The sequence below is a fragment of the Rattus rattus genome, chromosome 3, assembly GCF_011064425.1.
Source record: "Rattus rattus isolate New Zealand chromosome 3, Rrattus_CSIRO_v1, whole genome shotgun sequence".
Classification (NCBI taxonomy): domain Eukaryota; kingdom Metazoa; phylum Chordata; class Mammalia; order Rodentia; family Muridae; genus Rattus; species Rattus rattus.
The window spans coordinates 198,246,124-198,317,699 of record NC_046156.1 but is presented as its reverse complement, the minus strand read 5'-3'; the positions used below and the strand labels follow the sequence as shown (position 1 = coordinate 198,317,699).

At 45.8% G+C, this 71,576-nt stretch overlaps 2 protein-coding genes and 1 non-coding gene across 4 annotated transcripts; 1 reads left to right on the top strand and 2 right to left on the bottom strand.

Moving 5' to 3' along the window:
* Positions 1 to 29,293: 29,293 nt before the first annotated feature.
* Btf3 (basic transcription factor 3) lies at positions 29,294 to 36,266 on the bottom strand. Of its 2 annotated transcripts, none has more exons than XM_032898991.1 (6): positions 35,886 to 36,266; positions 35,504 to 35,572; positions 33,300 to 33,413; positions 32,777 to 32,978; positions 30,469 to 30,525; positions 29,294 to 29,603 (listed from the first exon to the last, which is right to left on the bottom strand). In XM_032898991.1, exons 1-6 carry the CDS (start codon positions 36,015 to 36,017, stop codon positions 29,557 to 29,559), a joined length of 621 nt encoding a protein of 206 aa, XP_032754882.1. In that variant the 5' UTR covers positions 36,018 to 36,266; the 3' UTR covers positions 29,294 to 29,556. The 2 variants fall into 2 exon arrangements, with proteins under 2 accessions (XP_032754882.1, XP_032754883.1); XM_032898992.1 differs by having other exon boundaries at positions 36,128 to 36,265.
* A 23,959-nt stretch (positions 36,267 to 60,225) lies between these two features.
* LOC116897543 lies at positions 60,226 to 60,357 on the bottom strand. Its single transcript, XR_004387557.1, has one exon. It is a non-coding gene; the product is annotated as a small nucleolar RNA SNORA17 (small nucleolar RNA).
* Positions 60,358 to 64,244: 3,887 nt separating this feature from the next.
* On the top strand, positions 64,245 to 66,459 carry Foxd1 (forkhead box D1). The gene is given in 1 exon segment (XM_032896880.1): positions 64,245 to 66,459. A coding segment is annotated over 1 exon segment (1,365 nt). The 5' UTR covers positions 64,245 to 64,412; the 3' UTR covers positions 65,778 to 66,459.
* The last annotated feature ends 5,117 nt before the right edge of the window (positions 66,460 to 71,576 follow it).

The following is a 71,576-nucleotide window of genomic DNA, read 5'->3' as shown; positions in this document are numbered from 1 at the left end:
TGCTCTTAGATGGCAAATCATCTCTACAACCTCCAGAAACTGTTTCCTTTACAGATTAGAAAAAAAATCTCTGAAGTGGGGCAGGAGACATAGATTTTTCGATTCTCAGCACCCAGGGTATTCAATGTCCTCTTCTGGTCTCCAACAGCACTAGGCATGTGTGTGTGTGTGTGTGTGTGTGTGTGTGTGTGTGTGTGTGTGTGTGTGTGTGTAGGCAAAACACCACACACATAAATTAAAAAAATAATGCTTTAACCTCTGGTGTAACCTGTCATTTCACTCAGTCTGTGACCTTTAACAAATCCTGACTATTGAATCAGATCCTGTTTTTCCAGATAATCCTCTGGGGACTTTTGTTCCGTATCACATTAAAAGAACATGTCACCATGACCTGTTAGGACTTCAGCAAAGCAGAGCTGAAGTTAAGGAGATCACCGTGGTAATTAATCTCCCTTCTTTCATCAGTTGAGGGATAAGCTACTGCCTTCGAGTGTTGGTGACAACGCTTGCCTCACATCACCCTGCTTATGAGACTGAACGGTGGGTTCAGAGTCACCTCAGGATAAGAAGTAGCCAACTGGAGTTCGGCAAGAAAAAAAGGTTACATTTTAATATGTTTGATCTTTATAAAAAACAAATGCCTTGGCCTCTTAAGGAAAATGTAGTGGGTGGTTTGAACCGTGTGGCTATAAGGATTTTCAAAGTTTGTAACCTGAAATTTTCTTTAGGATGTCAATTAGCCTCCCAGGTGGATAAGATTTTGTTGAAATACTTTTTAACACTTTAAATTCTGTGTTAGCACAAACTGTTCATGTTTTCTTATGGGTGGGTGGATGGATGGATGATAGACAGATAGGTAGATAGATGATTGATAGATACATATTCTAGAAAGAGACAAGGAATCCACTCACATCTCCTAAAAGATTTGCTGTGTGAAAAGTAAAATGTTTTAAACCTGATCGTTTGAAAAGATACTTAAAAATTTCTGGGCTGGAGAGATGGCTCAGCGGTTAAGAACACTGACTGCTCTTCCAGAGGTCCTGAGTTCAATTCCCAGCAACCACATGGTGGCTCACAACCATCTGCAACACAATCTGATTCCCTCTTCTGGTGTGTCTGAACAGAGTGACAGGGTACTCACTTATATAAAAAAAATAAATAAAATCTTTAAAAAAAAAATTTCTGCACAAACTCCAGCTATTGTAAAGTCATAGTATTCTATCAAATATTTTTTTGCGTGGCAAGTCTTCTCAAATTACCTGCCTAGTGACAGTCTCAAAAGTTTGCCTTCTTACTGATAAAATTCCAAATGCTATCTGTAACTTCTTACATTTTTATTGCTTATAAATTTTCATAATGTGTGTATGTTTGTTTTATAACAGAAAGTAACAGTAGCCAAGACTAGAGTCATAAAGCTGTCACCTCAGCTCCGTGGAAGGCTGAGGCAGGAGAATTGCAAACATAAGGCATCCTGGGCTACACTACGAGTTCAAGTCCAACCCAACAGCTTAGTGAGATCTTGTCCCAAGAGAAAGCAGAAAAAAATGGCTGAGTTTATAACTAGGTGTTGGGATGCTTGCCCTAAATGTGTGTAAGGCCCTAAATGTAATCTCTAATCCTGTAAAAAGAAAAATGTAACAATAGAGATGTGAAGGGGGCTGTGCCATGAGCGAAAGGCTCTTAGGTGTGCATTTGAATAGGAAGAGCAACCACTTAAGAGGAGGATCCAAAGAGAAGGAGGTAAACGGTCACGGTGAACTTCGGAGGGTTGTTGCGTCACGTGCGGATCTTCCTCTGAGGGGACTAAAACTCATCGTGTTGGTGCGCAAGAGCTAAGACGCCGACTGTGTACAGAAAGAACGTGGCCCTGGATGGAGAGGTGCTCAGTGGTTAAGAGCTGTTCTTGCAGACGAAACGGTTCAGTTCCCAGCACCCAGGTCACGTGACTCGCACCCACCTGTAACTCCACTTCCAAGGGATCCAGTCCTCTCCTCTCACCTCTACAGGTACTAGCATGTCTGTGGTGGACATACATACATGCAAGGTACACACATATAACATAAAAAAATTGAAAAATAACCATTAAAAAAAAGAACATGGGAGTCAGAGAGGTGACTCAGCGTTTAAGAGGTGTTCTGGCAGAGGACCCGGTTCCTTTCCCAGAGCCCACGTGGTGGCTCACAATGGTCTGTAAATCCAGTCCCAAGGGAGCCAATGCCCTCTTCTGACCTCTGAGAGCTCTAGACACCCATGTGAAGCACATACATCCATGCGGGCAAAACACGCATACACATAAAATATTAAAAATAAACCTAAAAACCATTCTTTAAAAGAAAATGTGATCCACCTGTCATTTTCTGCACCCGTGATTGGAATTAAGATGTGATTATTGATCTGGGGCAGACTTTTACAAATTCATTTCCTGCTGAATTCTCTCAGTAAAATGAGGACGGCTGGTCTGAATTCACAGACTCACTTCACCTACTAGAAATAACCGAAATAATCGGAATTGCCTCTGTATTGAAAGGACACAGACTTTTATTTTCCCTTCTTATGAATCTCTGCCCAGTACAAATCAGCAACTACCCAAGCCCCCTTCACATGGCAACATCTGGAGATAACAAAGTGTGTGAGAAGATGTGGATACATTCTACAGAAACACTGGCACCCGTTACACAAAGGACTTGGGCATCCGTCCATCTGGGCATCATCTTCAAGGGTTCCTGGATTTGGTGAATGCACAGGGGGACACAATACAGAAAACACCAGGATCTGTTTATTCTCCAAGGGGACAGGTTCACTCCTGTTACTGTACAAGCACACAGCATCTGAAGCGACTAGATGTTTCTATATTTCCCCTCTCCCCATCCGGTGGGGACAGTAGAGACATGTCACATCTCCCAGAATCCACTTGTGAAAAGTATCATAAGCACCTTTGCTGTGTTCGGTCCATCTGTTCCTCATCCCTTTTCCACAACGTTTTAGGAGATTCCTCTAAAAGTTATCAATTCTTCAGCGTGCATTATGCAACACATCAGCCCATGCTAGAGACCAGGCTGGCCCTGAAGAAACTGTGGGTTCAACAGCAGTGACATGATCCTAAAACGTCACATGTTAACCAGTGTGGTGTTCCTCAAGCGTTAGTCTTTCTGCTGTGGGAGGACCTCAGCATTGACCAGTAGAAGCCTCCGGCTCTTGTGCGAACCAAACTAAGAACCATAGAGTGGTGGGCACAAGTTCCATTCCGAAGGGAACTGGTTCCCAGCCTGGGGTACACAGTGAAGTTGTCGGGAGAGGGCGGAAAGAAACGGTACCTTCCTACCTACGCTTGCCCCACTCACCACCACCACCACCACCAAAAACACCCAGCGATTTGTCCTTTGTGTCTGGCCTGTTGGTACCCGCTGTTATTATTTTGAAAATACTCCAAGATAAAGAATTTCAGAGCACCAATCGTGCCTTTTGCGAATTAATCATGCAGCCAGCTCTGGCTGCACATTCTTTATTAAGAAGTCTAAAAGGCAGAGCCCGCCTCTAACGCACTCAGCTTCTTTACCGTCTGAGGGGTCCTGAATGTGGAGCACAGCGGTTTGTCCCAATGAAGTCTCATGGGCTTGCGTGCCGTTTTCTTCTCTAGGGCTCCCTAGAACAGCGAGCAGTGTTCACCAAAGCCTCGGCCTTCTGGGATTCATGGCTGCTCACAGGGTTCGTCCACAAGGCCAGGTAACACCTCCAGTGTACATGCCTGTTATGAAATCCCCTCTTCCTAGGGTGTCACAGAGATGGGGAGCGAGGAGAGAGTACGCACGTGAGTGCAGGTTGCTGAAGAGACCAGGGGAGGGCATTGGATCCCCTGAAATTAGAGCTATAGGCAACTGTGAGTCATTCCATGCTGCTGCTGGGAACCAAACTCCAGTCGTCGGCAAAGGCAGACTGTGCTCTCAACCACGGAAGCATATCTCCAGCCCTAACAACCCTCCATTGGTTACCTCTATTGGAGGAGTAGAGGGTCTGTAAGCCCCTCTAGGTGAGCGAGTAGCCAGACCCCCACCCCTAAGGACCTCCAAGCACTAGGCTCTGCCCACAGAACACTCCATAGGCCAGAACTGCTGGACTCCTCCCTTCAGATACAGGCACCAAGCTCCGCCCTACAGAGTAAAAAGCCCAGCCTCAAGGTTTGAAATCCCACCAATCCCTGCTCTGGAAAGCTCTACCACCCCAAGAATCTCTATATGAAGCCTGGCTCCCATTCAGCTCTTTGCTGCTTCTCCCCCAAGCAAAGGCAGCCAGGCTTTTGGGCTTTTCCCAATGGATCTCTTGTATGAGGTTTGTTGTACAGTGTGACTTCGTGGTTGGTATTCCTTGGCTCCCGACTGCCAGGATACCTTTCCCTGCAGAGCTCGCTTCCAAGAGTCTGAAAAGGAGCGTGGCATTACCTTGGAAATGTTCTGGAAATATTCCAAATCTTGCCTTGAGTAACTAATCATCACTCAAGTCAATAATCATTACATGGAAATGTGTGCAAAGTCAATCAGTAATGCTGTATACCTCACACCCTGATGCTTTCCTATAGATATTTAAGATAAAAATCTTAAATTATCTGTTGATAGTCATCCCCCATCACGACTAAACCCAGACAGCATGGGCACCTTTGTGGTAGGGTTGCTCCTTGTGTGAGTGCTTCTTTCTAGGGTGTTACAGTGGAGTAAGAGTCAGACAGTATTACTGGTGATCTTCCTGTGCCAAAGGCAAGGAAATGAATTAATGTCCAATGTTGCTCTGAGGAGCTAATAGACTTTCACCATGTGGGTGAACCATACATAGTCTAGTATCTTTGGTGATAGATTCTTGGGTTATTTCTTATAGATTTTATCATTCCTCGAGTATTGTAAGGATGCAATTATGTTTGTTTTGCTGAGTTTTTTTTTTTTCCATTTTGTTTGGTGGGCCTCCTTGGGCGCCTACAATGTCACATGTAGTATACAGACACACATGTATACACAGACATTTTTCTTAAAAATAAATCTTTAAAAATATATACTGTGCGCAAGGCCCTGGGTTCGGTTCCCAGCTCTGCAAAAAAAAAAAAAAAAAATATATATATATATATATATATATATATTGTGCTCCAAACAGGAAAGTGGTACATTCTAACAGGTCTTTTCGCATCCCCATTTCCCTTTAAAGGAGCCAAAGAATTAAGGCACTTTTCTATGGTTTCTCTCTACCCGCCTCTCTTGCAGCTAGATATCAAGTATGTGACGTAGGCTTAAGTAGTCAGGCATACCAGGCTCTGAGCTTTTAAATGTAAGGTGTTGCTCCAAAGCACTAAGAAGTATGGAATTAATGGCTGTGACTACAGCAAGCCCAGGCTTGGGAGCAGAAGATGGCACACTAGATGTGATCCTGACCAGCAGGTTTGGAGCCGTGGCTGGTTGCCTGTTCTGGGTCTCCCTCCAGCCCACTACCATAGAATGCCTGGGATTTTTGTAAGCCCTCAACACTTAAACAACTATTTTACTTTTTTTAAGATTTATTTATTTATTTAATGTATACAAGTACACTGTAGCTGTCTTCAGACACACCAGACCTCATTACAGATGGTTGTGAGCCACCATGTGGTTGCTGGGAATTGAACTCAGGACCTCTGGAAGAGCAGTCGGAGCTCTTAACCGCTGAGCCATCTCTCCAGCCCAACTTTTTTACTTTTATTGTTCTTAATTCTGCATACATGCGAGGGTTTGCACATATATATATAGGGTACCCAACAGAAACCGGAGAAGATCCCCATGAAGCCAAAGTTACAGGCAGTTGTAGGCCGCCCAAGGTGGTTGCTAGGACCAAGGGGCCCTTGACAAGTGAGTGCATGTTCTTAACCAGTGAGTATTTCTCTAGCTCAGATTTTCTCTCTTTACCCAGAGTCTTTTCTGCTGATAGGAATGTTGACAGTTTGAGACATAAGGAGGGTGTTCCTTTACAGATTATGTGTCCTATGTCAGATGTGTTGACATCTGAGGGCCATGAGTCCTTAATAAAGATAGTTCCTTCAGTCTTGATCACATTTACTGTTCATTCCAGCTCCCTTTCCCTCCTCCTCTAAGTTGCCATATACGCCCATCCCTCACTGCTTCTATTGTGCCAGGAAACATTCACGAACCCCAAAAAGACCATTAAGGAGTGGATCTTAATGTAATAGTATTAGGGTCTCTTTATTCAAGTTTGAGCTCGGGCTCCCTTCCAACCCTCACACAGCAGGAAGGTGGAGCCCTGAGCCTAGTTTTAGGCAAGCATTTATAGACACAAGAAGGGGGTATCTAGCCTGGTATACATCTCATTGGGCCATTATGGCCTTTAACATAGGATGGTGTTGAGAGCCAAGTTATAAACTTAACTTTTGATTTTTTTCAATTGGTGTTTGTTAGGGAGTAAAGTGTCTCAGGGAAGGCTTGTATCCTGGGGGGGTGGGGGTGGATTTCTTGGGGAATAACCTGGAGACTGATGTCAGATGCAGGTCTTGTTGGGGGGTAACCTGGAAACTTGTGTTAGACGTTGACCTATTAGTTAACTCGAGTTTAGCCTTACGGCAGGTTCTCTAAGATGAAGTCTGAACCCAAACAATTTGGTCTCTCAGTTTAACACCCTCTAACCCCGCCCTGAGAGGACCCCCTCCCCAAGTAGCACAGCTCCTGTCCACAGGCCCCTGGGTCAGCCTACTTTTTCCCAGGACTGAGGATTGAGTTTAGAGTCTCATGCGTGGGAGGCAGCTACTCTACCACGGAGTCGCAACCCTGACCTCCATTTTCCTAACTCTAGACGCCCTTAAATACTAGGAAATAAGTTGCTTTTGGAACTACACAATATTCTCTCTGGGGGAAATATGTCCAGATGCTTGTTGGTACTATTCCAGTTGAGCCTCCTCCCTCCTCCCTGAAACCTGGGAACCTGCTAGGGTTTTTTTTTTTTTTTCTCTTCTCTGTCATCTCCCCCATCCTGTGTCATTACCTTCCACAATTCCCCAAGCTTCTACTGAGCACCATCCAAGAGCGAGAGAAAGCGATGGAGTCTCCAGCCACCCCCCACCCACCCCACAGCCTCGCCGAGAGGCCCGTGCATCCCCGTCTGCTCCATAGCACATTTGCGTCGTGGTCATCTGTGTGGTCAAGGTGGCATCTTCTCTTTCAGGCTACGGGAGTATCTTTCCTTCCTACTGCAGCGGATGTGCCTTCCGACCAGCATCGTAAAAGAGGTGACATTTCTGCTTTTATTTTTCTAAAAATTGTGTGTCTGTGTGAGTTTTTTGCCTGCATGTATGTCTGTGTACCATAGAGACCAGAAATGGGCTTTAGATCTCCTAGGACTGGAGTCATGGAAGGTTGTGAGTGGCCATGTAGGTGCTGGGAATAGAACCCTGATCTTCTAGAAGAGTGGCCAAGCACTCCTAACCTTTGAGCCATCTCTCCATTTCCCTCTACTTCTTCCTTCCTTCCTTCCTTCCTTTCTTTCTTTCTTTCTTTCTTTCTCCTCCCCCTCCCCCTCCATCTCCTCTTCCCCTCCCCTCCTCCTCCTCTTCCCCTCCCCTCCTCCTCCTCTTCCTCCTCCTCCTTCTCCCCCTTGGAGCTGTCCAATAACAACTTCTCCCCATTGGGGCTCAAAGGCACCAAAAATATTAATATGGGCTAGGCTGGAACTTGTTGGAATCCTTTTCTAGAGGACAAAGACAAACAACTGGAGCCCACGTCACATTCCTGAGGACCAAAGATCACACACATAGTGTCACAGCCCTATCCCCTGCCAACCATCCCAATAGTCAGCTTCCTGTAACTGTCAACATTCACGTACTGACACATGCACATCACACCCAGGACAGCTTTGTTAAAGACAGATTTTACAGGCTGGAGAGATGGCTCAGAGGTTAAGAGCACTGTCTGTTCTTCCAGAGGTCATGAGTTCAATTCCAGCGACCACATGGTGGCTCACAACCATGTGTAATGAGATCTGGTGCCGTCTGCAGGTGTACATGCAGGCGGAATGCTGTATACATAATAAATAAATCTTTGTTAAAAAGACAGATTTTACTTGTTTGGAGTTTACTATGTAGACCAGGCTGGCCTTGGAATGTATAGAGATCTGCCTGCCTCAACTGCCCAAGAGCTAGGATTAAAGATATGGGCCACCATGCCCAGCCAAAGATCAATTTTAATTAGGTTATTGTCTTAGTTAGGGTTTTGCTGCTGTAAACAGACACCATGACCAAGGCAACTCTTAGAAGGACAATATTTAATTGGGGCTGGCTTACAGGTTCAGAGGTTCAGTCCAGTATCATCAAGGCAGGAGCATGGCAGCACCCAGGCAGGCATGGTGCAGGAGGAGCTGAGAGTTCTACATCTTTGTTCAAAGGCTGCTAAGAGAAGATTGACTTCCAGGAAGCTATGATGAGGGTCTTATAGCCCACAGACACAATAACGCACTTCCCCCAACAAGGCCACACCTACCCCAACAAGGCCACACTCTTAATAGTGCCACTCCCTGTGACAAGCATATACCAACCACCACAGTTATCAATATACTGGAACACGTGCTATCTCCAGGTAAGATATAGTTGAGCCTTTTAATTTTTGCCTTACTTTATAAATAGGCTAAACCATTAATGAAACAATAAAAAAATCACAATTTTTTTCCAAGGGAGATCAATTTGAATGGTCTTTACCTGAGCAATTTTTTTCACAGGAGCAGAATAGATTTTCTGCACCTCTGCGTACTAAGATCTTACCAAGTTAAAATCCTTTAGGGAAGATTTGGCCAGGCCCTGGGACAGCCCTTGCAAGTCTTGTCCCTCAAGTGGAGACATTGCAGGAAGTCCCAGGTGCTGCCCTATTAAGCAGGAGCCCTACTTCATCTATGATGCACAGATCTGGGTCCACCGTCCCCGAGGTACAAGCTTCCTTTCACCTTTTTACAAAAGATAGTTTTGTTATCCACATTTTCCAGAAGGAAAAAAGGAAAAGAGGATGGTAAGAATGTATCCACTGGCCTAAGAGCCTGCCCTGGTTGCAGGAAGAAGACAGTTGTGTGCTTTTCCTGAGAGGGGAGCTGCTCTGTTGTCACGGTCTTGTACCACAGCGATAGTCCACCAGCATGGCGTCTGAGGAGGATCTAGTAATTCACAATACATCTTAAAAGGAAAGAATCGGGTTTTTTAACTACTATAACATTCATGTAAAGGAAATAGTCTATAATTTTTTTTACCCAATATACCAGATTTCAACAATTTAGTATTACATCTCCCCTCCACCTTTAACCCCTGAAATCAGGAGTAAGCTCTCAATACAGATTGCTGGCATCATACCGGGACTACCTACCAGGTAGCAGCCGATATGGAGTGACAGACATTTCCTCTGACAGGAGAGAGGGAGGGAGAGAGGGAGGAGGAGAGGGGGAGGGAGGAGGAGGGGGGGGAGAGAGGGAGGGAGAGAGGGGGGGAGGATGGGAGAGAGGGAGAAGGAGGAAGGGAGAGGGAGGGAGGAGAGGGAGCTCCTTAGATGTAATGAAATATGGTTGCCCCACATCTGCAGGTTCAATCAACTGAACATTTAAAATACTTGAGAAAAACTGCATCCACATTGAGCATCCATAGAACTTTTCTCTTTGCGTTTACTCTTTAAATAAGCTAATATGGTAGCTGTTTCCCCAGCAGTTAAATTGTAGGCAGTATTATGAGTAATCTTGAGATAACGTATACAGAAGGGTGTGTGTAGGGTATATGTAAACACTATGCCATTTTATCGAAGGGACTCACATATCTCTGAGTCTGCAGGGATCCAGGGACCAATACCAACACCAAATGACCACCATACATAACGACCTGCCTAAAGCAATCGAAGGCTAAACAAGAGCTGATGTTAAGTCATTGGTTAAGAGCATACACTGCTCTTGCAGAGGGCCAGAGTTCAGTTCCTAATACCCAAAGTCTGATGCCTCACAACTGCCTGTTGTCTCCAGCTCCAGGATCTGATGACCTCGCCTGGCCTTCACAAACACCTGCATGCGTGTGCGCATCCACCCCCCACACAGATACGCACACATATGTAATTTAAAAATAAATTTTATCTGAACGCCTTAGCTATTTCTCAATACTAGTTCCCATATCTGTGTGAGGTTGGAATTCTTAGATATTTATTTTGTATGTATGGGTGCTTTGATCACTTGTATGTCGGTGTACCGTATGCGTTCTAGAACTGGAGTTATTAGACGGTTGCAATCTGCGCTATGGATATTGGGAATCAAACCCACGCCCTCTGCAAGAACAAGTGCTTTTAACCACTAAGTTATCTCTCTATCCCCAAGGATGGCTTTCTTTCCTTCTTTCTTCCTTCCTTTCTTTCTTTCTTTCTTTTTTAATTTTTTCTCTTTTTTTTTGAATATTTATTTATTATGTATACATCATACAGCCTTCTGCCTGCATGCACGCCTGCAGGCCAGAAGAGGGCATCGGATCTCAAGACCGGTGGTTGTGAGCCACCATGTGGTTGCTGGGGCTTGAACTCAGGACTTCTGGAAGAGCAGACAGTGCTCTTAACCTCTGAGCCATCTTTCCAGCCCTCTTTCTTTCTTTCTTTCTTTCTTTCTTTCTTTCTTTCTTTCTTTCTTTCTTTCTCTCTTTCTCTCTCTCTCTCTTTCTTTCTTTCTTTCTCCTTATTATTTATTTATTTATTTATTTATTTATTTATTTATTGGTTTTTCAAGACAGGACTTCTCTGTGTAGCCCTGGCTATCCAGGAATTCACTCTGTTTATCAGGCTGGCCTTGAACTCTCAAAGATCCGCCTGTCTCTACCTCCTGAGTGCTGGCATTAAAGGCATGTGTCACTTCAGTCCAAAAGATGATATTTTTAATAAATATCCTTGTAATCATTTAAACATGTTGCCCCACATAAAATTCGGATTACCGCCCAGTTTGTCTTTGAATAAATCCGGCTACCATGCACCTATTGGGGACACTCTCAAAGTGGGGGATAAGAGAAGGTGCATTCTATGCACTATAGGCAAGCGAGACTCTTGGTTGGTGACGGGCTTATGAGTTAAGACATCCCTTGTCTCTTGTTCCAGGAGGGTCCCTACTTCTATTTTCCATGGACTTCTTATGACGGAAAACAGAACCACTTCACTTCCTGCAATTTCCCCAAATCTTTTTGGTTTCGTTTGTTTTTAAGATTTATTTACTGTTCTGCCTGCATGTGTGCCTGCAGGCCAGAAGAGGGCACCAGATCTCATTACAGATGGTTGTGAGCCTCCAAGTGGGTGTGAATTGAACTCAGAACCTCTGGAAGAGCAATCAGTGCTCTTAACCTCTGAGCCATCTCTCCAGCCCCCCTAAATCTTTTTGATTAACACCCACTTCTTATGTCATATGTAGGTAAATACTTTTTACTATTTTACATATGTGAATATGTGTGAGCAAGTGTAAGGGTTGTACATGTGAGTGCAGGCACCCAAGGAGGCCAGAGGGCCCAGATCCCCCAGGACTGGATTTACAGGTGGTCATGAGCCACTGTGTGTGTGCGCTAGGAAATGAACTAGGATCTTTTGCAAGAGCAGCCTGCTGATCCATCTTTCCAGCCTCTAACCTTTTTACTTCACTCAAGTCTCAACTTGGTTTTAAACTTCACTGAGTTCTTTCTTTAACTGACTTTTTTGTTTTGGGTCAGGCTCTCACTAGTTAGCTCAGGCTGGCCTTGAACTCGTAAGCCCCTGTCTCTGCCTCTCGAGTGCTAAGATCATAGGCATGGACCACCATACCAACTTCCTTCTCGTTCTCCAAGAGTCCTTTTTGTAATCATGGCCTCTGCCCGTCTCCTGCCCACCCTTCATCTCCTGTGTGTGTATTTAAAGATCAGTTATTTCACATTTTTCTGTAACCTGAATTAACCTTTCCCACGGTTCCTTTCTTCTACTGTTTTTTTCTTTCACATTGGACCATCCTCAAAAACATTCATTTTCGAAAACGTGGCATTTGGGCTGGCGATATAGCTCAGTTGATAGAATATTTAATAGGATACACATGAGGCTGGGTTTGGTCTCCAGCACTGCATATACTGTACATGACAGACAGCACATGCTTGTAATCCCAGTACTTGGGAGATACAGCCAGGTCAAGGTCATCCTTGAGACCCTTGCCTACACAGTGAATTTGAGGCTAGCTAAGGCTGCATGAGACCCTGTCTGAAAATGAAAGGGCATTAGAATAGCAAGTAAATTGCACCTGTGTGGAGTTTAAAATGACGCCCCCTCTCCCCACCCTCAACTCAGATGTTTGAATTCTTGGTCCCCAGTTGGTGACACTGTTTGGAGAGGTTTAGGGGCTGTGAACTCGCTGGAGGAGGTGTGTCACTGGGGGTTTCTGAACTTTGGGGGTGTGAACTTTGAGGTTTCTAAGCCACACACCATTCCTAGTTTACCCTCTGTGGGAAGATGTGACCTCCCAGCTTATTGCTTCAGTCACCAGGGGCCTGGCTTGTCTGCAGCCACACTTCCCTGACTTGACTGTGATGGACTCGAACCTGTGTCTTGGTCATGGTGCTCTATCACAACAATGGAAAGATAACTGATACATTCTGCCTGGGTGGGATCCCCTGGACCTCCAGCTGTTAAAACGTGCAGAACTGAACCTAAGGGGAAAGGTTCCTTCATCCTTGACCATGAGGACAGATCAGGTAGACTCTTGTATAGCTTGGTTTCTACTGTCTGCCCTCCCTCTAGCATGCTGCTAAACTCAGAGCTCCTTCATTCTCTAGAAAACAAGTCTCTGTCTTCTGTGCAGGAGATTAAGTTGCCTAGCAGGCTAGAGAGAGACAAGACCCTAAATCCCAGCCGTTCTTCAGGCGGACACCCAAGCACCACCCCTAACGACTCTCTCCTGACCCTGCCTCCACACCACTCCTTCTCATCCTCGAAGCTTTCGGAAGGGAGAGAGGACTGACTATTCGTCACAGTCACAAGGCCATCCATAACCTTCACAAAACCACACTCTGAGTGTCACAATTGTGCTCTCTCTCTCTCTCTCTCTCTCTCTCTCTCTCTCTCTCTCTCTCTCTCTTTCATCCTTGCTTTCTTCTTTCCTTTTTTTAAAAGGACTTATGTATGAGTGCTTTATCTGCATGACTACCTGCAGGCCAAAAGAAGGCATCAGAATTCATTACAGATGGTTGTGAGCCACCATGTGGTTGGTGGGAATTGAACTCAGGGCCTCTGGAAGAGCAGTCAGTGCTCTTAACCGCTGAGCCATCTCTCCAGCTCCTTTCCTCCACTTTCAGTCACCATGAAACACAGGGTCAGCCACTTTGTCTTACACATCAGTCGTGTTTGCTTTCCTACCACTTGCCCTGGCTAACACCTGATAGAAAGGGGACAGACATATCTTCCTTCTGTCTTCTTAAAACCAAGATTGATTTGCTTTTCCAAAGTCGAGCTCCAGAAACTTCTCCATAACAAACAAGCATAGAAACTCAGAAACTTGCTTACTGTAACCTGAGCCATCACGTGTTATCACCCCTAGAAATTCACAAAAATGTACTTGACGCTGGCCAGAAAATGATTCCCTTTTCTTGTATGTCAGCCAACTGTCGGTCTGTCCTCACTGCATAATTATAAGCGCACAAGTCAGTACAATTGAAAGTCCCTGGAAAGCCAGGCAGTCTTTAGAGAAGTTAATAAGCCTTGACCCATTCCATGCAGACAGAAGAGGCAACAGTTCAAACGCAGCTAGAATGTCAACAGGACCTGTAAAAGGCCAATCAGTGACCCCAGAATAAAAGCGCTGAGTCTGTGTTAATCCTGAGCAGCTGAAGACAGAAGTGTGTTACAAAGAATTCAAGACAGTTCTGGAGCTGAAAGCCTTAGTTAGCTTTGATGGGCTGGAAAAGCAAGAGAAAATCCTAAGCTATTTCCCAGTTTAGAAAGATTCTGTTTATCCCTTTTTTGCTAGAGTTGGAGCCAAATTTGAGTTAGCCCTTAATATTTCTGGCCACTTGAGTCAAAGGTGCATTTCTGGGAACAGCCTGTCACCACAGGCTCCAGGCTGAGACAGAGAGGGGGCTTGTCTGAGTGGCAAGCTTTCTCCCCTTTCGTCACCTTGACCAGGGACTCCAGGACACTGGCACGTTGCCATTATCTTCATCCCAGGGATCCCAAGTCCTCAGCTGTCCGCTGTTTGCCTGCCTTGCTGTAAGAGACATGGATCTTAGAGGCAAGCAACCCTTCCTAATAAAATCCCAGCCACACGAAACAGGCAGACTGCTGCACACCCTTAATCCCAGTGCTTAGGAAGTAGACGCAGGCAGATATCTGGGAATTGAAGGACAGCCTGGTCTACACAACAGAGCTAGTTTCAGGCAAGCCAGAGCAGCCCTGCTCACATATATACATACATACATACATACATACATACATACATACATACATACATACATTACAGTTTTGCATGATCCTTGAAAAGACAGTCCTTTAATTTGGAACACACTTTGGTTATCTATTTATCTGTTCATTTATCTTATAAATGACTTCATTTACAATCTTTATGTAGCCAAACAATGGTGGTGCACACCTTTAATCCCAGCACTCTAGAGCTACAGGATCTCTGAGTTCGAGGCCAGCCTGGTCTATAGAGTGAATTCCATGACAGCCAGGTCTACACAGAGACATCCTGTCTCGACAAAACCAATATAAACAAACAAACAAAATATTTGCGTATGAGATTTACAACACAGTGAAAAGAAATGGAGCTTTCAAATCAAAGATCTGGATCAAACTCCTGGTTGTCACAATGTTTTTAAAGTCTTGGTTTCCTCTCTTCAACAATAAAGTTAAGGACGCATCTTGGCATGGTTGTTTTAGGGATTTGAAATAATGTACCTAAAGCTACTGGCACTGGGTTAAGTACTCAATGAAAGGAGTGTGGCTCTGACTGTCTTCCTATTATTATGTCACTCTGTTGAACCACACAAGCCTAAGTCCAGTTTCCACGTTCACCTAAGGAGGGCGTTTTATCCTTAAATCTTTGTAGCTTGACAGAAAGATAAACATTCTCACTAACTTGGGATTGACTCAAACTGAAGGAGGTCTCAGTCCCTGACAAAGACTTTCTCACTAAACCACCACCATCAGGCTCATCTGATTCGGTAACTAGGCCCACTTCCTTGACCTCTGCCTGCACTCTTAGTTATTGGTCTGTTGCTGTGAAGAGACAGTATGACCAAGGCAACTTACAGAAGGGAGGCATGGCACTGGAGCAGATAGCTACCTGGGAACAAAAGCCCCAACCCCAGTGACACACCTCTTCCAACAGGATCGCACCTCCCAATCCTTCTCAAAGAGTTCCGCCAGCTGGGGAGCAGGCATTCAAACATACGAACCTATGGGGGCCATTCTTGCTCATGCCAGCACCTGCTAAGCTCAGTTTTAGCACAAAATTTTGCATAAGCCAGTTAGTGACACTTCGCCTGCTGGTGTCATGTGCTATTTTGCCATGTCATATTGACTTGCCCCTCACTCTGCTGTTGACTGTACGTACATGCTTGGCTCTCTCTGTAATTTGTAGAGTTGGGGGGGGGTCTGTCTTTTTGCCTATCATAGTTGTCTTAGAGGAAGACTTCTTCCTTGTCTTAACAAGAGTTCACAAGACCTGTCCCTTTATACCCCTCATCTCCATGTGTCTGTTTCTGGTGGGACAACACCACTGTCCACAGAGATACATGAACTTGACCTCTGCTATAGTTTGGATTTCGTTTGTCCCCAAAGGCTGGGACTTTGTATCCTGTGGTGGCGAAGCTGAGGGCTGGGATAGCTTTTAAGAAATCAGGTCAACTGGGAAGTTCTTAGTACACTCAGGGCTGATCCATGAAAAGGATTAAGGGACCACTCATGGGTCCTCTGAGCTCTGATAGGAAAAGGAGGTTGCTATAGAAACAAGCCGGATCTCTGTTGGGCTGTCTTCCTTTCACATGCACTCCCACCACTGTGACAACCTCTGTCTTGTCATGAGGTCCTCACTGGAGCTCAGCCAATGCTAGTGCTAGTGCCCTTGAACCCAGAGCTAAACAGACCTGACATATATATTATGCCATATATATATATATATAAAATGCCATATATATTATGCCATATATATTATGCCATAGTTATATATATTATTATATTATATTATATATATAGTCTGCCTCCAGCACCTTATTGCAACAAAGTAAAGTGTACTAATACAAGTCTCCCATGTCGGGACATGTCACCAGGAGGGCCACCACCAACTCACATACCAAGTTGGGCAAATGCCTTTCCTATGAACTGAAGGGGTAAAGCTGGCCCCTCAGATGCAGCTGCCGCCATTGCAGACCTCCTACCCACACCTACCTCAGCGTCAGAAAACTGCTGTTCTTTGGCCCTCCACTGCCCCCAGCCTTTGTCTCCCTGTAAACCTCCACCCTCCCTTTACCACATCACATTCCTGGTTCCCTGGAGTCCTCCCTCCAATTAAAACGGGTCTATCTTGTTCTCCCAGTTCCTTCAGCCTGGCTGAGTGACTAACACATCTGACAGCTCTCTCTTTACCAGGAACTTATGCTGACCACGAATTTTAGAGCCTTACCCATCTAATGCTGTTTTCCAGGTGACAACAGTGATCTGGGATGCTCGTTACATACACAATCCTGGGTATTGTCTCCAGATGCTCCAAAGTAGGGTTGAGGCTCTAGAAGTGTAAGCTTTCTAAGTACTCATCAGGGACGGCAGGCAGTGTTCCTACAGGCTCAAGGGTGTTAGGAAAAGGGGACAGTACAAAAGGAAGAGGGGTGGGTCATGCAGACATTGCTGGAGGCCACTCAGTTTTCCTTAGCAGACCCAAGTCCAGCATCAGGCTTGTTCCGTCCATCGTAGCTTGGCTTTGAAAACCTGACTGGGGCAATGAAGGAATAGAGACATGACAGACACAGGGACAGAAAAGCTGAGGTCTGATGGAGGGGCACCAAGGAGAACACAACCCAGAACATCTGCTATGTACAGCGCAGCGGGAGGGCTTAGTTGGTCTCAGTTAGATGTCCCTTAGGGAAGCAGTCTCAGTCTCTGGGTTGCACACTGCCAGCATCAACACAAGGACCAGATGAGCCTGCAGCCTTGGCCCTTGTCAGCAATACACATTCGCTCAGGACTTCGTCAGTTCCCCACCATCATGTATCCCATGCTTGGGGCAAGGGGAGGCTCCGTTGCTAACATTCTTCTGCCTCATTGGACTATGGGAAGTCTGTCAATCACGCCTACAGCCATGCCCCACAGTCTGGTCTTCCACGTTTGAAACCGGATGGTGGTAAGACCTACGTACGGTATTCAGCTTCCCTGAACTCTTGCTGTGGAGTCTGTGTCCCTGCGGTGAGCTTTGTCCAACTGGTCCCTGGGCCCTTTATGTGTAAAATAAGGCAATTCCACTACATTGGAGCCAACGCTTTTCTCAGAAGGAGCTGCCAAGCTGATCTGAAGGTAGGCTTGCAGTAAGGGGAAAGTCATGGCTTATGTTACTGGAGAAATGCCCGGGCTCACTAATGAGGCGCCCTCTAGTGGGAAAGGCAAGCAAGGACCCACCCTGGTTCCTCAAACCCGCATAACCAACTAACTGGTTACTTCCAACTCCTGGGAAATTATTGTGGGTCCTTAATTACCACCATTGCCAGCATTTTAAACTTTATTATTCTATTTCAATGCACAAAACCATAAGTATCATGATCGCAGATGCCTATCCAGGCTGCCTTAACAAAATTCAACAGACTATTTTGTAATACAAGTTCCAGCGCGCAAGCACCTGCGGATTCCGTGTCTGGTGAGGGATTGTTCCCTGCTTCCAAGATGTCTCCTCTCTGCTACCTCCCCAGGCAGAGAGCGCTAGCTGAATCATGCCATCTCTGAAGTCTAGAAATTTTTAACCACTTGCAATCTTTTTAAAGATTTTTTTTTAAGTTTCTCTTTTTAAACTTGTGCTGTTGTTCATGTTCACCTGCATGCCATAAGTGGACCTCAGATCCCTTTACAGATGGTCATGAGCCACCATGTGGTTGCTGGGAACTGAACTCAGGACCTCTGGAAGAGCAGACAGTGCTCTTCACCACGGAGCCTTCTCTCCAGCCCCTGAAGTCTAGATAATTTTTTTTGATAAATGAATACTTGTTAAGCTAGAACAGTCCTCCTGGGGCAGTGGTTCTCAACCTGTGGGTCGCGACGCCCTGTGCATCAACTTTTTCACTGACCATATATTAGATATTTACATTAGGATTCAAAACAGAAGCAAAACTGCAGTTATGACATTGCAACGAAATGATTTTACAGTTGGGGGCCACCACAACGTGAGGAGGTGTATTGAGGGGTCACAGCATTAGGAAGGGCGAGAACCTACAAATTTGGGAGGTACACAAGCGTTCAAACCATAGCAATTGGTATTTAATTATGGAACAAGGTTAAAATCAAATTCCACGAAGCTAATAAACTAGGAAATGTTTAATGCTCATTTAACCTGATGGATGACACTGTTCTGCAGAGACTGCATGGTCGCTTTAGAGTTAGTCAGAGAAGGCTGGTCGTGGTTGACTTTATACTTAAGCCTGTTTTTATACTGTGAGCGTCAAACTACAACCGACGATGTCTGTGTGCACAGCCAGAAGCAGACGTCTCAGCCTTGTTGACAGTCTTTCATGGAGGAGTGCTGCTGTCATTGGAATGTATCTTAGAAAACCAAAGTTGTCATCTTGTAGAAAAGCTTCAGAGACGCTGGGTAGCCACAAGGAAAGCTAAACTCTGTTTTTTGGACATTTGGCTTCAAGTCTAACTCTCACAAACTGTTAAAAGCTGGGCAAGTGGTCACTGCCCCCCGCCGCTGTATGTTCCTCCCACCAATGCTGCCCCCTCACAGACTCTCCCCGAAAGTGAGGCGGTGTATTTGAACCCATCCACACGCCTCCCCTAGTTAGTCGCAAAGGCAAAAGCAGGAGGCTGGAGATTTACATCCAAAGGCTTTAAAAGTGCTGACCTGCCATCCCCACTAGCATAATATGTATTTCCGGGTCCGCCCAGTCTTTGTCTGGTGAAGCTGGGTATCGCGCAAAAGTGCTGGTCAGAAAGCAGCTGAATCAGGGATCATTAGTTGCTCTCTGCTGCCCTCTTGAGTGCATAGCTTGGGTTGCATTGGATGCTGCCCAGACTGCGAGGGAGGAAATGCAGTGCAGGCACAAGACAGACCCCCCCCCCCCCGTGGGCATTTCAGCTAGACACATGAGAGTCCTCCTCTTGGTGTGTGCGCGCTCACGCACGCATCTGCTTCTGCCAAGCGATGTATGAAGGAATTCGCACTTCACAACTTTGCCATTTTCCAGTCCCAGCCCCTTCGGACCTGGGCAAGCTCTTCGTGTTTTGGAAGGAAGCCTAATCTCTCCCCCTCTTCTATTTTTTTTATTTGTTTCTTTGATTTGCATTTGCATCAGATCTTTGGACATTATGGGATTATTCTGGAAGAGTGTACTAGTCAGAGCGACAGAATTTACAGAATGAATCACTAAATAGAAAAAGGATTGTGTTTGAATGACTTACAGGCAACAGTCCAGCTAGCCCAGCAATGGCTGCCTATGTCCAAGAGCGCAGTCGCTGTTCAGGCTTCAGGCCTGGATGCCTCAGCTGCTCTTCAGGACACTGGAGGCTCTAATGTTAGAAGGAAGGAACTTCCGGCGAGGCGAGAGCAGGCAGACAAAGAGCAAGCACTGCCTTTTTCCACGGCCGGCGGTATAGAGACTGCCCGCAGAAGCTGGGGCCCAGAGTAAAGGTGGATCCTCCCACTTCGAATATCCAGATTTGAAGTGACTCTTTCCACTTCAAATGGTTTAATTAAGAAAAAAAAAATTCCTCACAGATTGGCTTGATTTCCAAACGAAAACAGTAACCAGCCCATAATTATGTCTAACATGATAGAACTGCCCCGCGTACAACCACAAGCACATTATCTGTTTATCCAGGCCATAATGATGTCTTCCTCCAACCCTCACTCTCTCCTTCCCTTCCTTCTTTCCTTCCTTCTGTGACGAGGTCTTCAAACGACCTTCAGTATGACCTTGGATGCCCTTCTGCCTCAGTCCCCCAAGTGTTGAGATGACAGGTAAATACGCCAGCAGGCCCCACTTGGAGGCTACTTGGATGTGGCCCCAACATAAAGTCATCACAAAAACATCATGAGGTGGTATTGGGTTTTGTCTTTTTTGTTGTTGTTTGGTTGGTTTTGGTTCTGGTTTGGTTTTTCATAATTTGGTTGTGTGGTTCTTGAATAGGAATTCTAGATGATATCACGTTGCCATGTCAACGGGTCGCGCAGCAGTGAAGGCCTCTGTCACAAAATCCTAGAGGACTGAGTTAGAGCCCTGGAAGCCAAGTAGAAGTGGAAAGAAATGACCGACCCTACGAACGCATTCCCTGACTTCCACACGCACACCAAGGTGCTCTCGCACGAACACACACAAGTTGGACAGCCCTGACTGCATGGGTGTTTTTACAAATTCATGAACCTAATCTATGTGAAATTGCTACCTACCTTTAGTAAGGAGATGTTGGGGATAGGGTTTAGCACTAAGAAACACATTTCCTGTGATCAATTACACTCTGTAGAAAAGTCTTTGTACCTGAAGCTTTCTTCAGTGTATCAGATGATATGCTTAGGACACGGTTTCGACGGTGTGACTTCCAAGCCATGTAGGAGTCTTTGAAAACCACAGTTAGCTGCAATGAGTATAGCCTCGATTCTAGGAGGGGAGGCCCCAGCTTAGGGAGCAAGGGCTCATGGGTCTGTGATCTGGCCCGGTGGGACTTAAATGTGGTTCGTGCTGTGGAATCTCCAATTGTGGTCTCCCGCATTCCTACCACTAATGACTGGGACGCTCGGGGCCGCTGAACCTCCAGTGACATGTTGAAGATGCACAGCGTGAGGTAGGGCTGCTAGCACCCAAACCTGAGTGAACGGTGGCATACGAAGCATTTTTATCTTTGCTACAGGTCAGATTTGATCTGGCAGGGACTAGCTAGCACTTGGGGAGATTCCATGCCTGCATAGCATTTCCGTCTCCCATGAGCACGCCCTGCATACACAAGGGCAAAGGAAGCTAGGTCACAGCTCAGGGGGTCCCACAGCTGCGTAGCCACACTGCTGGGGAAGGTCTAGACACTTGGGGGTTTGGGAGGTTGGCCAATGGCGTGTCTTAAGATCAGGTGAGCATAGCTGTGTGCTGAAAGTGGTGTGGCTGTGGCTCTGACTCAGCAACCTGAGCCCCCTCCCTTTCCTTAGTGACTCAGTTTACCCAGTTAGATGAAGCTCCCTCTCTGTGTCTGTTTACTCCGGAAACTGCCAACCCAGCACCTTACACAATCCTGGGATCACAGCCTGCCTCTCGTCATAGAGACATAGAACCAGTATTCTCAAGGTCTGCTCATCAAATGTGCCCTTCCCTAATCTAGCCCCATGGAGCAGATCTGCAGATCTGGGGTTCTCATTTCCTTCCATAGTCTGATGTGGGTAGCCTAAAAACTAGACTTTGGAAACTATGTCCTAGCAGAAATAGCCCCCACTAGCTAGAGAACAGAAGACAAGTTTGAGGGCATGTACAGCTCGGGACACCTAAGGAGTCACTTCACCGCAGTGGGTCCCGTCTCTTTAAGCTCATAGTTTAATCAACACATCTACCAGAGAGACCCTCACAGTGCTGGCTTCCCAGAAGGTGGGATGGGAAGCCGTAGGGAGGAAAACCACCAGCGTAACTCTGGCCGAGGCACATTGAGTGTCCTTTTCTAAGAAAGCCACGGAGAACCCTTGGCTGGTGAGGTGTGTCTCCCTGGGGCCTCTGCTCTGTAATGATGGCTCTGTTTCATGTCTCTGTGTGTTGCTGTGACAGGTCACAGCTGCCGTCCCACCAGAAAATGTCTTCTGACTTCCTGTGTGGCGTTCCTCGTGCTAGGAGTTGTCGCCGCTGCAATTGCTGTTGGGATCACCTTTGGGACACCTACAAAGCCTGCGGGTATGTGTCAACACACACACACACACACACACACACACACACACACACACACACACACACACGCACATATTTACGAATCTGTTTCCAAAGCGGGTGAGTCTACGGATGGGGAGGGGTTGGCATGTGGCGTGTGCCAGCCATCGGACATTTGCATATCCTCTCTCTATCCTCAATCCTGCAAGGTGCCTGTTGTTAGGACAGACACTCCAGGAAAGGACTCCACTTGCCCTGATCATGTAACTCTAAAGTAAGTAAGCCAGCATTGTGGCACAGGTAGTCTGACTCTAAAGTGTACACAGGACATGGTCTCTACCTTCCAGGAATTTCCACTATAAATAGGGCAATGACTGGTGGAATAGCATGTAATTAGTAATCAAATTAGAGAGAAATCATTGAGGACTGGTGACACAGAAATGAAAAAAGATCTGATGAAGGGACTGAGGTAGCAGAGTAAACTCCATTTTGTTCTTATATTTTTGGTTGTGAGCCTAGCCTTTAACGGCTGAGCCATCTCTCCAGCCCCCATTTTGTTCTTAAGGCTCCATTCTAAGTTAATTTGCCCTTAGAGAGGCATGACCCCCTCCCTTAAGGTCTGAGAAAAATCACGTATTGTCTCTGGCAACTGAAAAGTAGACACAGCAGCTGCAGCTGGCTGAAACGGAGTGGACTAAGAAAACCTAAGTCTTTCCCAGGTCAAGATGCTCATTTTTGATGTATACTCCCTCCTTCTGGTTTAACCAGATGCTGTAGACCAATTAGCTGAAAGACCCAAACTCCTTTACCCTCTCATGTAACGCCAAGGCTGGGAAGCCCCCCCTTGCATTTTTTCCTTTGTAAACCCCCTTCCTCTAGACCTGGGGTGCACTCTCCTTCCTATTCCATCAGGAAGGTTGGTGGCCCAGGCTTGAGCTTGAATAAAGACCCTCATTAGGTTATGACTCCTGGTGGTCTCTGGGGTTTTACAATCTGGGCACAACACTGGAACTAGAGCTGAGCCCTAGAGGGATCCCTGTGTGAAACTGAGTTTTCAGGGATGTTAAGGACACAGACTCCATGGTGCATCAAACTTGGGCTATATATAAGGAAAAAATATGAAAAATATCCCTGATAGGCCAAGTTAGGGGATGGGGGAAGGCAGCTGGTCACAAGTTCAAGAACAGCCTGGACTACACAGCAAGAACAAAGAAATATGTGGCCTGAAGATGGCTCAGTGGTGAGGGGCAGTTGCTGCAGAGATGACCTGAGTTCAATCCTCAGGCCCCACACAGTGGAGGGTGAAAACTAAGTCCTGCTGCAAATCGTTCTTAGACTTCCACATGACTGCTGTGGCCAGCATGTGCTTGTGTCGGCGGCAAACACGTGCATGTGAACACAAGCACGGAAATAAAGAAGTGTAAAAGAATTCAAAACAAAAGTTCATAGTCGAGGAATGGGCATTGAATACAAAGTAAGATGTGGTCCAGAACTGTGCAACTGCTGCAATCAATTACACACACACACACACACACACACACACACACACACACACACACCCGCATACCGCATACCTGGCTTTCCCCTGTTGAGCTTCTTCTGTTGTTCATTTGGTTAACTCCTGAGGGATTTAAGACCAAGCTCAGGTGTCTATGAACCGACAGCCCCGGCTGCCAGACTCCACACCCAGCAGCCCACTTTCCCAAACAGCCAGCCAAGGTCAGCACTGAGGACACACTGGAGCCAGCCCATCCTTAGGATGTAGGGCTGTGCTGCAGTTGGAGACTCTTCCCACACAGACCTTCATTAACCCTGTCCTCCCATGAGCATTAGACCTGCATCAGGGTTTAAGATTCCCCGCACGGACTCCACTTCACTCTGCCTTTCTCCTTCATGGGCGCCACCCCAGGTACTAATCCCCACCACTGAGGCCCGACTCATCCCATCCTCACAACAAAATTTCAGAAACTGATGACAATTCCTTCAGACGGCCAGAGTTAGTGATTCTTGCTTCTGAAACAACAGTGCCAGCACCTACTGGATCGAGAGATACAAACTCTGGTTTTATCCATCTGCCTCTTAATTATTCAAGATGAAAATGCACCCCCATCACTCCAGAGCAAGTAATTCAATTATCCCCGCACCACGTACCATTTGCACAGCCATTAGGGATTGTGTAGAAACACACAACTATGTTGAGATACGAGTGCCACCAATATTTCTGTCTTCCCTTTAATCAATTTTTTTTCATAGCTCTTGAGATGTTTTAAAGACCTTTCTCTTCCGAATAAGCAGATCCATTTGTAATTTAAAATACTATCATATGGGGGCCAGGGACATAGCTCGGTGGTAAAGTACTTGCCTAGAATGTAGAAAGAACTTGGTTTTACCCCTAGCACCTCAAACATAAGTCCTGGTGGCACAAATTTTGTGATAGTAGTACTCCTGAGGTAAAGGCTGAAGGGTCAGAAGTTCAAGGTCGTGTTCAGCTACTTGTGGAGAGTTAAGACCTAAGATGTGCTGTCTCAAAATGATTGCTCATCATCGTCGTCTTAGTTAGAGGGCAGGTAATAACTTACTGGTAGATCACTTGCCCAGTATGTCCAAGAACCTGAGTTCATTCTACGGGACCTTGGAAAAAGAAAAAAGAAAAGAAAAGGCATCTCAATTTAATTTTACTTACGGTACACCCACCAGTTCTTAAATCAGCCAAGAAAATAATAGGCAGAACAATATACCCAAGCCACCACAAAGCTCACACCACAGCAGGGAGCAGGCTTATTGACTCCTCATCTACCTGCCCTTACCTTGAAGTCAAGGAGTGAGCCTGCTCTTGTTCGCCAATGCCGATGGTTTTGATGGAAAAGGAAAACCAGTCAGGTTGAGAAGGCCTGTGCTTTGAGAGTTTTGGAGTGCGCATATGAACGAAAGGAGAATAGTGGTGATAGTGGCCCAGGGCAGATGAGGGTAGGACATCAGCACCCTTCCGTCTTTCAGGTTGGACATATCACCAGTGCCTTACAGCTTCTCAGCAACCAGGATTCCTGTGTGAGGACCACACGACTTGCTTGCCACCATCTCTGCTCTGTGACGGCAAGGTGGATTGCCGGGATGGAGAAGATGAATCTGATACCTACTGCGGTGAGGTGGACTAACTACCAAACGGAAGTAAAGACCAGTGGCCAGGGCGTGGCGGCTCGTGCTTTCAATCACAAAACTTGGGAGGCAGGGGCAGGTGGCTGCCTGAGTTTGAGGCCAGCTCCAGCTAGAGCCATACAGTGAGACCCTGTCTTTAAAATGGAGTAGTAAGCTAAAATCCAGAACTACCCTTTAAGCATTGTCTTCTCATCTACCTGCTCTTACCTTGAAGTCAGGAGTGAGTCTTCTCTTGGAATAATTTTTCCATTAGAAATAATTTATCTGTAACCTCTAGGTCAAATGCCCAACAGTCTCCCACAAACCTTGATTTTCAAGTGTCCCAACCAGAAGACCTGGACATTTGTGGACAGGGTGTGTGACACCAGGAACGACTGTGGAGACTGCTCCGATGAATCAGGTGAAGATGAAAATTGCACAGTTGGTCTTTTCCATGGGTTCTGGCTGCCCTTGTACTCCAGTGACATAAATTAGCTCTAACTTCCTATTTACATCCATCACTCCCTGGGCCGCAGCAGCTTTGAGGTAGAGAGCCAGCTTAGGCAAGCTAAGGGTCCTGGCTTCCATCTCCAAAAATAATAAGTAATAAGTAAATAGACAGAAAGACAAGAGGGAGAAAGTGAGAGAAGGATGGAAGGAAGCAAGAGTTAATAGAGGGAAGGAGAGGGAGTATTTAATTAGTATTTCATTGTATCAATTTAAAGAGCTCTCCCTCTGTAAGATACAAAGTCAGTTTTGCGTGAGAATGTTCTCAATGGAAAGCTCTCTTGTCTACTAACAACTTTCCTTTGGGTTTCTTTGGCAATTCTGAAAGATCTACAAAAGGCTTACTCAATGCTTCAGCTCTCTGAAGAAAACTAGTTATCGCCGTTGTCCTTCCTTCCTCAATGCTATCCTTGTGCCCCACCAAGTTCCCACAGTGGCTTAACACTGAGCTGCACCCATCCCCATCTGCGGGCAGGCAAGGCCATAGTGAGTGGACATGGACAGTCAGCTTTGTCAACGGTGGAGCTCAGACAGAAGTGCATGCTCTCCTTTAGGAGAAGTCTGCCTCTGTAACAAAGGAATGGCAACTGGAGAGCTTTTGCTTCTGGCTAGTTGCCTGTGAGCAAAGGCCTAGTTCCTCAGCTGACTGACTGCAGGAACTCAAGAGGACCCTTCCCTGTTTATGCAGATTGTCAGTCTGTTTAGCTAGGGCTGAAGGGGAGAGGCAATATTGTCTCTGGCTTTTCCAACCACGTCTGGAATCTTCAATAATCATCTGCAGTTCTCCCATGAGATAGTTTCACTAATATTTTTTTAAACCTGAAGGGCCAGCTCTTGTCCAATAGCGTTTTTTCCCCAGTTGACATTTTTTAAGTTATGCTTTTAAAAATAAATACAACTGTCTAGTTTCACAGTGCCCAGAGTGCTCAGGCTGGAGATGTGATACTGTTTTCTTCACGGACTGCGCCTGCATTCCCAGAAGTCGCTGCAGAAATGGCATCCAAGACTGTGCTGATTGGAGTGATGAAAACCTGTGTGACTAGGCTAGTAATCGTGGTTTTGGAAAGGCTGAAAAATGTCTTTGCCTTGAGACTTCTCTCAAAGTGATGGCGTTGTCTACGGGCTCGTTTACCATCCTGGAGTGTAGGATAGGGAAGGGTTAATGAACCTGTGTCCAGTTAACAAAGCAAATAGGCAGAATTAGATGCAGTTTTAGGTCCGTTCTAGACCTGTTTCCAAGTAGCCAGTGTTCTGTGGGAAGCATACGTGTGCACTCACTTCAATCAGTATGGAGATGTCTCTGGCTCAGTAGTGTATCCCTGGTTTAGATCTTACAGAAAACTAGAGCATGTATTGCTTTAAAAAGCATGTAAGGTATTAGATGTCATCATGGCGTTTTCTTCTTTAGCCCTAGCTGCTTTTCTATCTTTTAAGGCTTTATGCTTATAGTCATTATGTATTCGGGTATTTCAAACTAGGATCTGCATGTTAGGGAGAACATAACACCTTATTTAATATATGCAACCTAGTTTCCATCCATTTTTCTGGAATTTCCCTTACAGTTGAATACAATTCCATTGTATATGTATACTACATTTTCATTACCATCTGCTGATGGGCATCTAGGTTGGTTGTTTCCTTGCTATTGTGAACATGTAGTAATGAGCCTGGCTGCACTAGTATCTTGGTGGTAGGATACTGAGTCCTAAGTCCATGTGGCCAGGAATAATAAGGCTGGGTCATATGGTCGTTACATATTTTGGGAAGCACCCTGATTTCCATAAAGGTGTAGTTCTTTACACTCCCACCAAGTATAATTAAGGGCTCCTATTTCCCGCATCCTCCCCCCATTTGAGATTGCTTGATGACAGCCATTCAGGCTGGGGTAAGGTGCTTTCTCAAGTAGCTCAGTTTACATTTCCCTGATGGCTAGGGAGAACACAGCCTTAACCAACTGCTCCATCACCAAGACCAGAAGAGTACAACAGTCTGTTTCTCTCACCTGATAGTACCTAAAATCCCTCCCAGTAGGTAGGGCGTGGCTGAGACTCAGACAAGTGAACTCATCTCTCCCAGATTTCCTACATCTGTTTATAGCTCTCCTTTAGGATTTTAATTGGACGAAACAAGTGATGATGCTGTATCGGGGGGGGGGGGGAGGTAGGGGCAGTCCTTCCTCAGCACCATGGCCATCCCAGGGAATGATCTCTGACTGATGTAATCAGTGGTAATTATGTGTCACCTCCCAGCCTAAGTTTGAGAAGCCAGCTGGTGACATACCTGTCACCTATCCTATCACAAGACTGGCAAGGTTCTAATTAAATGCTGCTCCTGTGATAAAACAGAAGCAAACCAGGCATCAAATCCATCAGCCTTTGTAGCAAAACCCTTCCTTGAAAACGGGTATCATGAAGGGAAACGTTTCCTTATCAACCCATAGCTAACACAGTATACTTAATCTAAATTAAGAATACTTGCAGAGGGGCTAGGAGATGGCTCAGTGGTTAAGAGCACTGACTATTCTTCAGGAGGTCCTGTCCAATCCCATCAACCACATGGTGGCTCACAAGCATCTGTAATGGGATTCGAGGCGGTCTTCTGGTGTCTGAAGACGCCAACAGTGTACTCACATACATAAATCTTAAAGAAAATACTTGAAGGTTAAGGACAAAACCGATTTAACTTCTGTACTAGGACAGACCCAGCTGGAAAACCTTATAGATTTAGACCAGTCTGTCAGCAGCCACCTCTACAAACTCTACTTTAAAAGCATAGCAATGGTACCAGACTTCCTATGCCAGAATCAGGGAGTGCCCCACCACCAGGCAAGCTGTGATGCAGTGTGTTTACAATCAACCTGACCCACGAGTGTCTGGAAGCCACCTGGGTTTTTTAAGCAGTTGAGACCTCTGGATCCTTGTTACACCTAGAGGGATCACAAGATGTGACTGCACCTTCCTTCTAAATTTTTGGCACAATTAACTCTGCACGGAAACTCTGGAATATAGCTGTAGAGCACCTTAAAGGAGTAGCTGCAACTATGGTATATATTTAAAACTGTCTCTTAATAGTACTTGGAAATTAGTAATTCAGAGTGTCAGGTTATACATGAAAAATGGAGGAACTTGTTCATACCCTATAAAACTTAGAATGAAATGCTGAAACTGAGACAAAGGACACTGAAGAGCACTTACTGCTCTTCCAGAGAACCCAGGTTCTATTCCAAGCACAAACATACACATGGGTTGACAAACATCTTTAATTCCAGGGACCTAATAGCCTCTTACTGACCTCTGCAGGTGCTAGGCATATAAATGATGTACACACATATAAAATAATCTTTAAAAGAGACAGATATTTCTATATGCTTATAATAAACACCAGAGAAAACTGGTTTACCCACACAATACTGTTCTCAGCGTACACCACATGGAACAAACAGCCCTAATGGTTGCTGGAGAAGCAAACTCTCTAACATTAAGAACGCTCTAACCAACTTGAATGTTCATCAAACGCCAGGAGTCTGACCACATGCCATAAGCAACTCTGCAGACAAGTGCTCACTGTGCACACACCAGTGACACATAAATAAAACAATAGACCAGGTACTAGGCAAAGAATTTTATTAACCTTTTCCAAACTTTATTCCCAGGCGTCTTCAGCTTAATTTGCTGCAAAGAATGAATTAGGCTTAAGCGAAACTGAAAAGAGCTGCAGTGTCCGGGGGGCTTGGGCTTAAAAATATTAGAGATCTAGATTTTATCAGATCCATAATAAACAAAAAATTTTTAAAAAGCAGTCATGATATAAAACAGCAGCTCCTATTGTAACTTCTGCCAAGTGTCACCTTCTTCAGAAGTTGCTTCGATTCAGTTTGCCTCGTTCTTAGAAGCTTCATCAAAATTCTCCACCAGATCTAGAAAAGAATCAAAACAAGAGATCCTGAAAAAAGCCAATTCTACAAATAACCTGCAGATACCTAAGGAAACGCTGTTAGAGGTGAAGACTCGTCACCCCCATTTCTTTGGGCAGCCATGAAGCAGCTGTTCTCAGCCTCCCCAATGCTATGATCCCTTCATACAGTTTCTCATGCTGTGATGACCACAACCAGAAAATAATTTTGTTGCTGCTCAATAACTGTAGCTTTGCAACTGTTATTAATCGTGATGTAAACATGTGATATGCTACCCCAAAGGGGTTGAGACCCACAGGCTGAGAGCCTCTGTGTAAGAGTGAACATCACGCTTGCTTAATTTTATTTCTCATTTATCCCCTCTCAATTTAAGAATTAAACAATCCATTGGCTAATTACGGAGAACAGAACTAAAGGGATCATGACACAATCTCAACTTTTCTTGGGTTCCAGAGACATTTATCTTAAGAGGAAAATGTATGAATTTTTTGATTTTTCCACAGGACAAAAATTCAACATAATTTAGTTGGACATAGTGTCACCTGTCTGCAATCCCAGCACTTAGGAGTCTGAGTCAGAAGGGTCTCAAATTTAAGGCAGGTCTGAGTTACATAATGAAACACTGTTTCAAACAAAACTAACAACATAAAAGAAAAACATTTCTCTATCTTTTAAAAACATCAAACCTCAAGATATTAAGCTTCTCCATGCTTTTTCTTAAACCACTGTGGTTCTGGGCAGCTTCAGTTCCTCAGTGAGATTCTTGTCCTGTGTCTTCACCCTCACTGGTTCTAACTTTTTAATACTACCACCATTCTGGAACGTTCTGTAAAGATTCATTTCTCTCCCTTGCTGAAGCAATTCTTACCTGGAACTTCATCATCATCATCCTCTCCAGTAGCAAGTGGTGCTTTTCCATCCACAGCTGTGAAATGAAAACAACCAACCCATTTCTTTAGAGCAATAAATATCAACCAAAAGATAAACCATAAAATACAAAGTTACGACTTACACCCACTCAAGTGGTGCCTAAGATTTCACCTATAGCACCATCAAGGAGATCTTTTGATGGGCACAAAACATCCTCTGGGTATAGTGAGAACAATGAGGAATGCTCAGGGTAAAACCACACACCAAATTATGGTCAGGCTTATTTGGGAGGCAAATGAAGAGGCCAGCTGCTTCTCTAAATATTCTGTGCACTGCATAAAGCCCAATAAATATTCACTGAATGAAATAAAGCATTAAAAATTTACGTGTGTTGGGTTGGGATTTAGCTCAGTGGTAGAGCGCTTGCCTAGCAAGCACAAGGCCCTGGGTTCGGTCCCCAGCTCCGAAAAAAAAAAAAAACTTACATGCGGTGACTAACCTATCAGTCATAGCACTTGGAATACAGAGACAAGAAGAATATAGTAAATTGCAGGCCAGCCAGAGCTATATAGGGAGACCTACTTCAAACAGTCAAGGAAAAGATCAAACAAAAAGGCCAAATTTAAAGTATCTTTCAGCTGTTAAGTCACTACTCTTTCTCTTCTTCTCTCCCTTTCCTAAGATACTGGACTCAACCCAGGGCCTTAGATATGCAAACAAGAACTACCACTGAGCCCTACCCCCCAGCCTATTTTTAATTAAACAAAACCACAAATTGAGCAGTCTAATTTGCCCAGGCTTTCAACACATAAAGACTCTTCAATTTGTATGTAATGTTCCTTCTTCAGCCTCCCCAGTGACTGAGATTACAGCCGTGGGTCATCACACCTAAGACAACTTTCACCAAACAGAAAGGAGGCAAGTTCTGAGAACACACAGCTCTAACCTGCACAGACACCAGTGGAAATTTTAAAAGCCCATTTAAACTCTCAAAGTCCAAGATAGCCTAAAACATCTTGATGCCCCTCCTTAACAATAAAAGCATAAAATGAGTCAGCATCTGACAACAGCAGAGGAAAACAAGACATTGTAAACCTAATTTACTTCTGCATTCCTATTCAATTTTTAAGCAGCCAGCATAAAGTTCTCATATTAACTGTAATGGTTAATCTTGGTTATTAACACCCACGGGGAGAAGAAACCTCAAATGAGAAATTGCCTATCAGTTCAGCCAGGTAGAGTGGGGGGGGGGGGCCGGCAGCTGCATTTCTTTATTGCTTCTTGATGTAGGAGAACTAGTCCACTGTAGGCTAGTGCCATTCGTTCCTGGGCAAGTTCGGCCTGTATAAGAAAGGCTGTACAAGGCCAAATAGCCCTAAATCCATACATGCAAGTAACATTAAATATTATGTGTACACACACACACACACACACACACACACACACACACACACACACCCCACCCACCCACCATGCAATAACAATTAATTGGGGGAGGCCATGAACTGAAAAGGCAATACAATAGTTGATTGTGAGCCCGGGAGCACACCAATAAGCACTGCTCTTTCACGGTTCTTGCCTGAAACTCTTGCCTTGGCTTTCCTTGATGATGGACTGTAAAGTGCAGGGACCTAAAATAAGCCTTTCTCCTCAGGCTGCTTTTGCTTATGGTGTTTCTCACAAGAGAAATCAATCCGAAACACAGCTTGTTGTACATATAAGTCAACTAAACAAATACCCATCCAGCTGTAATGTGCAACACCAAATCACTGGCTACTACATCAACAATGGGCTGCGTTTAAAATAATAAAGAGTCCAAAAGCCACCAAACACAGACTGTAAAATAAGGAGATGGAATGCTAGTTTTACTCTTTTTCTGAGACTGTGTAACTATAGCCCAGGCTGGTCTTGAACCCAGTAATTTTTTTAGTTTAGCCTCTAAAGTGTTAATTGGAGAGTATTAATAACCATGAGTCACCATGCCCAGCTTAATCAGTTCTACATTTTGAGTACCAGCAAAACCCCAAATTAACATTTTTCATTCCTAATTGATGAAAGGTTTTAGTCTGACTTAAACCATGTAAGCTGGTAGAAAACAAACATCCACTAAATCAAGTATAATAGGCGAGGATAAACTAGACAACATTATAAACAAGAACACATAAGTAATTAAAAGTTTACTATTCTTTTAGATATATAAGTTGGCCTTCTATACCTAAAGACATTCTTAGCAATTCTGAACCCTGAGATCACAGAAAGAAGTTGCTAAGCAACCAGCCAAGTACAATGACTCTGAGGACACTCACATTGTTTGGGCAGAGCTTCAGCCAGTCTCCTCAAACTGGTCAGACTGTCTGCACCAAGCTGGTTGAGGATGCTGGGAAGCATTTCTGTCAGCTGCTTTGTCTCGGCGTGGCCTGTAATGGTGAAGGTGTTTGCTGCCAAAGACGCCTGAACTTTAGGGTTGTTAAAATGGATCACTGTTCCTTGGTTTGTAAACATGTTCACCTATAAAGAAAATAATTATTACAAGTAACAATCACCAAAGATTTCTTTAAAATCAATGTTTTTACTAAACAAAACCTGAAATCTGGATAACTGGTATAGTTCTTCCCTTTGAAGTACAGGTGACAACTTCCCCGGAATGTGTAAGGAAATATCTTTCTGCCTTCACAACATCCTGGATCACTTGTTAGTTAATAGGGCAAGAAAACCTCCCAAGACACTCAAACATGTAATGGGGCATGAACTACAATGCTGACAGTAGAGCCAAGACAATTACTTCATCCTTGACCATTAAACTTCCCATCCACGCGTTTTGACCCTTACCTCTTCAATACCAGAGATATTGTTTACCCCTAACTTCTTTAAGGAGAACTGCAGTTTTTTATCGTCTGCTGTGGCTGTTCTGTGAACCACCTTCTTCTTTCTACGAGCAGTTCCCTATGGGAGCAAGAGGGCAGACAATACAGCAGATCTTTTACAACTGTTTTCAGATCTTTGCTTCTGTACAAGACAGTTAACCAGATGAACATGGTGGCACACTGATGGATCTCTGAATTTGAAGCCAGTCTGGTCACCTACTGAGTTCTAGGTAAACCAGAGCAAAACAATTGAGACCTAGTTTCAAGTAAAAACAAATACATAATAAAAAATTAAAGGTAGTTATCAAACCCACAAACTAAGACAGACTAAGATGGAAATAAGGAACGACATTTCATAGGCACCAGTCAATCAGATGTGAAAATGTCTTCCACAAGCCCTAACATAGTCTTTTTAAAAATGACCAGACATGGCCATGTCTCAACCTAAGCTAAGCTTCATTTGTACCTTTTGTTTCCAAAGAAAAGTCAATAGCTTAATTGGTATTCACGGTGAGATAGTATACAAACCACCTATGAATCTGCATACAGATATCTATTATAGCCAAGAGTAGAAAGTTCTGAACCCAAACAGACCTCTGAACTCTAGACCTCTTCCCTGCATTGTTCACCTCCCTCCCTAGAGCAAATTTTTGCTTCTCCCCATGAAAAAGGCTCTCCTTAATCACTCAATTAAGGATTTCCATAAGCATCTCCGTCTTCCCTAGCTTACTTTTAACAGTTATTGTTAGTCATATTTTAAAATCCCATCAAGCCATAGTCCAATCTGTGTCTTCTCTCAACTCTGCACTATGACATGCTAAGTTACTTTCAACTTTACACCATGAACATTTTTATAATAAGAACAATGCCACCAGGAAAAATTTAACTATAAAATACAGGCTACCACTTATTTACTTAAAATATTGTCAGTTTTTCCTGACACTGAAAAGGGTCTTTAATTATTCACCTGAAAGCATGTGAATTTAACACTATTTTTCCTCTAAGGCAATAGCTTACTCAACCTGTAAGTAAGGTTTCTTTAAAAGGTACAGAAAAAAATGTTCCCATATTATGACTAGAAACATTGTCTTAGCTTAACAAGAGACTAGATACAAAGTGTCCTTATGAGAGTAACTCTGAAGGCTTTCATTTTCCCTGGATTGACGACACTAGAAGGCAAACCTAGTAATTAGAGGAACAACCTCGAACACAAGCACATCACTCCAGAAACTAAGAAAACAAATTCAGTTTTTTCCTAGCACCTGAAGGCTCCTGCCTTAAAGTAAAAAGGACGCGTAACATCTAAAGTTAATGTTGTAAATGCAAACTGAAGGCTACAATTGCCAGCAAAAGACAAACAGGATATTTACTCCTGGTGCCAAGTCTCCTAACTTAAGGTAAAGGTTGAAGTTAGGACAATTTAATAGGTAATAAACTTGTACTATGGAAGCTCCACAAGTTTCACCAAGACACAATGCTTCAACAAGCCGCCACACCTTGTTAAACACCAGGAATGTGCTAACACTATCAATACTTGAAACTAAGGAGATCTTCATCTGGAGTGGACCTAGCACTAGCACCAGCACCAAGTTCAATAAAGAGTTTAAGACTAGGAGAAATCAATCTGCCAACACCTTTTCATTCTCCCACTGTAGCATAATCACAAAGGCTAAAGAAGAAAAGATGTGTGCTCAGGTAGTATTTTCCAATCTAACGCTGTTCAGGAATTTAAAAAGTACACCAACTGAGGGAAATATCCTAGAAAAAGACAATTACCCTGTCGAGCATTTAGTTCAGAAAGCACTGCAGAAAGTCTTAATAACCCACCAATTTTGTGCAACTCAAGGCTAGCCGTGCACAATGCTTTGGCAGAGAACATACTTTTCTCCCTATTAATAAAATTAAGTAACATTTCTGTACTGTTTATACACGCCATAGTCCTGAACTTCATGCAAGTAAAGCAACATTTTAAAGGTTTTTTTTCTCTACTTGCTTACACCCCTCACCCCCAATATAAAGCCTCCACGTCTCTTGGTATCGGTCTCGTTTCCCTTGGATTTGCTAGCTTTGCGAATATCCCCTGCCAAGCAAAGTGACAAAAAACAATGTGAGAAATGCAAAGAGAATTTTTTTAAAAAGGGAAAACAAAAGAAAGAAAAAAAAACTTACTTTCCCACCAATGCGCACTTGTGCCTGCAGTTTGGCGAGTTTTTCCTGGTTCATGATCGTTTCTTTCATCTACAAAGAGAGGAAATCCTCAGCAAAGAACGGTCGGCCCCACTCCAGCATTCCATGCTCGTTATTTCCCAATACACTCTCAGGAGAACGTCTCCTCAGGCTGAGGCCTGGATCCCAAATTCACCCCCACAAAGCTCCAAAAGTCGGCTCCGAGCGAGCCCGGAGAGCACAAGCACTCTCGCCCCTCCCCCTTCCAGGCCCAGACTCGGGCTCACCCCCACGGCAGACCAGCATCCCCCACCCGCGGCCCTGGCCGGCCTCCGCCTAGCCAGGGCCTACCCGGCCCGGCCACTCTCCGCAGGCCTCGCGGTACCTGAGGCTCCTGTCCTCGGGTTCCGCCGAGAGGTGGAAGAAGAGAGGGCGTCGCCTCGCCCCCGGGGCAGCCGCCCCTGGCTCGCCCTCGCCCCCGAGAGTCAGCCTGAGCCGGAGCGCCTGTCCGTCGCATCGCTTTCCTCCTCTCCACAGCCCTGTCCCCTCCCTGTCTCGCTCCTGCCGGGAAATGCCCGCCCCCGCTCCCGTTCTCCTCCCACTCCGGCGTCCACAGCCTTTTTGTACCTTGTCGGAGTGGAAATGGGGCCGCGCGGGGGACTAAGGTTCACGCTCAGGGGGTCTCGGGCAGACCAGCTGAGATAAGGCGCACACACGCGGGGACGCAAGATGGCAGCTAGAGGGAGGCCGGAAGTAACGCGACGCCACTTCCTCCAGAACTCAGGAAACGGACTTGGCGTCGCTGCGCATGCGTAGCGGGGGCCCCGCGGCGAGGGTGCGGGTCCAGTGGGTGGCTGGTTCTTTCCTTTCGTCCGGCGGCCGGCTAGGAGCAGCATCGGAGAGCTGTGAGCCGCGGACACCGACCGCGATCCTGGGAAAGGCCATGGATAGATCAGACAGTGAGGCTCCCTGTAGAGCTGTGGTTATGTCAGTCTGCCTTTTGCTTGCCTCTAGGGCGTCCAGCTTTGTCCAGTAGGCAGCAGTGTCTGCTCAAGGCCGGGTGTAAATAAAAACTATCAAAATCAGCGAAGCTAAAGTTGCTTTCCAAAATTAAGTGATTTGGGTGATGTTGAAATAGCGATTCAGAATTTCTAGAAAGCGTGTTCGGAATGCATTCCAGATCTCCACCCGACTGCAATTCCGATTATTCAAGGTTGAAACAGGGTAACAAGATTTCTAACCCTTTAACCCTTTACACCACTACCATCGCCTACTTACTCTCTAATAATAGAGTTGACTCCTTGATATCGAATATTCATGGCTTTGACCATGAAGCAATCACAGTGGAGCAAACTTTACTTTGAATAATTCAGAGATGAATTTGAGCCTGTGTGCTTGGAGATAAAAACGTGGCTGTTGAGTTAAAGTTTGCCGAACTCCAGCACAAATTGTTTCATTGTGGTTGTCGGTTTTTGTTGTGCGATGTGAAAGTGCCTCACTAAGTAGTCCTGGCTAGCCTGAAACACAACTTTCCTCCAGCCTCGGGACCCTCTCTCTCTTGTACAATGCTTGGGATTATAGTCGTCTAGACCATTCCCAGACAAGTTTAAAGATAACCTTAAAAACCACCTATATGAAAAAAAAATTTAAAGAAAGCTTAAATGAAAATTCTGTGTGCTCTGCCTTCTTCCAATCTTAGCTATGAAATGGTTTTGAATAGTCAAAAACGGAAGTGTGTTAGAAATTTTAGAGAGAATACAATTTATCCAGAAAACTTGCAGAAATGAATACTCGAGCTAAAATCATTCTTTTTTCTCCTTGGAAACCTTTTTACACAAGAGTTTATTGCAACAGGGATGAGTCATTTAAGAAAACCAGGAGAGAGACAGTTTTTTTTTCCTTGAAACAACAAAGAACAATGTTTCTTTTATCCCAACAAGTAAGTTTGTTGCAGAAACCGGTGCCTGTTGGCTAAGCTATGAAGTACCTAGCCTAAACATACTCCAAATAACTGAAATGAGGTCACAGAATTCAGTGCTACAGAAAATATATAAAACACATGTTACATGATATATCACCAAAGCTGCCCTAACTGTAAGGAAGACGATGTTTATTTTGACCCTTGCTGTTTGTGCTTGTTTTGTGAGAACCAGGACTTCAAATTTTGTTAATATTTATATACCAGCCTTTTACAAAATAATCAAAGGGCTTTGTTATTGTTTTACATTTCCTCTAGAAATTACTCTTGCAGTTTTACGTCAGGACTACCATTTCCCACATGCTCCCGCTGTCTCCAGCAAACATAAAGGATTGACTCCCACCGATTACTGCTCGATTACTACTCGTATAGAGCAGTGCAAGAACTGCTTACTTAGCACTCGCGATGGCCTCTGTCAACAGAATTCGGGAAAAGGGAAACATGATTACTCTCCTTGGTTCATAGCATATGTCTAAACAAAAATATCTGAGTTATTTTCATCTCTGACTGGAACTTGAGTTTCAGTCAAGGTTTCAACAAGAGCCAGGTATTTACTTGACATCAGGCTTAATTCTTAAGGAGAATTATGACCCATAAGAAGTTTTGAGAGGGCTGGAGAGATGACTCAGGTTAAGAGCACTGACTGCTCTTCCAGAGGTCCTGAGTTCAAATCCTAGCAACCACATGGTGGCTCACAACCATCTGTAATGAGACCTGATGCCCTCTTCTGGTGTGTCTGAAGACAGCAACAGTGTACTTATATATAATAAATAAATCTTAAAAAAAAAAAGTTTTGAGAAATGACTGAAGGTAAATCCATGATTTTACTTTGTGTGTGTGTGTGTGTGTGTGTGTGTGTGTGTGTGTGTTTAAAGGGCAGAAGACAACTATTGGGAGTTGAATTCCCAATTCACTGTGGGTCCCACAGATTGAACTGGGATCATAAGCTTGAATGTCGAGCGTATTTCTCCGGAGCCATCTGACAGGCAGAACCCTGTGCTTTTGTCAGAGAATCACAGTGGACACACCATCCACTGAACTTCCTTGCATTCTCCTTGCAGCCTCTGCCCAACTTAACATCTATGCGTCAGTCTCAGGGAACCTTGCTGAGACACCTTTACCCCAGTAATTTACATCTCCTTCATCTTTTTGCCACAGAAGCATTGGTTTTTCTTGGTTTTGTTTGTTCGTTTTTTTTCTCTCCCCAAATTCTCCACTTGATGTCAGGTAGTGTATAGCGGGACCATCTTGGACCCACCAGTGATATAAATAAAGGCACAGGCTTTTTAATATTTTAAAGCTTAGGCCTTTTGCTGAGCAGTCTCCCAACCACTCTAAACCCAACCAGACTCACCAAGTGGGGAGCTCTAACTCTCTACTTCCTCTGGTCCATCCATTGATTCCATCTCTAGTGAATCTCTCTCCTTTCTGATTCCTCTCTCTCTCTCTCTCTCTCTCTCTCTCTCTCTCTCTCTCTCTCTCTCTCTTCCTACCCAGCTATTGGCTGTCAGATCTTTCTTACAGCCAATCAGATACAATTCTAGATTACCTTAGGCAGGTGAGGAAGAACAAAATCTTGCCTGTATTTAGCTCTCCGAGGGTATTAACAATGGAATCTACAGAGACACCCTCACACAATGTACCCCAATAGGAGTGCTTTAGAAAAGAACCACAGAGAAAAGAACCCTGGGGGCAGCTGGGGCATTCCTGAGATGGTGGATACAAACCTTTGCTTGATACAGAGTCAGTGTCCTGGAAGGATGGTATGCCCTCCTTGGTTCATAATATATGTCTAAACAAAATATATGGGTCATTTCATCTCTGACTGGAAATTGAGTTGGCTTCAGTAAGAACCAGGTATTTACTCGGCATCAGGCTTAATTCTTTTCTTTTTTTTTTTTTTTCTCTTTTTTTCGGAGCTGAGGACCGAACCCAGGGCCTTGCGCTTGCTAGGCAAGCGCTCTACCGCTGAGCTAAATCCCCAACCCCATCAGGCTTAATTCTTAAGGGGAATTATTTCTCCCCATTCTCCTTCCTAGTGAGACTTAAAGACCAGAGAAGAAATATATTTTTCCATGGGTGCATCCCACAAGGCCCTTATAAGGTACATCTCACTGTACAGTATTATAAAATGCATTCAAGCTTTTCTTCTCTCTCTCATCCCTCTCCCTTGTCTCGTCCTTTCATTAAACCTCTCCATGTGGAAAAAAAATACCTTCAAGGAAAATGAGTTCAGACTTCATAGCAGCACTGCACGTACTGGCTGGTCCAGCGGCCTGACCTCTGACTCTAGACAGGGAAAGGGTGTCTACCGGATGGGCATTTGGTGTTTGTTTATGATGGAGCAGAGGAAGATCTTCCTTGCTGCCAATGTACTTAATAGCCACTACCCATCGGTAAGGTAAGCGTGGGTGACAGCTGTGTGCAAACTGTCCACTGAAACCAAGTGTGCAAGGAAATAAGTCATTTGGCCCATTTTCACACAGCAGCACCTCTTCCAGCCCACACCTAAGTAGTCAGCAGGACTGTTGCAGAGTTTCTTCTGGAAAGGCAGAAAGAAACATCTGCAGCCAGGAAGGGAGTTGTTGGAGGAATTCAGGAGCATGCAACTGAATCTCCTGGAGCCAGGGAGCTGTCAGTCATACACATCCTTCCTAGAACCTCAGAGGCAAGAACAACAGGATCTTCTTCCTTCATGAAACCTTGACCCAGACCTTGGCTCTGTTTTATCCACCAATAGTCCTTCAGGATACCTAACCTGTCTGGAAATCAAGGGGGTGGGGTATGGGCAGCACCATGCACTATTCCCTTACCAACCTGCTGACAGGACTTGCTTTGTCTTCTACAGGGATATATTCTGCTGGATGAGAGGTCTCAGTTCCAGCAAGGGAGACATCTTACCAGGAGAAATAATAATGGTGTCACTGAGCTGAAAATTGGACTGCCACTGGGACACTCTAGGCTTCTCGTGCCTCTGAGTCAACAGGCAAGGAAGGAAGTCAAGGCTGTTGCTGTAGGGCTCGGGCTCGGTACTGAGTACCAAGGAGAAACTGGGTAACTATTCCATGAGGAGTACCTCTGTAAATATGTCAGTTATGCCGTGCTAAAATTTTATAAGAATTTTGTAATAGACTATTACTGATATGATAATGGGTATTAAGATATGAAACACTGAAAGTCAGAACAAATAATCCTTATCTTCCATGTGGCTCTGGTAAAGTACTTCACACTCCATATCCCTCTAGATCTGAACGTACCACTGGTGGCAAGTCACCATTTCCCACAGAGATTGACCCAGGCACGATTGCCAGCTGCTCGGAAACGGTGGCCAGACTCAGTGGTGGGACCAGATGCCAGACATCTGTCTTCTATCAACTAGGATCAAAATAAAGCTCTACTCAAGAGCCGCCTTAATGTAGCACGTGTAGCAGAAACAAAGACGGCCCCGTTGCCTGTTCAGCAAAGCGTCTATTACAGGATCTCCCACCTTCTCAACAGCTGCAGGGATCGAGCCCCTTCAATGCGACCTTTCGCTCTCCTGTCCTTTTCTCTTCTGCTAGACTGCCTTGTTTTTCAACTACCTACCTCTTTAGACTCTCCTCTTCTTGACCTTAGATTCTCTATAAGACACTCAGCACCTGTTTACCCCTTTACCCCAAAGTAACCCTTTTCTGAAGTTTCTCCATTGGGTCTCTCCTGACTTGGGAATTTCTATGACTATATTTACATATATTAAATGTATATATTTCCACCTAAATTCTCCTTGAATAAGCTCCCTACCATAAATGGGATCTCACTGTATTTCCAAAGCTGGCCTAGAGCCTCTGGGCTTAAATAATTTTCTTGCTTCAGTGTCCCAAGCACCTGAACCATGGCCATGCACCACTACTCCCCACAATGATCCCCCTTTACATTTTTTTATTTTAGTTTTTATATGTATGGTGTTTGGCCTGCATATGTGTCTGTGTACCATGTGCATGCTTGGGACTTGCAGAGATCAGTAGATGGCATTAGACCCTTGGAACCGAAGTTGTGAACAGCTCTGCTCTACCACTCAGTTGCTAGGAATAGAACCTTGGTCCTTTAGAAGAGCAGCCAGTACTCTTAATCCCCACGCCCCCTCTTTGGTACTGTGTGATCCCATTTTTGTCCATCAGTCACTAAGACTGACTGAATAAAACACAGCAGGCTGTGACTTCAGCTGCTGTGATGGTCAGGGTTACTTGTCAACATTACTTAACCTAGAATCTCCAGGGAGGCAGGCCTTCATGTACATTAGTGAGGGATTAGCTAAGCTAGCTTGTGGCTGTTGAGGTTTGATCCGTGTTCTGTATTGTAATGTTAAATTCTGTGTGTCTGAAGGCTTTGAGCGAATCCTCGGGTTTACAAGCTTTGGTTGTGTAAACCTTGTTCCCTAATTTAAAACTATTGGTTAAGTAAAATTGACTGCAGCCAATTACTGGAGGGATTAAAGGTAGGTGGGTTTTGAGTTATGTGGGTAGGAGAGAGAGACCAGGTTGAGAGACCAGGAAGAAGGAGACCGAGGGGAGATGGACCATGAGCACGTGGCCAGAAGAAACGTCAAGTATTTGGGGTACACTGCTGGGGAGGTAGCCAGGCCAGTAGTTAAAAAAGTAGATTGGGGTGGCCCCTAGTAGTTGTCAAAGCTGAGTAAAATAATCACAGTCTGAGTCTCGTTCATTTGTAAGCTAGCTGGGGATAAACTTCTCAGTTGTACTACACCTGGTAGTGTGAAAGGCTGTCTTGATTGATGTGGAAAGGACCCATTTTAACTGTGGGGAGAGCCATTCTGTAGGTAGGAATCTTGTGCTGTATAAAGCAGGAAAAGCAAGCTGAAAAATCCATTTGCTGTTGTTGGCTTACTACAACTAGCTGTTTTTGTACTCCCTTTCCCTTGAGTTCCCCATCACGGTGGACGGTAAAACCATTGGTCCATTGGCTGGATGCAGTTCAATAGAAAGATGGATACTGTTAATTGATTGTGCACCAAGAGGATGGAGTGACTTGTTCTTTATATCTTTCACATTTAGTTGTCTTGGCAGAAAGGATTTGAGTGATGGAAATCAGTGAGATGACTAACATCTTAAGAGTTTGTCTTGCTGTGAGAAACACCATGACCCAAAGCAAGATGGAGTGGAAAGGGTTTATTTCACTTACACATCCCCATCGTTGTTCGTCATCAAAGGAAGTTAGGGCAGGGACCTGGAGGCAGGAGCTGAGGTGGAGGCCATGGGTGCTGCTTACTGGCTTGCTCCCCATGGCTTGCTTGCTCTGCCTGCTTTCTTATTGGATCCAGGATCACCAGCCTAGGGATAGCATCACCCGCATGGTCCTCCCACATCAATCACTAAGAAAGAAAATGCTTTACAGGCCTGCCAATGGAGATATTTTCTTTATTGAGATTCCCTATCCTCAGATGACTAAAGCTTAGGTCAAGCGGACATAAAACCAGTCAGGGGTTGGGGATTTAGCTCAGTGGTAGAGCGCTTGCCTAGCAAGTGCAAGGCCCTGGGTTCGGTCCCCAGCTCCGAAAAAAAGAAAAGAAAAAAAAAAAAAAAACAGTCAGCACAACTATAGTGCACAAAAACCTATAGTGTAATTTACCAGTAAATAAAGGATGTGGAAGGCTTTAAAGACAAAGTAATAAGGAAATGGAACTGTTAACTAGCCTGTTTTGAGTAGTACACACTGCATACAAGTATTGAATATCAATGTCTCCGTTCAGTGGTTAGGAGTACTCTTCCGGAAGACTGCCCTTCTCCAAAGCTCAACTCACAGGGTGACTCATAACTATTGGAAACTCCACCTCTGGAGATCTTTTGCCCTCTTCTGGTCTCCACTGGTGCTACATGCATATGATGCACAGACAGACCTTCAGGTGAAATATAAAATAAAATAATTTTTTAAAAGGAAATTATTATGTTTCTCTGTGTAATGGTCCTGTCTTGGAGACCAGGCTGACCTTGAACTCAACAGAACTGCCTGCCTTTGCCTCCTGAGTGCTTAAAGGGAAATATAAGTCAGATTGTTGGGTTGTGGCTATTAAATAGGCAAGCTCATAAAGAACCCCGAGGAGCTTTTGTTGCTGGCGAATGCTTGAATGAAACCTGACAAATCCCATATTTATTAGCTACATAATCTAGAGGTACTAAAACTATTTATGGAGAACATATCTTGTAATAAAAATTTCTAAATCTGTTTCCCTTTCTGTTTATCTGACATAATTTGGCAGTATATGGCCTTAGAGTTAGAATCACAATAGCAGCCTCATACTGGCTTTCAGGGTGTGGCATTCAGGGCAATGACAAGTAACCTAGCAGAATGCCACAGGTTTGTGTATAAATCTTAACATCTAGAACGATGTATTGAAGGAAACAAAACGTAAATAAAATACACGCCTGAAAACAAACAGTAATTTAGGGCTGGAGAGATGGCTCAGGGATTAAGAGCACTAACAGCTCTTCCAGAGGTCCTGAGTTCAAATCCCAGCAACCACAGGGTGGCTCACAACCATCTGTAATGAGATCTGATGCCCTCTTCTGGTGTGTCTGAGGACAGCGACAGTGTCCTTATATAGCATAAATAAATCTTTAAAACCAAACCAAACCAAACCAAAACAGTAATTTACTGTTTAACCAAGAAAGAACATGAAACCAAAAATACTGGCTCAGGATTAGTGCCTCTGTGTCAGAACAGCACCCAGCCTGGGACAGCACCATTTACCCCAGGCTGCGACGGACGGCACCATGACTGGCACTAAGGTTTTGTGGTTTCCAGGAGGATTGAATCTGCTACCAGCAGACAATCATGAATATTGCTTGGTAAATAGCAAGAAAGTGAATAAGAAGACCAGAAAGGGGTGTGACTACATTCCATCCTCATTTTAAATTTGAATGGAGAGTCACCATGGCAATTCAACAACAACAACAACAAAAAAAAAAAAAAAAAAAAAAAAAAAAAAAAAAAAACAAAAAACTTCCCTTCAAACAAGTAAATGTCTCCAGTTTGGAACCTCTCAGAATGCTGCCCTGGGGTGAAGCAATCTCTTGGGAGGAAACCTTCCAGTCACAGCCTTCTATCCACCTAGCTTTGCTACTGATAGCTCACACACTGTGTGTCTCTCCTGTGTCAATGCTATTCCCAAGATGTGTTCACAACGCTGCATTTAAAAAGCCCAGCACGAAGGCTTAAGATTAAGAAATCAGGCTCTCATAGGGAAGAGTGCAGCATGGAGAATTGTAGATGATGGTAATGCCCATAATGTTTTCCCATCCTCGTCCCACAAATCAGTTTCTCCAGAGAAAGCAGCACCCTGTGAAGAGCATGTGTTCTGGCAGCACCAACAGGACCTCTTCTGGAAGCCTTCACTGGCTTCTGTTATGCTGCAGCAGTCAGACTCCATTCCATACTACAGATTCTTTACCACTTGGAGCTAACCACATCCCCTCCCCCAGCTGTCCTTACAGACTCCTGTAACTGGAGCTCCTGTGACTGAGCCCCACCACACTAGGAGTTCTGCTGGGGAAGGCACTGCGTTGGTCACTAGACTTGTCTTAGTTTCTAATTGCTGTGAAAACACCACACACGACCAAGGCAACTTATGAAAGGGTTTATTGGGACTTACAATTCCAGAGGGTGAGTCCAAGACCATCATGGCAGACATAGTGCTGGAGCAGTATCTGAAAGCTTATATCTGATCCACAAATAGGCAGAGAGTCGGGTGGGGAAGGTACTAACTGGGAATGGTATGAGCTTCTGAAATGTCAAAACTCACCCACGACAAAACTCACCCCTAGTGACACACCTCCTCCAACATGGCCGTGATTCACAATCCTTACCATACAATCCCACCATCTCCAGACCAAACAATTCAAATATATGCACTTATGGGGGCTATTCTCATTCAAATCTCCACAAAGCTCTACCATTTCTGCATCCCTTAGTGAGGATTCTGGAATTTTGGTTTCTGAAACACACACACACACACACACACACACACACACACACACACACACACACAGAGAGAGAGAGAGAGAGAGAGAGAGAGAGAGAGAGAGAGAGAGAGAGAGATTATAAGAATGTGCTTTCATTTTAATTCCAGGTGTAGGGGTGGGGTTGTGTTGTTGTAAAAATATATAAAAAATAAAAAAAGGCTGTCTTTTATCCCGCTAGGTCCGGCACCGCAGTGCCCAAAGATATCTGCTGGATATCTTAATTCTCAGTCAGCAAAGCGTCTCACCCGCTCTGCTCCATCCCATATCACACTGCTGAAGGCCTCTCTCTGAGCCTGGCAGCAATCTCTCTACCTATCTAGTTCCCATGGCAGGTTTCCATGCCAGAAACACACATCCTAACTCTGTGGCAGCCCAGACCAGCTGCCCCATACTCCATTACATTTAAATCTACACATGAAAGAACACAGAACACAATAACCTTTGGTCCAATTGATAAGATATAATTGCCCACCTAAACATACAAAGCCCAATACACATTCATCCCTTAAAAACATTCGTAACAACCTGCAAAGGCACAGCATGGAATCTTAACATCACCCGCCATATTGTCCTGCCACGGCTTCTCTCCCTCTCCCTCCTGTCTCTTCCTCCTTTCCATTCCAGTCTCCTCCTCTTCCTTCAAACTTTTCTCCCGCCCATCCTTCCTTCTTGTCCAATGACAGGCCTCCTTCTATCTTGTACCTGCCTCACCTGTGACATCATTCCACAGGGCTGCTTTGGTCTGCCTGAAGCAGATGACTATGATTTGTCTCATGCTCTAGCAGAAGCGTGGTTTTGCCAGCTGCAGATAATTTCTATGACTATGGACGTTTTGATATCTGGGACCTTTTCAAAGGGTACATAAACGTGAGTTTTCCAAGAGGCGTTAGAGGAGGGGTTGTTGGTCATTGAAGGAAGTTCTTTGAGGCTTGTTAGTAACAGTGGTCAAAGAAGAAGAAACAAAAGAAAAGAAATTAGAAAATAACTTTCTAATTCCTCTCTCTCCTCTACCCTTGTTTCTCTATTTAGTGTTAGCGGGTGAAACCCGGGGGATGAAAGGTGAGCAAAAGAAGAACCCACAAAATAGCAAAGAGTAGCAACAGCATCTCTTCAATTTAGTGTCAAAATGAGGCACCTGCTTATGACTATAATAGTCTGGCAGTAGGTTAAAAAGAATCTCTCTCTCCTGTCTGGGTGACATCTAGTGACAAAGTCAAAGACAGCTGGGAAGAGAGGCAGACTGCTTAGCTCCGGAGCCAGCAAGCAGGCTCTGAATTGTACTGCCCAAGCCTTTCTTCGTGTGTCCAGCTCCGAGACTGGGCTCCTCTCCCAGCGCACCTCCTTCCTGAGCTCCACACGTGATCCGTACTCACGGCTCTGCTTCCGTCTTGCTAGCACCTCACTGCGATCCTAACCCTTGGAAACATTTGAAAATTCCAAATCTATTGTCCATATGTTCGCTTACACCCTCTAAAGAAATCTCCATGCATGCCAGAGAAGAAACATACAAAACGTTTGAGGAAAAAAGAAGTGAAATAACTCAGTTCCTAGTACTGAGATGCCACATGTGAGGTTTAGCATGTGAGTTTAGCAAACTTGGCTTAGAGGGCAGCGCAATTTTCTCCGTGACTCTTCACTTCCGGCAGAGAGAGGGTGGAGTCAGGCCCCCTCGGGAATACGTTCACTGAAGTCTCAAAATAAGATAGTGCTTGACATCTGTGGCTCGATCTTCCAATTCGTGCCCGTGTGCATCATACTGCAAACACCACTGGGGCAAGCGTGTGATGAGTCATTCAGAACGTGTTCTTCAAGTTTGTCGTACCTGAGCCATAGATCATTTTGACCATATTAACAAATTAGCAGAATGGATTTAGAGCACAATTCTGGGCTTTGCTTCAATGGTTTATGGGTTTGGGGGTGAGATATCTATTACCCCAGATAGGGTACCAATCCTGCTCATATTAAAGAAACGATTCCCCCAATACTACCCTGGTGAACCGATGAGTTTAAATGATGACTTTCAGGAGCATAGATAATTTATAGGCAGCTACTTCCCAAAAGGAGAGCTACCCCCCTCCCCAAATAATGTTAACCATTTATGATCCTCAGAGGGGAAGGGGAGCTAATGAGCTTTGTGAGCCTCCCTTTGCATGAGGGAATGCTAGCCAGCCCAACCTTGTGAGGGATCACAGCTGCCCTGCTTCTGAGACGGCAGTGGCCATATAGTGCTCAAAAGACAGTTCCACAGCACTGCTGATGTCTTCTCTAATGAGGGTCAAAGGGGAATGTGGACTTGAATTATGTAGACATTTGGCCAGAACCTCCATTCAGTGAGAAGAGACCCAGCTCACGAGAGTCGATTCATGCATCTTTCGGAGGCCAGAGCAGTTATAAAGCTACTTTAGAATGTCCTTAACTATGCCTAAGAGACCTGTCTTTGACAGATGTGCTCGTGTAGCTCAGTCAATTGGCATATGGAATTTTTATGTACAAGTGCCTGCAAAAGTTTCAACATGTAACTTTTATTAGTGCTCCTACTAGCGTGGCGAGACAGATGGTGTACACATTACACTGGGAAGTGAGCTCTGCAACTGGCCTTCCAGGACTAGCTGCTCTGCTCAGTGTGTGTGTGTGTGTGTGTGTGTGTGTGTGTGTGTGTGTGTGTGAGAGAGAGAGAGAGAGAGAGAGAGAGAGAGAGAGACAGAGACAGAGAGACAGAGACAGAGACAGACAGAGACAGAGAGAGGGACAGAGAGAGGGACAGAGAGACAGAGAGACAGAAAGGGAGAGAGAGAGAGGCAGACAGACACCAGCCCACACTGGCCTTCTAGGCCTAGTTGCTCTGCTCAGTGCGTGTGTGTGTGTGAGAGAGTGAGTGAGCGGGAGTGAGAGAGAGAGGAGAGAGAGAGAGAGAGAGAGAAAAAGAGAGAGAGAGAGAGAGAGAGAGAGAGAGAGAGAGAGAGAGGCCCATACATTGGCATGAGGGAACCAAAGCTCACCCTCCCAGCTCTCTTGCCCAGGGTCCACTGTGGAACCCTGCCTTCCCCGTGCTGCAGGTCCTGCTTCCATACATCCTTGCTGTTTCTTTGATTGACCAACCGTGGCTTTCCATCTTCTGCATCTGGACCGAAGCAAGGTCGAAACTCACAGAGGTATATCTAACACAAAGCTTGTGGGCGACATGCAGCCAACGATGGCTCCCAATGTGGCCCAACACAAAAGGGTAAATTTATTTAAAGCATTATGACAATATCTGTGTAATTTTTTAAAATTTTCTAACTTCACTGGAAGGTTCTCCACTGTGAACTAGAGGACAAGAATCGTCAAAGCTTAGGTACATCTGGCAGGAGCTAAGCAAGGAAAGGACGGTCCATGAAGGTGTTTTCTTCATCTCTGTCTCTCCATCTCTCTCCATCTCCCTCTGTCTGACATCTGAGCTGGCACTGCCTTTCCTTGTTTGTGGACTGTGCTACAGTTTGAACATGGCTGGTCCCTCTCCCCAACTCATGTTGGAGATCTAATCCCCATTGTGACATACTGAGAGAGTAGAAACTTAGTCTAACCATGGTATTAGAGGAGGCCCCTTTGAGAGGAGTGTCAGCACAGGGAGCCTCTGTAATTGAATGTGGACAACTTCATAAGAACAGAGACATTAGAGGACATTCTCTCTCTCTCTCTCTCTCTCTCTCTCTCTCTCTCTCTCTCTCTCTCTCCTCTTCTCTCTCCTTATGATGTTCTACATCACTACTCTACCAGCAAGGAAGGCCATCAGCAGATACAGCTCCTTGACCTTCATCCAGAAAAGAAGTGGCCTTTTCTTCATAATTTACTAGCCTGTTATAGAATGTTATAGGCAATGGAAAATTAACTAACAAAAATTGGTACTTATACCATAACTCACCTGCTTCTTAGGCCTTTGGACACAGGTTAGAATATATTTCTTCAATGGGCAGGGCTTGGGTCAAACTTGTACTTATATTTCCAGTTTCTACCATAGTTCCAGGTAAACAACAGGTACCAAGTATAGTTACTGAGTACTAGAAAGAATAGCTATGGGCTGGTGGTTCACACCTTTTAGCCCAGCACTTGGGAGGCAGAGGCAGGCAGATCTCTGAGCCCAAGGCCAATTTGTTCCACACAGTGAGTCCAGGACAGCCAGGGCTACACAGAGAAACCTGTCTCAAACAAACAATCAAACAAACAAAGGATAGTTCCTAGAGAGACAAGCCTAGATGGTCTAGAACACTAAATTGAGAGATGAAGTTTTGATAAAATAATTTTGAAGTTATTTTGGAAGAACAACTATTCAACAGTAGTCAAAATATTTGAAAATCTTTTTGTTATTTTGTTTTGGAGACAGGGTTTCTTTGGGTAGCTACGATTGTTCTGGAACTTGCTTTGTAGAACAAGTTGGCCTCAGATTCAGAAATCCTCCTGCCTCTGCTCCCCGAGTGCTAGGATTAAAGACACATGCTTCTGACACCTAGCAAAATATTTGAAAAGAAATCTTAAATAGAGATCGAACTGAATCTAACAAGTGTCAAAACAAGTCAATTCAAGAAATGAAACCAATGATGGATAGGTTAAATGAAAAGACTATGCCATGGAGAAAGAAACTGAAGTGAGAGAGAAGACTGAGTATGTAAAGGCCACACTTTACATTTAGAGGAAGTAGGTCTTGCTTAGCAAATGGAAGTTCATACCTGTAACCCCAGGGCCACAGGAAGGAGACAGGAGTCTACCTGGAGCTGACTAGTCAGCCAGTCTAGCCAGAATGGTGAGCTTCAGGGGCAGTGTGAGATCCTGCCTCAAGGAAATGATTGAAGAAAGACATCGGAGTGTCAGTCTCTGGCATGTACATGCTCCCGAAAGGACATGTGCACCTGCACACATGTGCACAAAATGACACACAAAACCACAAACATACATGTGTTTTAGGACAACTGACATCTAGTTGAATGGGGAAACTGGCTATTTGTAAAGGGAAGCCCAGGAGTCTTTCTTACGGTGACACTGAAGGACAAGATCATTGACTTGAACAAAGAAAACTGAAAACTCCCATATTAGAAAAAAAACCCCAGAAATCAGAGGACAAACTGGGGCAAAGCGTTGGTTTTTATATGACAGCACATTCTAGTAGGGAATCCATCCTCTAAAAGGAGGTAGATGAAGAAATGTGAATGGACAAGTCACAAAAGGGAAAAAAAATCAAATATCCATGTTTTCAAACTCTGTCAGGTAGGATGGTCTACTAGCTGGTTTTGTGTGTCAACTTGACACAAGCTGGACTTACCACAGTGAAAGGAGCCTCCCTTGAGGCAATGCCTCCATAGATCCGCTGTAGGGCATTTTCTCAATTAGTGATCAAGGGTGAGAGGGTCCAGCCCACTGTGGGTGGTGCCATTCCTGGGCTGGTGGTCCTAGGTTCTATAAGAAAGCAAGCTGAGCAAGCCAGAAGAAGCAAGCCAGTAAGCAGCATCCCTCCATGGCCTCTGCATCAGCTCCTGCCTCCAGGTTCCAGCCCTGTGTGAATTCCTTTCCTGACTTCCTTTGGTGATGAACAGCAATGTGGAAGTGTAAGCCGAATAAAACCTTTTCCCCCCAACTTGTTTCTTAGTCATGATGTTTTGTGCAGGAATACAAACCCTGACTAAGACAGATGGATTAATCAACTTGATTTTTAGTTTTTACAACAGAAATGCTTTGATGGGGCATAACATCAAAGATTGGCAAGGATGTGGGAAAACAAGCATCTGTCCTACTTCAGAGAGACCATGGCCTCTGAGGCAGAGAGAGGTACATTGGTTGGGACAAAGAGTCCAGTGTCCTTGAAGCTGTTGGATAGCTGTCAGTCTTTGTCACTCTAGCTGAGGTTCTTTTTTTTTTTTTTTTTTTTTCCCCCGGAGCTGGGGACCGAACCCAGGGCCTTGCGCGTGCTAGGCAAGCGCTCTACCACTGAGCTAAATCCCCAACCCCCTAGCTGAGGTTCTTAATGACATAAGATGGACAGACAGAAGGACAGCAAGGAGAACGATTTGAGAAGACGCTGAGAACACATGCATGTTTTCATTTCTGATGTCATGCACCTAACTCCCACTTCCTAATTCTTCCTTGCTCACGCTTTTGGTAGTTATAGAGTACCCCAAGGGTCACCTCTATGAACTTAGTGCACACTTACTCTGGCTTCTTTTAAAAATTGTCTTCCAGAAGATGGAAGGATCTCCTATGCTCATGGATTGGCAGGATTAATATAGTAAAAATGGACATCTTGTCAAAAGCAATCTACAGATTCAATGCAATCCCCATCAAAATTCCAACTCAATTCTTCATAGTTAGAAAGAGCAATTTGCAAATTCATTTGGAATAACAAAAACCCCCAGGATAGTGAAAACTTCTCAACAATAAAAGAACTTCTGGGGGAATCACCATCCCTGACCTCAAGCAGTATTATATAGCAACTGTGATAAAAAACTGTATGGTATTGGTACAGAGACAGGCAGGTAGATCAGTGGAATAGAATTGAAGACCCAGAAATGAACCCACACAACTATGGTCACTGGATCTTTGACAAAGGAGCTAAAACTATCCAGTGGAAAAAAGACAGGATTTTCAACAAATGGTGCTGGTTCAACTGGAGGTCAGCATGTAGAAGAATGCAAATCTATCCATTATCGCCCTGTACAAAGCTTAAGTCCAAGTGGATCAAGGACCTCCACATCAAACCAGATACACTCAAACTAATAGAAGAAAAAGTGGGGAAGAGCCTCAAACACATGGGCACTGGGGAAAATTTCTTGAGCAGAACACCAATGACTTATGCTCTAAGATCAAGAGTTGACAAATGGGACTTCATAAAATTGCAAAGCTTCTGTAAGGAAAAAGGACACTGTTGTTAGGACAAAATGGCATCCAACAGATTGGTCAAAGATCTTTACCAATCCTACATCCAGTAGAGGGCTAATATCTAATATATACAAAGAACTGAAGAGGTTAGACTCCACAGAATCAAATAACCCTATTTAAAATGGGGTACAGAGCTAAACAAAGAATTTTCAACTGAGGAATATCAATGACTGAGAAGAACCTAAAGAAATGTTCAACATCCTTAGTCATCAGGGAAATGCAAATCAAAACAACCCTGAGATTCCACCTCGCACCAGTCAGAATGGCTAAGATAAAAACTCAGGTGACAACAGATGCTGGCGAGGATGTGGAGAAAGAGGAACACTCCTCCATTGTTGCTGGGATTGCAAGCTGTTACAACCACTCTGGAAATCAGTCTGGAGGTTCCTCAGAAAATTGGACATAGTACTACCTGAGGACCCAGCTATACCACTCATGGGCATATACCCAAAAGATGTTCCAACATACAACAAAGACACACGCTCCACTATGTTCATAGCAGCCTTATTTATAATAGCCAGATGTCCCTCAACAGAGGAATGGATACAGAAAATGTGGTACACTTACACAATGGAGTACTACTCAGCTATTAAAAACAATGACTCCATGAAATTTATAGGCAAATGGATGGAACTAGAAAATACTATCCTGAGTGAGGTAACCCAATCACAAATGAACACATATGGCATGCACTCATTGATAAGTAGATATTAGCCCAAAAGCTCAGATTACCCCAAATACAATCCACAGACCACATGAAACTCAAGAAGAAAGATGACCAAAGTGTGGATACTTCAGTCCTTCTTAGCCTTCTTAGAAGGGGAACAAAAATATTCATGGAGGAGATACAGAGGGGATAACATTTGAGACAAAGTTTGGAGCAGAGACTGAAGGAATAGTTATCCAGAGCCTGCTCCACCTGGGGATCCAGCCCATACACAGCCACCAAACCCAGTCACTATTGGGGATGCCAAGTGGTGCATGCTGACAGGAGCCTGAGCTCCTGAGCTGTCTCCTGAGAGGCTCTGCTAAAGCATTTCAAATAGAGAAATGGATGCTTGCAGCCAACCATTGGACTGAGAATGGGGTCCCCATTGGAAGAGTTTGAGAAAGGATTGAAGGATCTGAAGGGGTTTGCAACCCCATGAGAACAACAATACCAACCAACCAGAGCTCGAAGGGACTAAACCACCATCCAAAGAGTACACATGGACAGACCCATGGCTCCAGCTGCATATGTAGCAGAGGATGGCCTTGTGGGGCATCGATGGGAGGAGAAGCTCTTGGTCCTGCCAAGGCTGGACCCCCTCCCCCCAGTGTAGAGGAATGTCAGGGTGGGGAGGATGGAAGGGGAATGGATGGGTGGGGGAAGGCCCTCATAGGAGAAGGGGGAGGGGAGTTGGATGGGAGGTTTATGGACGAGAAACCGAGAAAGGGGATAACATTTGAAATGTAAATAAATAAAAAAAATCCAATAAAAAATAGAAGCTAAAAAAAAAAGTCGTTCTCACTCTTTCCTCCTTGTGTGCAATGTGGTTGGCAACACTGCCATTGCTGGGCGGGGTGGAGTACAATAGAGCATGGGCTTCAGCTCCTGGGCTGTGCGGTTTGGGGCAGGTTGTTTACTTCTCAGTTTGTTTGCTGTGTGTTCATAGTTCTGTAACTAGGCATAACCACGTCAGAGTTATTGTGAGGATTAAGAACTGTATACATAAGGCCCTGAGACTTGGTAGACGCTCAATGAAAGCAGGTTTCCTTCCTTCTAGGGAGGACTGGCAGTGTAGTTACTTATTCCACAGTTCATATGTCTGTAGCACTCTGGGCCTCATAATCTGAAGCCTTGATAATCTCTGATGAAGGGTCCTCGGCAACCATCATCACCACCACCACCACCACCACCACCACCATCATCATCACCACCACCACCACCATCATCATCATCACCACCATCACCACTACCACCACCACCACCATCATCACCACCACCACCATCATCACCACCACCACATCACCACACCACCACCATCATCACCATCACCACCACCACCATCATCATCACCACCACCATCACCATCACCATCATCATCATCACCACCACCACCATCATCACCACCACCACCACCACCACCACCACCACCACCACCACCACCACCACCATCATCATCACCACCACCACCACCATCATCATCACCACCACCATCACCACCACCACCACGATCATCATCATAATATAAAAAAAATTTTGTGAATGAGCTGTTTCTGATTTTTGTGTGCCTCCAGGCTGAGAGGGAAGCTCTGGCTTCTGGTAGAACACTGATGTCTAATCCAGAATGGCCCCTGTCCAGCTCCCCAGCTTTGGGTAATGTATTATGGCTGCAGAAAAACTGAAGAGTATGTGACCCCATCTGGTGAGGAAATGGGAAAACAAAAGATGGACAAACAGGACCAGCAATGGCCCCTTAGACACACCAGTCAGGCTGTTCGGAGGACACTGTTGAAAGGGCTACTGAATGTGCATGGCTGTCAGACAGAAGTCAGAGGTTACCCGTGACCATCCTGTTAAAGGCAGAACAAGGTTAGTATAAAGAAAAAAATCGGGGTGGAGACCTCACTGCCCCATCTGATGCTGACATGTGATGTTAAGCCACACAGCTCCTAACATTGCTGCTGTTACAGTGTTTCTCTTTAAGAGGTGAAGCGGAAAGGTTACTTAAAGAGCTAAGTGAGCCTTAGAGGGGGAAAGTGAAGGCCACTGCTGCCCCACACCTGCAGTTGGTTAAATACGTACACCAGAGGTGCTCTCCCTTGCCCACAGTAGGTCCCTGTAACGAAGTATTGTGGGTGGGTTGACTTGTCAACACAGGGACTTCATTCTCTGTGCTCTGAAGTCAGGGCACCCGTGCAGCTGGGTTCCAGTGAGGGCTTCAGATCGCAACAACTCCTCCTCTCTTCTCTAGAGAGCTCCCTGGAGGAGTCCATTTTTAAAGGACGCTACTCCCATTCATGAGGGCTTCTCCCTTATCTATCTAGTCATGCCTCCGAAGGTTCCCCCTTCTAATCCATTACATTTACACCAAGACTTCTTTCTTTTAAATACTTTTATTAGTCTTTATTTATGTGTATGTGTGTATGTCTGCAAATGAGGACAGACGACTGTCAGGTCCCCCGGGAGCTGGAGTTACAGGCAGCTGGGAGCTTCCTGGTTTGGGTGCTGAGAATTGAACTTGGGTCCTCCACAAGAGCAGTGTGTGTTCTGAACCACTAAGCCATCTCACCAGGCCTCTAGCTAGGAGTTCAACATAGGAATCTGGGGACAGCACCTAGCCAGCCCACTGTGCTGGAGCAGGGCCTGAGACTTTCAGACAAACTCCTGGGTGCTGCGGCTGCAGGTCAGGACAGCTGAGAACTGCTATCCCTGGTAATTTCCAGATTGCTGAGGAATTCACCCCGGAGACTGATTAGCTCTCCGCCCAGGCTATGCAGGCCGATCTTGCCTAATTTTCAAAACATGAAAGTAATAATCCCAATCTCTCTTGTCCTGAAGACACAACTAATGACAATAGGGGTGCAGACAAGCAGGGCTATATGATGGCTAGACATTAGGAAAATCTAAGAAACAGGAAGGAAGGAGGGAGGGAGGGAGGAAGGAAGGAAATTCAGGCTTCACATCCAAGTATTCTGTGGTGGTGGTGGTGGTGGTGGTGTGTGTGTGTGTGTGTGTGTGTATGTGTGGTCATGTGCCACTGTACTCATGTCATGCATGTCATGGCACTAGTGTGGAGGTCAGAGGTCAACTTTACCAAGTCAGTTTTCTCCTTCCTTTTTTACATGGCTCTGGGGTTGGGACTCAGGCTGCTGTGTTTTTTGACAATTCCCTGCCCTTACCAAGTTTTCTCGATGGCCCTACACCAGATGTTCTGAGTTAATTTATTTGGGGGGTGAGGTGGGAGCAGGGCTAAGCTTGCAAAAACCCAGTAACTCGCAACCACAGTTGAGAACTGTCGAATTAGATTGTTGTTCTGGAGATTGGCTACCCATTGAAAGCAGTTGGGGAATTTTGCAAAAAAGAATGCTGTCTTCGTTGGGGTTTCTATTGCTGTGAAGAGACCCTGCAACCAAGGCAACTCTTGTGAAAGAAAACATTTAATTAGGGGATGCTTACAATCCAGAGGTTCGGTCCAGTGTCAGCATGGCCAGAAGCATGGTGGCCACAGGCAGACACGGTGCTGGAAAGGTAGCTGAGAGTTCTGAGGCAGCAGAAAAGAGTCACTGGGCTTCGCTTGGGCATTTGAAACCCCACAGTCCACCCTCAGTGACACACTTCCTCCAACAAGGCCACACGTACTTGAACATGGTGTCTTAGTCAGGGTTCCTAATCCTGCACAAATATCATGACCAAGAAGCAAGTTGGGGAGGAAAGGGTTTATTCAGCTCACACTTCCACATTGCTGTTCCTCACCAAAGGAAGTCAGGACTGGGACTCAAGCAGGTCAATGCCTTCCTGGGTTAGCTCAGGGTCCCACCCATATGTAAAGTTTATCCTGTGCTGTAACTTTCGCCTCAAGTAGTGATGAGACCAGAACACACGAAGCCTCATTGTACTTAGTGCTATAGCAAGTACTTATTTGCGTTGGCCGTTGCTACGGTTTGGTGATAATATACGTTTAAATGTACTCTGCGTATAAAAGTAACAGGCAGAGGGTTGAGTGAAGACAAGATTGGTCACGGCTGGGTGGCAGTCACTAATGGTGAATGTCTACTACAAATATGCAAACCAGAAAAGGGGTGTCGAGCAGACAGAATCCTTGGGCCAGAAATAATAATTCTTGGGAAGTTCTGCTAGAAAGGAAGCATGGCCTTTCATTGCCTCAGGAAGGAGTCGGCCATCTGCCTGGCTTGGAATCATATAGTTGGTATCTGAGCTCTGGGCCCACACCCAAAATAAGAAACCTATAAAAGCTGGGTTTTGTGTTGAGAGCTGATATATATAAAATCAGCAATATACGCTGTCAGAGAGTGTCATCACTCTCCATTTTTTATGTCATGATGTTTTGTTTTCCAGAAGTATCAGTAAAATGTCTTCCATGTGAGGTTTTCTATATAGTCATTTTGATACTCCTCATCTTGAGAGTTGGGTCTAATTTATGGGTTAATCGTGTTTTCCAGCAGTTTCTATGTGGACATTATAACCCATAGCAAGTCTGTGTGTGCTCTTCTTAGGGGAATAGGATCTGTTTTTGCTTTTTAGCTTTTCAAGAGAGCGTTTCTCTGTGTAGCCCTGGCTGTCCTGGAACTCGCTCTGTATACCAGATTGGTTTCAAACTCAGAAATCTACCTGCTTTTGCCCCCCTTCTTTCCCAAGAGCTGGGATTCAAGGAGTGAGCAACCATACCTGGTTGGAGAATAAAATCTTAAAGAAAGTCTTTATGGAGGTAATGTGGTTAAGGTTAATCATTGGATTAGGATGTCCTGATAAAAAGTGGAGGTTTGAACACAGGCATATACAGAGGGAGGAAAGATGACATTCCAAAACACAGAGAGAAAACAGTCAGTTATGAACCAGGGGAGAAGCTTCCCTCATGGTCCAGAAGGAGTCAACATTGCCAATGCCAGTTCAGTGAGCTATCCCAGTTCCATTGTTTAGCTTCCTAGTCTGTGCTGGGTTCCATGACAGCCCTAACTCTCCTAGGGTTCAGGAAGGCTTTGATGACTGTGTAAGTGACACGTGTGACTTCCTGGGAGACCAGACTTCCGGGAAGCCTAAGCCACTTGCAAGGGTCACATGCTGTTGCACTGTCAGCCCGCCCAGCTGTCAGTCAGCCTGCAGCAACTATTAGAGAAGCAAGACACCTGCAGATGATTCTTGCTCCTGCTGTGGGTTGCTTGCCTGCCTAAGGTCTGATTTGCTTGCCGTTAATTACTTGCACTCCAAGTCGTGTTTAGCAAGTTGGAACCATTTTTTCAATGTTTACGGTGTGCTCATTTTTAAAGTAGCATTTTAAACAATTTTTTTTTGAAAATCCACTTCTAGGGATTACTTTCATTAAAGCTCTACTGATCATATGAGGCTGCAAAGCCAGCCCATGGTTTAAGAGGGCTTGCAGAGCACTTCTATTGGGTGGCTCATTGTCACCTGCCACTTCAGCTCTAGGGCATCTGACATTTCTGGCTTCTATAGTCATTCACATGTAAGTGGGCACACATGCATGCAAGCATGCACGCTCTCTCTCTCTCTCTCTCTCTCTCTCTCTCTCACACACACACACACACACACACACACACAAAAAAAACTAAAACAATAAAAATCTATTTTACAACTATTTCAATGAACACTGTTGATCAGTTTTCCCCTTTGCACACTTTGTGTAGCCAAGTCTTTTCTTATTGTTTTGGATGAGTTATTCCAGTCTCTGAAAAGTGAAGACCTTCCACATTCCGAGATCTTGTAGACTGAAGCATGCGGTTTTTCTTTTTTTTTCTTTTTTTTTTTCTTTTTTTTTTTCGGAGCTGGGGCTCGAACCCAGGGCCTTGCGCTTCCTAGGCAAGCGCTCTACCACTGAGCTAAATCCCCAACCCGAAGCATGCGGTTTGAGTGCAGAATGTCCCCCACAGCCTTGGGCATTTGAACACTTGGTCCCCAGGTGGTGGCGCTGTTTGAGGAGGTTTCGTGGAGAGCCTTGCTGGAGAAGCATATCAGAAGAAGGGGGTTTTGATAATGAAAGGCCTTACCTTCATTTGCTCTCTCGTTTGCTTAGTGGGTGCCATTCCAGATTTGAGCTCTTAGCTTTCTGTTTCTGCTTACTGCTTGTTGCTGCGCCTCTAGTCCACCACGATAGACTCTTATCCTTCTGGAGCCATTAGCCCAAATACCTCTCTTGGTCATGGGATTTTATCACAACGGAAAGATAATGTGGTTCCTATATACTTTTCCATTATGAACGGCTTCGTCATTGAATATATATTCAACTAAAATATTACAGCCGGACATGAGAAAAGGAGAAAGCTCTCAAATTCTGAAAAAAAAAAAAAAATCCTTCCTGTGGTGGTTTGAATGAGAATGGCCCCCATAGTTTCGTATAATTAAATGCTTGCTCTAAGTTGGTTTGGGAAGCATTAGGAGGTGTGACCTTGGAGGAGATGTGCCTCCAGGGCAGCTCTCCCATGATGCCTAGGTGAGGGGTGGGGCCAGTTCTTCACAGCTCTCAGATGTTCAGGCGGCAGCCCAGACTAGGGATCTCCACCTGGCCTTTAGTGGTAACAGACCCCTGCTTCTGCAGGGCCACGGACACAGACATGGCCCCCAGTGGCAGCACAGGCCAGGACTCCACCATGGCCTCAGGTGGCATAACCAGTCACTCACATCAGGCTGAGTCTTCCAGTTCTGTTCTCTTCATTGTGCCCACATCTTTCTGTTTATCTTTCTCTTCCATTTCTTCACCACTTACTTGATCCTCTTACTCTCCCCAGGGTCTCTGAGTGTGTAGGGTCAGTCCAGGAGTGGTCTCAGATATACAATGCCCTGCTTGTTCATTATGGCACTGGGCAGGGGTCATCTTGGGCTTGTGTGGTGTAAAACCGGTGGTTACTGCAGGCTAGCTCCTTTCCCAGCCCCTGCAAGTGGCTCCTTGTGAGGGTCATCTGTCCTGGGCTCAGTCTTGCCTGGGGCCCACGGACCTAGGTGGGGTTCTTCTAGTCTCTGATTTGTGCCCCACCCTGGGAGCCTGATTGGGCCTGCCTGGCATTGAACTGGTCGTTGTCTCAGGTTAGATCTCTGTCCAGGCCCCTTGGTACCAGACTGGTGGTCATCTCAGGCTCTCTGCGTTTTGGGAAATGTTAGCCTACTAATCATTCAGATGTTCACAGGTCAGAACACTGAGCCTAGACATAGCCTCTCTCCTCTCTGTCACGCACTGATGCACATGTGACACAGCAGCCACACCAGCAACACCTGTAGGGGGAGGCGAATCAATCTCTTACAAAACCCCCTATAAAAGCAAAGGTCAAAGCTCATACTTACAGCACAGAGTACACATTACCACTTTTAAGGGAAGGAAAGGGGTCATGATGAGGAAATACTGGACCAAAGCAAGACAGAAACCCAGCAGGACGAATTCCAAATCCTGTAACTCCATGCCCAACGTCAAAGGGCTTAGATGCTCTTCCCATCTCGTTGTCCGCAACAAACTTCTACCTCTCAGGCTGGTTCCACTCCTGCGTGCCGCTCTCCCTTGGCAGACATCTCACAGCTGGATGTCCGTGACGTGCAGAGTTACCAGGAGTAGAGTGGAGGTTAGAAGCACGGGCAGACAGACGGGGAGGAACCGACTCCAGCATCCATCAGCAGAGGAATGAGTGGACAGGATATGTGGAGTAGGAGCACAGTGGGGGATCTCTCAGCCTCAGGTCATCCTATGTATGAAGTCTCGAATGATGAAACACAGAGATGTTACGCGGAATGAATTAAGTCAGATACAAAAGGCAGGGAGTAAAGCTGAAGCCATGGAGGAGAGCCGCTTACTGGCTTCCTCAACAAGCTTGCTTATCTGATTGTCCAGGTCCACCGGCTCAGTTATGGCATCACTGCACAGTGAGCTGGAGACCCCACCCCCCAACATCAATCAATGATGACATGTGGCACAGCCTATGTTCATAGGTCAATCTGGGAGCGACAATTTCTCAACCGATGTTCCCTCTTCCAAAACGTCTCTAGCTTGCAACAAGTTGACATAAAATTTAGGCAAGACATTTAATAATTCTTGCCTTCTGAGTTTATATACCCGAGTTTCTCCTCAAAAAAAAAAAAAAACAACAAAAAAATCCTCTGGGCCTGTGACAAAGACTGAGTGAGTTGAGGCAGAGCATTCTTCCCAAACTTGGTGCTAAATCCTGTGACCTCAGCTCTGGGGTTCAGGCCACTGACCCAAACAACCTGTGGGAATAAAACTGATAAAGTCGAGGCCCAAGGAAACGTCTGCGTGCGGGCCTCAGACCCTGTAACTCAGAAGAGAGAGACTACTAGATCTGGGACCTTCCAGGCACTTTTGACTCTGGAGAATTTCTAGCCACCAAGGTGCCCAGGCCAACCGGAGGGACAGCAGGGCTCCACACTGCCACCAGGGGGCAGTTCTGCCGTTCTCCCATATTGCAAGGACAAGCACCAGCTGCTTTCTTGGTGAGCGCTTGCAAGCCAAGGGGTGGGAGTCGCTCGCTAGCTCTTGATTCGAAGTTACTGTTCTGTCCCCCCTGGGAAAGAGTTCTGGCCCCTGTACTAGCTTGAGGGGATGGAATGGAATGGGATGGGCTTCTCCCGGAGAGAAGCCAGGGAGCCAGGAGACTCAGAGAGCTAGGGACCAGGAAGGTGGGCCGAAAGAGGATGAGCAAGGCGCGAACTAGATTTCCAGGCTCAGAAATTTCTGGACTGAACAGCTAAGGGGTTCCGGGTAATAGCTACCTTAAAGAAAGCAAACAAAACTGGTGGAGCGCCCAAAGGCGGGGCTTTAGTGAAGCTCACCCAAATCTCTGTTAACATGTTCTGCCTCTACAGTGATCCCAGTGTGTTTAGGCGGTCTGTCAAATCCGGCAAATCCCCACATTTCCCCGAGTGACCTTAAGGTAACTTACCACGTTTTCCCAAACATTTTCAGGGAAGAGCCCTTTAACCCTTTGGGGACAGACTTAGGGACTATATTACAAAGTAAGCTCTCATTTCGCAGACCCTTTTAGGACAGACAAGTTGAAGACGCTGCAAATCTTGAACAGAGAGACGGCTGTAATTTATCCTCTAACGTCACTAATAGTCTGCGAACAATTCTTCCTGTATTCCATCTTCAAATACGTTTCTACACAGCAGCCCTCAGCGCTGCAGGGAGGAAAACCATGGTGTTTATTTAGATATCGGGCTAGCACTTATGAAACTTAAACTTTCGATGTAAAAGTGGACTCCTTCGTAAGGACGCCTGTCTGCATCAGCAAAGCACTCGCTGCCTGATTAATGTTGGCTCAGGTTAATCGGAGCCCATTACAATAATTAGATGGTCCAGTCATACATCAAACGAGAGGCAATGAAAAACAACGCGTTCAGAGCGCGAGACATTCTCATAGATCTTTCAAAGATCTCTAATAGGCTTTATGGACCACTTACAAGTGGAACTGGTGGTTACCCTTTGGAAGGAACGAAACCTGATTTGCACAGAAGTCCTAGATGGGACAACAGTTTATTTTTGAGACTTTGTGATGAATACCAGTTGGAACAAGTCATTTCAGGAAGTAAGAAACACTTGGTTGATACAACGACATACCCAAGAGCATTTGAGATTGTTCCTGGAGAAAGCCATTGATTTTTTTATTCAGTTCTTGGCAAATGGCCATTTTAACCAGAAAGTTAAACTTGTGAGGCCAAGTTCCCTATTTGAAATAGAAGCATGTCAGGAAATGCGAGCATCCAGAAAGCTAGGCTATCAGAATGAATTTGGGTTACACAATTATTCGTATTTCCCCCGCCAGCCAGAACAATACGTTTAGCTGGTGGTAAACACAGGTATTCTTAAAACAGAATCATATTTGAATTATCTCCACTAGCTGGGAAGAAAAATGAATCGAGAGGAGTTGCATCCTATATTGAAATTTAAAAAGCCGTTACTTTTTTGTAAAGAGTATGAGAAACATTTAACGTATTATTCAAAAAAAGTTGACCTCAAAGTACATCTTTGCTGTCCTTTCTACTAGCAATTCTTCCCGAGCAGCACCGTGTGTAAGTTATAATAATTATTTCAGTGTTTAGAGAGTAGTGTGAAACGCTCACACCTCATTAGAACATACTTTTTATTGAAAAGTATAGCGCTCCTTTCCCTAACATCCCAACCGTGTTTTTTTTTTTTTTTTTTGAGTTGCTGCTATGTATTTCTGTGTGAGTGTATTTGGGTTTTCACTACAGTTTTCCATTTCTTTTCCTCATTGAACCATTACTTGCTCTATTCCCATGGAATTTGTGAGATGCTCTCATTAGAGTGGCTTAGTTTAGCTGTCAAGTCTCTAGGGCATTCAATTGCAGATAAATGACCAAAACACCAGCCTAGCCGCATTTTTATCAACAGATGGCGGAAAACAAACGTCTTTGGAGAAGAACCGAAGGGAAAGGGTTAAAGGGTCAATAAACAATTATTACCGTGCTCAAAATGGGGGGATTTCTCATCAGATTCCACAGGCGGAGGCTGGCCCAATCCAGGGGAGCTGAGACACCCCACCAGACTCCCTCGCTCAATATTCCAGGGATCACCTCACACGTAGAGCAGTTGTCCCCCAGTGGGATGGCTCCTACAGGCCACCGTGTGGTCCAATCGAAGCGCCCCCGAGCGCTTCTGAGATTAGGGTTGAGTACTAATTCGGGAGAATCAGGCTGGGGGCTTGAACTCCTGTAGCCCTCGGGTCCCGCTCGCGCCTGGCTAGGTTGTGATTCAGGATATCCAATACCTTGGCAAGAAATAGTGGGCTCCAGTCTCCAATTCTTGCTGTTGCCCCTCCTGCGGGTGAACTTTCTCTCCCTGCACGCCGATTCCCTCGCCTTTCTTTTCCTTCCCTGGGCCGCGCTCTGACGTGCACACCATGTGACAGGCCCCCTTCTGCTATAAGCCCAGACAAGGTCCGCCCTCTTCTGGACTCAGCCCTGGCCTTGCCCAGCTCTGTTTCTAGATTCTCACTCGTCTCGCGCCCTTCTGGGCGCCCGACACCGACTGGCCCGCCAGGGTCCAGCCAACCCCTCCTGGACTGACCCGGCTAGAGGGACCGCAGTGGAAAAGGTCAAGTCTAGCCCGCCCGCCATCCGGTGCACGCCGAGCCGGGGAGCGCAGGCACCGCGCGCAGCCGGGCTCGTCAAGTAGCGGCTCGGAGCGGCCCCAGCCGCCCGTCGCAGCGTGGCGTCCTCGCTCCGGGTCCGCCGCTCCGGGGTCGGCCTGGGGAGGCCAGAGAGCCGGGAGCCCGGTGCCCCTATGTGCCGCCGCGCCACCGCGCCGCCCCAGCTATGACCCTGAGCACAGAGATGTCCGATGCCTCCGGCCTCGCCGAGGACACAGACATCGACGTGGTGGGGGAGGGCGAGGACGAAGAGGAGGAAGAGGACGATGACGACGAGGGCGGCGGCGGGTCCCGGTTGCCCAGCTCGGCCCAGCGGCGGCGGCGCTCCTACGCCGGGGAGGACGAGCTCGAGGACCTGGAGGAAGAGGAGGACGACGAAGACCTGCTGCTGGCCTCGCGGCCTGCCGCGTCCCCCGCGCCTCCGGGTCCTGCGCCCGCCCCGGGGACCGGATCGGGCGGCTGCAGCGGCGCGGGAGCGGGAGGCGGCGCGGGAGGTGGCGTGGGCGCGGGCGCGGGCACGGGTGGGGGCGGGAGCGCCAAGAACCCGCTGGTGTAGCCGCCCTACTCGTACATCGCGCTCATCACCATGGCCATCCTGCAGAGCCCCAAGAAGCGCCTGACGCTCAGCGAGATCTGCGAGTTCATCAGCGGTCGCTTCCTTACTACCGGGAGAAGTTCCCCTGCCTGGCAGAACAGCATCCGTCACAACCTGTCGCTCAACGACTGCTTCGTCAAGATCCCGCGCGAGCCCGGCAACCCGGGCAAGGGCAACTACTGGACGCTCGACCCGGAGTCCGCAGACATGTTCGACAACGGCAGCTTCCTGCGGCGCCGCAAGCGCTTCGGCGCCAGCCGTTGCTCGCCCCCCCACGCGGCGGCCGAGGCGCTGCTGCTGCGCGGTGCGGGGCCGGCGGCGAGCGCAGGGGACCCTGGGCGCCGCGCTCTTCCCGCCGCCGCCCCGCCGCCCGCCTGCGGCTACGGAGCCTACGGCTGCGTTTACGGCCTGCAGCTGCCGCCCTGCGCGCCGCCCTCCGCGCTCTTCGCTGCCGCCGCCGCCGCAGCCGCTGCCGCCTTCCACCTGCACTCACCCCCGCCGCCGCCGCCGCCGCCTCCTCCCGGCGCGGCCGCCGAGCTGGCGCGGACCGCCTTCGGCTACCGGCCGCATGCGCTGGCCGCTGCCCTGCCCGGCCCGTTGCAGGCGGCCGCAGTCAAGGCGGGAGGCCCGGGCACCGCAGCGCTCGCACGCTCGCCCTTCTCCATTGAGAGCCTCATCGGGCGCACTCGGGGTCCGGCGACCGCCGGTGCGCACGCCTCGCCTGGGGCCACCAGCGGGACCGCACCGGGCCCCGGGGGCGGAGGCTGCGCGGTGCAAGCGGCTGCGGGTCCCGCCGTCGCGCTCACCCGCTCGCTCGTGGTCGCCGCCGCGGCTGCTGCCTCCTCCGTGTCGTCGTCCGCCGCGCTGGGTACTCTGCACCAAGGGACTGCGCTGTCCAGTGTGGAGAACTTTACTGCTAGGATTTCCAATTGTTAGAAACGCGCGGGAGAGAGCGAAGGTAGGACCCCGGCTCCTTTCTACGGATGGGGGGTTGGTTTTGTTCGCCCCTCCCGGCCCTCGGCGACCTCGCGCCCCCATTTTCGCCACTTCGGATTCTTGGACCAGACCGTGTTGGGCGACAGCGGGGGCGCCCGGCAGTTTGGCTCAGAGGGTCATCTATTTATGCAAAATCGCCCTATGCTGCAACCCTGACTTGGGGTGGGAGAGAGGGGAGTCGCCCTGTCTTGGCACTAGGAGCTTCCTTGACTTTTGAAAAATTGAGAAAAACCAAGCAAAATCATCAAAACCAAGCCTTTTTGAAGTATAGAGATTCTCAGGTCCAGGCGTTAAAAATAAAATCAGTACTGTTTAAATGCAGCTTATGCAAAACCAGCAAAGGTCTCCAAGAAACGCCTTTATTTGCTCACACATGTTTGGTATACTTTTTCATGGAAAGGAAAAAATGATTAACATGTTTACACAAGAAACAAGTCGAAACTTATCATTTCCTATTTTTAACCTGTGTTTTGTATCATAATGGACATGCGGAATTTTTATTTTGTACTTACTACGTATTCTTTGCAAGGAGTATTGTAAATTTTACTGGCAATTATTATTGTACTATTCTAATGTAAGATTTTTACGCGGTTTTCCAGAAATAAAATGCTTAATTTTCAAAGAAAAGCCACCTAAATAATTGGCCGAATTGTCCCTTTCTTAGTTTCTTTTCTGTTAAGAAGGGAAAAGGTCGTATAGATGAGTCTGAACGCAGTACAGGACCTACTTAAACGGTACTTTCAAAGAAAGCCTAACAAAACCAGGATGCCATGCCGCCACAGTCAGAACCATCCGCTGCTCAGAACTTGTTTTTTAGTGACGGCAAATGAAAACCGTTGCTTTGCTGGGTAATTCTAGGTCCAAGCTTTGTCATTCTTTAAGATCAGCAAGACCCTTTAAAGTTGAAGTTTTAGTCACCCTAAGATAATTTAACGTGTTTGGTTTTTGAAATTCTCGAGTTAATTTCTGCTCACTTTTCAGCAAAATGTACAAAAAAAATATGCTCAAACGCCACGTTAGACTGTGATGGAAACAACACAGGCAGGGCCAGTCTCTAGTTTCCAATTTTAACAGCAAAAAGAGATGAGGAGATTATCTGTTTAAAGGTGTTAGAAGCCCTGGATAAACAAATATTTGCATTTAGAACATGAATTAATTGTATGTGATAGTTCTGGGATTTAAGGTAAAAGCGAGTCCAGGAATTACACAACTGAGTTCTGAGTGCAAAGGCAAATTGACCGGAATTTTGGCTTAAATAAATAACTCAAGGGCGAGAGAGTTTGTCAACTTGGCAACAAAGTAGCAGAGTATGTGGTTCAAAGATTTAAAGATGAAAGTACCTGGGTGTTTACAGAACTAAATAAACAATGTGGGTGATTTAAGGGCATCCCTTTTCGAATTTTAAGGCTTTCATTGCTGATTACATTCAACTTGTAGTTCCTTACAGAATCCGAGGATAGTCTTGGCGAGTACAGATGGGACCGTGAGCCCTGCTTATAGCTGATGCTTATCTACCACGTAATTTGAATGCTTTGGGTCAGCAGGCTGCAGTAGAGATCTGCTTACTCATTTTTCTTTAAAGCGTGGTAAGTGCACACACTATGGTATCTGAAGACTCACAGACGGAACCTATCCAATCCATAACGTTTGCATTATAGGCCAGCTCTGTGCAGGGCTGGCCACATTTGATGCCTGGTCTCTTCTGAGGAAGAAAAAGACTCAGACCCTCAAGATGAATTCTGGTTTTGTTTGTTTGTTTGTCTTTTCCCCTATGAGATGGGTGGAGGAAGGTAAATTTAAATTTGAGGTTAAAGATATTTATATCTGAAACGTACCACTAAATCAATATATATATATATATATCGCAAATTGTAAACGAGGATCTTACATTCAGAGGCTTCTTGTGCTCTAATTTAGATTTAAAAGAAAGCAGACCCCAGACCCCAGGCCATCTGCATCCCAGGAGCCCTTTTGCAGAGGCCTTCGCAGGGATCCCAAGGCAAACCACCTTGGCACGCCTGTAGGTAGACTTGTGCAACGCACAGAATGAACTTTTAGATTTGAAAGTTATTGCAAAGAGAGTCAAGAACAAAACCGCGTGATTCTCCCCCCCCATCCCCCCAGGAAGAGTCTGTAGCTGTCCCGAAAGCAGAGAATCACAGCTCTGTTTTTTTCTTAAGATCACACATCTTTAGAAAGTGCGGAGAGGAGCTCTATTCCCCCCTCGCAAAGCTCTACAGGAGGATCAGGGCGGCCCAGTGCTGGCCCTGGGGTCCCAGTTCTTGGTTCCTACATCACCCTCGCGGGCAGCAGACCACAAACCGGCTTTTGAGCAGGCTGGGTGCAGTGGGCTTTCGTTTGTTATATCCCACCAGGTTCAGCCTTTTTTCTAGATTTGGGTGTTTGCGGTGGGCTTTACTCAGCAAACCTGCTCTGCAGGCTGATGTTGGAGATAGTAAGCGGCTCTAAGGTATGGGCCCAGAGTGGTAAGGGTGGAGGAGAAGACGGTGGGCCTTGGGCGGGTGAGCCCGGAGTGTGGGGCGCGCCTGGCCTTGCTGTACTGACAAGCAGGTGTTGGAACAAAGGCAGCGGGTCTACCCAGGCCTTTGATGAGCAAGGATGTCTCCTCCTGGGGGCTCCTCATTCGCATGCAAATCCAGTGCTGGTCCCCCCCAACCCCCTTTTCTTTGAAGGCAAACAGAAGGATGTTTGTGTGTTTGTAGGCTAGAAGGCTGCTCGAACAAGCCTTCCTCAATAGCCTGGGTCTCGAAAAATAAACCAGTTGGACAAACATTGGCCACCAGCTCTCCTCCTCCCGACTACAAAGTGTGGATTTGCTACAACTCATTAACCCGACGCCTTTCTCTCCTCTCCTTGTTTCTTTACTCATCAAACGCCCCCGTAGAGCCTGGAGACAAATGACCGAAGCGCTGTCGGGAGGGAACTGCAGTTAATGGGGAGAGGGATATATTGGGGCTAATGGTTCAGGCAGCTCCCGAGGAAAGACCACACAAAAAGGAGCCTCTCCATTCAAGGCTCTGTTGTGCTGCTGGGATTTAATCTGCAGCTAGATTTAGCCAAATGTTATCTATTGCGGGGGTAATGAAGCCCTTATGGGCTGAATCGCTCCTTGTACCACACATGGTGTCATGACCTCAGATTGCTTCTTGGTTGATTTCTTTCTCTATCGGGTAATTATTTTATGTCTTTAAAAAAAAATAGTGCTTCTGCTCAACAACGGGGGTTTCCTCTCCATTCCCACCCCACACATTTAAGAGGCACTTCCTTTCCTATTAAAGAAAAAGAAAAAAGAAAGAAACATGTAACCGAGGAAGTGAGGGGGAAGCTGTCGGGGAGCTTTCCCCATCTTTTACTTACTGGAGCATCTTTATGTGCACCCATCTAAACTTCTCTGTCTCCTACCCAGCAGCCTTCTTGTGCCCAAACTTTGACCGATGGATCTGCAGATGAATTCTGGACACGTGCATCCTACAAGCTTTTGCAGTGAGCATGTGTGTCAGGGAAAAGGCTTCTGTCACTTGAAAACTTTTCTTTTTCATAAGCCCACATGTCTTCCTGTAGCCTGCTGGCTAGGAGAGCTGGGGAAAAGGGCTCATTCTGATGGAAGGTGATTATTTTGATGGAATACCAGACCCTGTAGTTTATTAAAGGCTGCAGGAGGCCGCTGGTTGTGCTGCTCTCTCTCTCTCTCTCTCTCTCTCTCTCTCTCTCTCTCTCTCTCTCCTCCTCCTCCTCCTCCTCCCCCCCCTCCCCCTCCTCCTCTTCCTCTTCCCCCCTCCTCATCCTCCTCATCCTCCCCCTCCCCCCTAGGGGATTCTGCTTTCCTTGCATGAGAGACCAATCTGGGAGCTGTTAAAGGTGTTTTTAAACTGATTGGTGGTGGGATTGGAAGGGATCTGACCCTCCTCCCCACAGCTAAGACTGTAGGACTCTAGGTTACACTCTTTAAATTATCTGCTAACCACAAATTCCATTTGCACCTGCTTTTGTTACTGATGGAGTAAAGTTGTATAGGAGCAACTTAAATGATGTTATCAGTGTCAAATTCAACCCGAATCAAATCTTCCCAGGGATAGCGCTGGTCTCTCTCGCTGTCAGAGAACTCCAGTGTGCTTTTAATTGGGATACCAAGACTTCCCCACCCCAACCCCCAGTTTAGAACACCCTCTAGAACCGAACCAGACTGGGATGGACCTAGGAAGCCACGTTATCCTTACTCAACTCTCTACCAGCTTTCATGTGGTACTACTGAGTCAGTCACACCGGGCACGAAAGGCCCCTTGCCCATCAGCTGCCACTTGCCTCTCTCCCCCTATGATTTTGTAATTAGGCATATGGTTTCTGTTGGTAAACGTGTTTGATGTCACGGCCAGTGAAATGTGGTGTGTTTATAGGGCCACGAATGTAAATGTGTAAATATGTTTAGTGTAAAATCTAGCTCTTTGACTCTTGCAATAAATAGGCTGCCAACTCAGATCCACTTACGTTTGACAGCACGATGGAGCCTCTGATCCCGGGCAGCTGCCCCGGGCTGCTAGGAATTGTGCTTTCCCAACCAAATTCACTTTCTGGCTAGTTTCTTCTCATATCACATCTCTCTGGTCACATCCAGTTCCGGATGTGACCAGCTGGGGCTACTTTTTACTGCCGAACCCTTCTGGTGGTCCGGAAGCTTCCTGGTTCATTCCTCCAGCTTCTCCCCAAGAGAAGTCCAGAAGGAGAAAATAACAGCTGACAACCAGCGAATCCCTTCCAAGCCCTCAGCCTTTAGGTGTGGCGAGGAGCTGAGATGGGGGATTATGAAGTTTGTGCTGGTCTCGGTTCTTACCACCACATCCTAATTGTAGAGAAGTATTTTGACCCAGTGTGTTAGTGTCTGAGGCAGGAATTTGAGGCCAGCCTGAGCTGTATAACCAGACCACCTGTTTCACCCAGTTTTAAAACCAAAATACACCCACTCTGAGCTACTCTACTTTTAAGAATATAACAGATTTGCAGAAGAGTGCAGACATCACATTAACCTTCAGTCCAGCTGGACACACCCATGTAGTGCACACCTATGGGCGCCCTAGGATTCTCTTTCTTATTTCAGTCAGTACCCTCAACAAATGTTAGATTTTTTTTCAAAGAAAGGTTTTCACTAACATTTGAGCAATAATGTCTTAATTTTGAAAAGTTTTCTTTGTTTGCAATGCTAGGTGCTGAACTCAGGGTCTCATGTATGCTGCTGTGTATGCTCGACCAATCAGCTACACCCCTGGCTACCAATAGTCTTTCTAAAGGAGCCTAATAGATCTCCCTCTGAAAGAGTGAGGAAAAGAATCATTGTGGGGTCTGCTTTACAAACCAGATACCAAGACTCAAAAGGGGATGAATGACTTGCCCAAGGTCATAGCTACTGGGACAGCACTACTGGAACTCTACTTTATTTCTGTAAGACCCTGTTGCCACTTTGTAACTGTGACTTGTTGAACAGCACAGTGGTAGCAGAGATGCTTGGGACTCACAGCGAAAGCCATTTTTTTTCTTTCATTGCTGCTCACCATACTCTCTTCCTACCACTTCCACGAGAAACCCATTGCTTTAGATGAACAGTCAATGATTTTGGAGACCCCCTCGTTCTACATAGAACTCCTCTAGCTCCCCACATTTCATTTTCCTTCTTTTTTTTCCCTTTCCTTTCCTTTCCTTTCCTTTCCTTTCCTTCCCTTCCTTTCC

Excerpts from the sequence above, each read along its gene's own strand:
- Btf3 (XM_032898991.1), bottom strand. The coding sequence starts at position 36,017 with ATGCGACGGACAGGCGCTCCGGCTCAGGCTGACTCTCGGGGGCGAGGG. Across the intron at positions 35,573-35,885 it reads CCCGAGGACAGGAGCCTCAG|ATGAAAGAAACGATCATGAA; the intron begins GTACCGCGAGGC and ends CTCTCTTTGTAG. Across the intron at positions 33,414-35,503 it reads AAGTGCGCATTGGTGGGAAA|GGAACTGCTCGTAGAAAGAA; the intron begins GTAAGTTTTTTT and ends TTGCTCCCATAG.